This window comes from Amia ocellicauda, unplaced genomic scaffold (genome assembly GCF_036373705.1).
Source record: "Amia ocellicauda isolate fAmiCal2 unplaced genomic scaffold, fAmiCal2.hap1 HAP1_SCAFFOLD_56, whole genome shotgun sequence".
Classification (NCBI taxonomy): domain Eukaryota; kingdom Metazoa; phylum Chordata; class Actinopteri; order Amiiformes; family Amiidae; genus Amia; species Amia ocellicauda.
In genome coordinates, this window is record NW_027102986.1 from 279570 (window position 1) to 348335 (window position 68766).

The 68766-nt window shown below is 42.7% G+C and overlaps 16 non-coding genes and 31 pseudogenes across 16 annotated transcripts; all 47 read left to right on the forward strand.

Annotated features, from left to right (window-relative positions):
* Positions 1–19611: 19611 nt before the first annotated feature.
* Positions 19612–19730, forward strand: LOC136738528 (uncharacterized; annotated as a pseudogene).
* Positions 19731–19945: 215 nt separating this feature from the next.
* LOC136738457 (uncharacterized) lies at positions 19946–20064 on the forward strand (annotated as a pseudogene).
* A 215-nt stretch (positions 20065–20279) lies between these two features.
* LOC136738346 (5S ribosomal RNA) lies at positions 20280–20398 on the forward strand. Its single transcript, XR_010812624.1, has one exon. It is a non-coding gene; the product is annotated as a 5S ribosomal RNA (ribosomal RNA).
* Positions 20399–20608: 210 nt separating this feature from the next.
* Positions 20609–20727, forward strand: LOC136738479 (uncharacterized; annotated as a pseudogene).
* A 215-nt stretch (positions 20728–20942) lies between these two features.
* LOC136738429 (uncharacterized) lies at positions 20943–21061 on the forward strand (annotated as a pseudogene).
* A 210-nt stretch (positions 21062–21271) lies between these two features.
* Positions 21272–21390, forward strand: LOC136738397 (uncharacterized; annotated as a pseudogene).
* Positions 21391–21616: 226 nt separating this feature from the next.
* On the forward strand, positions 21617–21735 carry LOC136738565 (5S ribosomal RNA). The gene has a single exon (XR_010812647.1). It is a non-coding gene; the product is annotated as a 5S ribosomal RNA (ribosomal RNA).
* Positions 21736–21945: 210 nt separating this feature from the next.
* Positions 21946–22064, forward strand: LOC136738467 (uncharacterized; annotated as a pseudogene).
* Positions 22065–22288: 224 nt separating this feature from the next.
* Positions 22289–22407, forward strand: LOC136738383 (uncharacterized; annotated as a pseudogene).
* A 210-nt stretch (positions 22408–22617) lies between these two features.
* On the forward strand, positions 22618–22736 carry LOC136738443 (uncharacterized; annotated as a pseudogene).
* Positions 22737–22946: 210 nt separating this feature from the next.
* Positions 22947–23065, forward strand: LOC136738369 (5S ribosomal RNA). Its single transcript, XR_010812626.1, has one exon. It is a non-coding gene; the product is annotated as a 5S ribosomal RNA (ribosomal RNA).
* A 221-nt stretch (positions 23066–23286) lies between these two features.
* LOC136738430 (uncharacterized) lies at positions 23287–23405 on the forward strand (annotated as a pseudogene).
* A 210-nt stretch (positions 23406–23615) lies between these two features.
* LOC136738398 (uncharacterized) lies at positions 23616–23734 on the forward strand (annotated as a pseudogene).
* A 225-nt stretch (positions 23735–23959) lies between these two features.
* LOC136738357 (5S ribosomal RNA) lies at positions 23960–24078 on the forward strand. The gene has a single exon (XR_010812625.1). It is a non-coding gene; the product is annotated as a 5S ribosomal RNA (ribosomal RNA).
* Positions 24079–24294: 216 nt separating this feature from the next.
* On the forward strand, positions 24295–24413 carry LOC136738486 (uncharacterized; annotated as a pseudogene).
* A 221-nt stretch (positions 24414–24634) lies between these two features.
* Positions 24635–24753, forward strand: LOC136738505 (uncharacterized; annotated as a pseudogene).
* Positions 24754–24970: 217 nt separating this feature from the next.
* On the forward strand, positions 24971–25089 carry LOC136738595 (5S ribosomal RNA). Its single transcript, XR_010812674.1, has one exon. It is a non-coding gene; the product is annotated as a 5S ribosomal RNA (ribosomal RNA).
* A 222-nt stretch (positions 25090–25311) lies between these two features.
* On the forward strand, positions 25312–25430 carry LOC136738433 (uncharacterized; annotated as a pseudogene).
* A 216-nt stretch (positions 25431–25646) lies between these two features.
* Positions 25647–25765, forward strand: LOC136738300 (5S ribosomal RNA). Its single transcript, XR_010812602.1, has one exon. It is a non-coding gene; the product is annotated as a 5S ribosomal RNA (ribosomal RNA).
* A 210-nt stretch (positions 25766–25975) lies between these two features.
* On the forward strand, positions 25976–26094 carry LOC136738328 (uncharacterized; annotated as a pseudogene).
* A 225-nt stretch (positions 26095–26319) lies between these two features.
* Positions 26320–26438, forward strand: LOC136738401 (uncharacterized; annotated as a pseudogene).
* Positions 26439–26648: 210 nt separating this feature from the next.
* Positions 26649–26767, forward strand: LOC136738473 (uncharacterized; annotated as a pseudogene).
* Positions 26768–26977: 210 nt separating this feature from the next.
* Positions 26978–27096, forward strand: LOC136738380 (5S ribosomal RNA). The gene has a single exon (XR_010812627.1). It is a non-coding gene; the product is annotated as a 5S ribosomal RNA (ribosomal RNA).
* Positions 27097–27316: 220 nt separating this feature from the next.
* On the forward strand, positions 27317–27435 carry LOC136738506 (uncharacterized; annotated as a pseudogene).
* A 217-nt stretch (positions 27436–27652) lies between these two features.
* LOC136738598 (5S ribosomal RNA) lies at positions 27653–27771 on the forward strand. Its single transcript, XR_010812677.1, has one exon. It is a non-coding gene; the product is annotated as a 5S ribosomal RNA (ribosomal RNA).
* Positions 27772–27987: 216 nt separating this feature from the next.
* On the forward strand, positions 27988–28106 carry LOC136738593 (5S ribosomal RNA). Its single transcript, XR_010812672.1, has one exon. It is a non-coding gene; the product is annotated as a 5S ribosomal RNA (ribosomal RNA).
* A 210-nt stretch (positions 28107–28316) lies between these two features.
* LOC136738434 (uncharacterized) lies at positions 28317–28435 on the forward strand (annotated as a pseudogene).
* Positions 28436–28646: 211 nt separating this feature from the next.
* LOC136738450 (uncharacterized) lies at positions 28647–28765 on the forward strand (annotated as a pseudogene).
* A 209-nt stretch (positions 28766–28974) lies between these two features.
* Positions 28975–29093, forward strand: LOC136738392 (5S ribosomal RNA). Its single transcript, XR_010812628.1, has one exon. It is a non-coding gene; the product is annotated as a 5S ribosomal RNA (ribosomal RNA).
* Positions 29094–29314: 221 nt separating this feature from the next.
* Positions 29315–29433, forward strand: LOC136738535 (uncharacterized; annotated as a pseudogene).
* Positions 29434–29654: 221 nt separating this feature from the next.
* LOC136738435 (uncharacterized) lies at positions 29655–29773 on the forward strand (annotated as a pseudogene).
* Positions 29774–29989: 216 nt separating this feature from the next.
* Positions 29990–30108, forward strand: LOC136738592 (5S ribosomal RNA). The gene has a single exon (XR_010812671.1). It is a non-coding gene; the product is annotated as a 5S ribosomal RNA (ribosomal RNA).
* Positions 30109–30318: 210 nt separating this feature from the next.
* On the forward strand, positions 30319–30437 carry LOC136738295 (5S ribosomal RNA). The gene has a single exon (XR_010812597.1). It is a non-coding gene; the product is annotated as a 5S ribosomal RNA (ribosomal RNA).
* Positions 30438–30653: 216 nt separating this feature from the next.
* On the forward strand, positions 30654–30772 carry LOC136738311 (5S ribosomal RNA). The gene has a single exon (XR_010812613.1). It is a non-coding gene; the product is annotated as a 5S ribosomal RNA (ribosomal RNA).
* Positions 30773–30982: 210 nt separating this feature from the next.
* On the forward strand, positions 30983–31101 carry LOC136738436 (uncharacterized; annotated as a pseudogene).
* A 542-nt stretch (positions 31102–31643) lies between these two features.
* LOC136738490 (uncharacterized) lies at positions 31644–31762 on the forward strand (annotated as a pseudogene).
* A 209-nt stretch (positions 31763–31971) lies between these two features.
* LOC136738536 (uncharacterized) lies at positions 31972–32090 on the forward strand (annotated as a pseudogene).
* A 209-nt stretch (positions 32091–32299) lies between these two features.
* LOC136738393 (uncharacterized) lies at positions 32300–32418 on the forward strand (annotated as a pseudogene).
* Positions 32419–32633: 215 nt separating this feature from the next.
* On the forward strand, positions 32634–32752 carry LOC136738452 (uncharacterized; annotated as a pseudogene).
* Positions 32753–32968: 216 nt separating this feature from the next.
* LOC136738518 (uncharacterized) lies at positions 32969–33087 on the forward strand (annotated as a pseudogene).
* Positions 33088–33303: 216 nt separating this feature from the next.
* On the forward strand, positions 33304–33422 carry LOC136738347 (uncharacterized; annotated as a pseudogene).
* Positions 33423–33637: 215 nt separating this feature from the next.
* Positions 33638–33756, forward strand: LOC136738323 (5S ribosomal RNA). Its single transcript, XR_010812622.1, has one exon. It is a non-coding gene; the product is annotated as a 5S ribosomal RNA (ribosomal RNA).
* Positions 33757–33976: 220 nt separating this feature from the next.
* Positions 33977–34095, forward strand: LOC136738337 (uncharacterized; annotated as a pseudogene).
* A 215-nt stretch (positions 34096–34310) lies between these two features.
* On the forward strand, positions 34311–34429 carry LOC136738320 (5S ribosomal RNA). The gene has a single exon (XR_010812621.1). It is a non-coding gene; the product is annotated as a 5S ribosomal RNA (ribosomal RNA).
* Positions 34430–34639: 210 nt separating this feature from the next.
* LOC136738497 (uncharacterized) lies at positions 34640–34758 on the forward strand (annotated as a pseudogene).
* A 221-nt stretch (positions 34759–34979) lies between these two features.
* Positions 34980–35098, forward strand: LOC136738423 (uncharacterized; annotated as a pseudogene).
* Positions 35099–41558: 6460 nt separating this feature from the next.
* Positions 41559–41673, forward strand: LOC136738578 (U5 spliceosomal RNA). The gene has a single exon (XR_010812658.1). It is a non-coding gene; the product is annotated as a U5 spliceosomal RNA (small nuclear RNA).
* Positions 41674–68766: the final 27093 nt, after the last annotated feature.

The following is a 68766-nucleotide window of genomic DNA, read 5'->3' on the forward strand; positions in this document are numbered from 1 at the left end:
ACCATAAGCACCCCCGGACCTAGGACAGCCTGTAACTTGCTAACTTGCTAACTGTTTTGTTTGCTTCTCATCGTTTGCTGCTAGTTGCATGCCAAACGAGTTCGTTCTGTCCAAAATATAAGCTTTTTTTCTTCTAATAAACTCAATAAAAATACAGTGCACTAGCAACTATTTCCCTTTCAAAAGTTGTAGTCCCGTTTCAGTTAAAACAAAATGTGTTCTTCAAACAAAGAAAATACTTGTGTTTCTTTTCCCTCTTTACCTGCTCTTATCACAAAGCTTCTCAACACAATCTCAGGTGCAGGTGCACTCTGCGCTATCCTTTGCCCGAGCTTTGTCCAGGAAAACTCACTGTAGCCATCTTAGTTCAACACGGGCTCTCCTTACCTGCGAGTCACACGGGTCCAGTTCACTTTGCAAGTGAACAGTCTCTTCTCAGAAACAATAAGGAAACTTGGAAAGAAACACAATCCCAGGTCGGTGTTAAAAAAAAGTTCTTTGTTTTCATATTAAAAGAAAACATTTGTATTTTCTCTGCACACTTCACAGCTCCAATTAGCACACTCAACTAATCCCTGCCCCCCTCAGAACCGTCACTAAAGAAAGGTACTCACAGTCATTTTAAATATGACATCCTGTAGTGCTTGTTTTCAAAATATGATCTTATTATCACTTGAACCAAATAAATCCTTTGACCCACTAATACCAAATTACAGTTAGGGGGGCCACAGATGTGATTTGAAAATACGATCTTCCATGTCTTTCTGTTGTGTTTTGACCTGGGGATCTGTAATTGTCCAAGTGGCTACTGCACATGTACTTATTTAATATTAAATGTGTTATTTAATTAGGCTTGGTTCTGGTGAGCATGTACAAGACGTCAGCTTTTTAAATAACTGTGTGTATTGGATCATACACATTTTAGAAATACTCTCTCAAACTTCCCGCACTGGTACCTCACCAGGGAGGTAGAAAACAGCAATAGCATTGAAAAAGTGTGATTGTAGTTCTGCTCTTCTGCAATATATTTCTACAATATCTTTAACATCTTCTTTAACATTGTTTTAAAGGCTGGGACCAATATGGTGGAATATCTCCAACACACGGACATTGAGAGACTCGACCCCTTTGTGCTGCTGCTCAGAGACCAACTCTCAGTTGTCTCTGAGTAGGCTATGGATCAACTTCCTTTCCTAATATGAAGGAGACCATGGATACAAAACCTATGAAAAACAGGTGATTATTGTTATTCTTCTCATTATAAACTACTTAATACATCTCTCCCATAAAGTACAACAGGATAGTGGTGACGTCATTCAGGATTGGATTGCCATTGGTCAAAAGCCCTCTGAGAGAAATTGTGTGGCGACACTCCACACTCTTAGAAGAAATTGTTCTGCACAGAACCATAAAGGGTTCCTCGAGTAATCGCTCTGGTGGATCCCTTTATGGTTCTATGTAGAACCCCTTCAAAGGGGTTACATGAAGAACCCCCAAACATAGCGTTCTACACAGAACCATTCGTTTTAAAATGTTATATATAGAACCCATTCAAAAGGGGGACACGTGCTATACCTGAATTTGTTTTCCAAATACAATCTTTAAAAAATGTATGAGTTCATATATACAAACACACATACACAACGTAGAAATCGCACTACTAGTGAAGTAACTTCATTTACATTATATGCCACAACTCCTCAATTTGGAACGCAAAAACAAGACATCTGATGTAAAAGTGTAAACTAATTACGAACAGCACTTTTGATTTTTATCTTCAATTCAGGGGCTACTTATTCGAACAGTAAACTGTATTCTCTCTTCAGAGTGACTGGAATGTTTTTGCCTACATTCAACTTAAATATGAAAGTTTCCAAAAACGGCATAGTTTTCTTTAAGGCTATTCAATGCCAAACACAAAATTCTCTCTGCTTTCAGTGCTTGTCCTTCAGCACAATTACACAGGTTCATGATGTTCTCATTTCAATACATTGTTTTCTTATTTAAACTATTTGACTTTGAGCTTACATTGAGAATAAAATCACTTTTGCAAGTAACACCTGGCCAAGAAAGGAAGCAGCACTACAATAAAACAATACACAGAATACAAAGCAGTTCCTTCAAAAGTAAAAATGATAAAGAGTGATGTCTGTCAGTAAATTACGTTGAGATACATATTGGTTATTTTGAATTAGGAGTCCAACTTCAATAACTTCTATTAACAAGCCAAAATACAGATCAGAATTACGGGTAATTGAAAAGAATATGTAGCGCCTAGGTAAGCTTGGATGTGTTCAGAGAAACACTAAAAACGGACCTTCCTCACACCCGTCTTGTTGAGGTGGACGTGGTCATACAGGTGATGTGGCTGGATGTCTCAGTGGTGTGCCAGGTGGACGTTGGGGAGGAGGGCACATCTTCGGGATACTTCTGCGTTGATGGCCTGGATGATGTGCAGGGGCACGTCTGTGCGGTGCAGCAGTGTGGAGATGGTGATTTTGGCAGTTTGGAATTCCTCTGTGGCTTTCTTTGCCACCTGTCTCAGGGCTGAGGCCACATCGCCCCTGCGGGCACTCAGGTCGTTAGTGCCGGTGTGGATGAGGATGTGTTTGACCTGGCACAGCCTCCTCTTGGAGAGCAGCTCCAGGGCTCTCTGTGCTGTCGGGCACCAAAGCTTTTTCACTTTTCGCCCAGGGAAGAGGCGCCTCTCATCCAGGAACTTCCCATTGGAGTCGCTCAGAATGACCACCTCTGTGTTGACCTGCCACTCCGGGTTTTGCGTCGGGAGTGGTGGGGGCAGCGGGTGTGTTTTAGGGGAGTGGCGTTTTAGGGGTTTGTGTATTAGTGGCAGGTCTGGTGATAGTGGGGGTGTCAGGAGTGGTGGGGAGTGTGGGTGGATCAGTGGGTGCGTCAGTGGGTGCGTCAGGGGTTGTAGGTGTTGTGGGGTCAGTGCAGTGCAGTCTCTGTGCTCCTCTCTTAGCTTCTCCAGCTGGCTCTGCAGGCTCCTCAGCTGGCTGTGCTGGGGTGTCCTGGTCAGCTCCTCCCTCGCTCTGTGCAGCTTCGTCCTCAGGGTTTGGCTCTGCTCCTCCTGGTCTCTCACTGCTGCTCTCAGCTCATGGATCTCAGCCTTGTGGTGCATCTTTAGTCCCTGAACTCCGCGAACTCCAGCTCCAGCACTGATAGGCATTCCTTTAGTGTTTTAATGTTGCTGGAGAGTTTTGGGGAGACAGGGGGGCAGTCTGTGGGAGATGGGGCACTGTCTGGCTCCGTGTGGCTGGGGGCAGACTGCAGGGTGGCCGGCTCTGGCTCGTGTTTCTCTACCTCAGTCTCCTGCTTTGAGGTGTGGAAGCCGAGAGCTAATTGGTCCAGGCTGCTCTCGCTGTCCTGCACCATGAAGGTCCCGTTGTGGTATACATTAAAAGTGAGCATCACACTGTCTGTGTCTTTCTCTACCAGCACTGAGATCTGCCTGCCTCTGCTAATGCCCCTCTTGTTGTTATTGGCGTATGTCTGGCACAGGGTTTTGTGAAAGGCGGTGGGGTACTGAGTGTAGAACAGTAGATTGTTCTTGACCCTGTTTTCTCCTTTACCGGTGTAGTCTAGGATGAGGGTCTCAGGAGATGCTCTCTTCACAGCTTGTTTGTAGTCCTTCTTAGCCTGTGCAGAGCGAATGTCTTCAGGGTATCGGATTTCAAAAGGCAGCTCTGCAGTCAGACTGCTGTTCGATAGATTTGTATCAGTCTCAGTGGCAGTTGGGCTCTCTCCTACTGTCACTCTATTCAAATCGGAGCTCTGCATTTTCATTGGCTGAGTCAACTACTGAGAATGCTTATTTATTTTATTAATACATATTTTTTTGTTTAATTATTTGTCTCTATAGGTGAAAGGTCTTACCTCCAATTCTTGTCTTCAGCTTTTCTTTTCTGACTTTTCTTCCTGAACTGTCTCTCTGCTTTCTTCTTTTTGTGTTTCTCTTAAAATTATAATTTTTTGAATACTTTTTCTTCTGAATTTCTATTCCATGTCTTCTGTGTATATTTATAGTGCTATATATTCATTTGTAAATGACAAATTAAATCCGCTTATGTATAAAAACAAAAGTTTTTTAGGAGCTCATATTCCTCTCTCTCTCTCTCTCTCTCTCTCTCTCTCTCTCTTTCTCTCTCTCCCTCTCAATTCAATTCATTTGTATTGTCAAAGCAATTGGACATACATACATATACATACATACATACATACATACATACATCTACACGGAAAATAAATAATAGAATTATGAATCACAATAAGATGTAATGAAGTACAGAAAATGAAAATGTAAAAAAATGTGATCTTTAATACATACAAATAAAGAAAATAGGTTTACTATTTCCAGATTCCTTTTTTGAAATACAATGACATGCATAACAAACAAGTATTTACATTATATTTACAGCCGGTGCTCGTGTGTCACTGTGTCCCTCAGGCTGTGGTAGGCGCTGACATATTGGGCAGCCAGGGTGGCTGTGTGTCCCTCCCCCAGGAGGACTGGCGTTTTTCTTTTTTCTCAGTTTTGTCACAGGTTGGGTGGGCATCCATTATGTTGTTACAGAATTTGTCCCTTATTTTGGGCTAAAGCTTTCCGTGGAGGGGAACGTGGATCAGTTTGTACCATTTTTGGGAGAATCTGCCTTGTTGGGGCGGAGCTGTGACCAGGTGAACAGCAGATCGGGCATAGGTGGGCATGTGGGCAGAGGAGTTGGAAGGCCGGTCAAGCAAATAAGCTTGCTAAGGTACGCAGCAGCAGCAAGCATCCCCCACATCCAGCCAGCCAGCCAGTCTGGCTGGCAGTGACTGAGTGGTTGTCAGACGGCAAGCAACGGAATGTACGTGCTCTGTGATGTCATAGCAGTCAGCTGAGAGAGGCTCGTGATGTCATCGCTGAGCTGGCTGGCTGGCTGGCTCTGTGTGTGTGTGTGTATGTCTGTGTGTGTGTGTGTGTGTCTGTTTGTCTGTTTTTCAGTCTGTCTGTCTCTCTCTCTCTCTCTCTCTCTCTCTCTCTCTCTCTCTCTCTCTCTCTCCCTCTCAATTCAATTCATTTGTATTGTCAAAGCAATTGGACATACATACATTCATACATATATATATATATATATATATATATATACATACATACATGCATACATGCTAGAAAGTCATTACTATGTTATCTTAAAGGCTAACTAAGCAGAACATATATCATTATAGAACAGAGTCCATAGGTCTACACATGGTTTTAGGGAACAGGCACGTAGGTCATACCGTTTGACATTGTTTCCAAGGTTCTCATCGTAAATAACAAACAGAAATCAAACTAGCTTCTGGCCTGACCTTCTAGCTTGACTCTATCTTTCCGCCTTATATACTTGGTGAATAATTGAGGAAGTAGCACCAAGTGACCACATTAGGCTGCCTGAGGGTTTCTGGGGAGTGTAGTTGTCTAGGGTCGGTTTTCTTCCCTAGAGTGCAGACCTTGCAGCAGACCTGGCCTGACATGTCTGCCATGTATGACCCTGCCCCTTGGTTGGTCCCACATCCTCCCCCCCAGCTGCGACCCCATAGGTCGAGCGACAGCTGCAAAAAAGCATGCACCCGGGACAGCCCATCAACATTCCCCATGGCCTTCCCTGGCCTGTGCTGCAGGGTGAAATGAAAATGTTGGAGACTCAAAAACCACCTCATCACACGGGCATTCCTGTCTTTCGAACGATGCATCCAAGTGAGGGGGGCATGGTCAGTGATCAGGGTGAAGTGCCTGCCCAACAAATAGTATCGAAGACTGTCCAAAGCCCACTTCACTGCCAAACATTCTTCTTCAACTACCAAATAATTTATTTCATTGGATTCCAACTTTCTGCTAAGGAACAACACCGGGTGTTCATGATCACCCATTCTTTGGGACAAAACCACTCCGATCCCCACCTCAGAGGCGTCCGTCTGGACTATAAATTCTTTCTGAAAGTCTGGTACCATTAAAACGGGGTTGCGGCAGAGCGCCTCCTGTAGGCTCCGGAAAGCCCGGTTTGCTGTATCACCCCATCTAACCATATTGGGTTCTGTAGCCTTAGTCATATCAGTCAGAGGGGCCGCTAAGGTAGCATAGTTGGGAATAAACCTCCGGTAATACCCAGTTAACCCTAAAAATGCCCAAACCTGCTTTTTATTGACAGGCCTAGGCCAAGAGTTTATGGCTTCAACCTTGGATATTTGGGGTTTCACCATACCCCTCCCTACTGTATAGCCCAAGTATTTGGCCTCTTCCAACCCCAAATTGCATTTGGTTGGATTAGCCATCAGGCCTGCTGCATGTATTGAATCCAATACCGCTTGGAGCTGAGACAAATGTGATTCCCAATCTGGACTGTGAATGACCACATCATCTAAATATGCTGCCGCATACGTCCTGTGTGGTCTAAGTATGTGGTCCATCAACCTTTGAAAGGTGGCAGGAGCACCATGCAGGCCAAAGGGCATCACTGTGTAGTGAAACAGACCATCTGGGGTTGCAAAGGCTGTTTTTTCTTTGGCACCCGGGGTCAAGGGAATCTGCCAGTAGCCCTTGGCTAAGTCAATAGTTGAAATATAGCGAGCATTCCCAATATTCTCTAACAATTCATCTACTCGGGGCATTGGGTATGCATCAAACTTTGAAATTTCATTAACCTTTCTAAAATCATTACAGAATCTCCAGGAGCCATCAGGTTTGGAAACCATGACTATAGGGCTGGACCACTCACTGTGGGATTCTTCAATAACCCCTGCCTCCAGCATTTCCTTAACCTCATTTCTAATAGTGTTCCTGCGAGCTTCTGGTACCCTGTAAGGCCTCATATTTACCTTCTTTCCTGGGAGAGACACAATGTTGTGAGAGACTAAATGGGTACGCCCCGGTATGCCTGAGAAAACTTCCCTATTACGTATTATCAAGTCGTTCACCTCCTTCAACTGGTCAGGTGACAAGGCAGCTGCAATATTCACCTTCGGTGTCCCTAGTGGCTGAGGGGGGTAAGTCAACATCAACACTTCCCTGTCCTTCCAGGCTTTTATTAAGTTGACATGATATATTTGTTCTGGGGGTCGGCGGCCAGGTTGCTGAACCTTATAGTTCACTTCCCGTATTCGCTCTATAATCTCATAAGGTCCCATCCACGTAGCCAGAAATTTACATTCTACAGTGGGAACCAACACCAACACCCTATCACCAGGCTGGAACACCCTCAGTGTAGCCTGACGATTATAGGCGAATTGTTGGTGTTCCTGTGCCTGCCTTAGGTGCTCTCTCACAATGGGAGTGACTGTGGCTATTCTCTCTTGCATAGCATTGATGTGCTCGACTACACTCCGGAAAGGAGTGGACTCTTGTTCCCACGTTTCACGGGCTATGTCTAATATCCCCCTGGGGTGCCTCCCATATAACAGTTCAAAAGGCGAAAAGCCCAGGGAAGCCTGTGGGACTTCCCTAATGGCAGACATCAAGTAGGGCAGCATGAATTCCCAATTTTTCCCATCCTTATCGATTACCTTTCTTAGCATGGACTTCAGGGTCCTATTAAATCTCTCAACCAACCCATCTGTTTGTGGGTGGTAGACTGATGTTCTCAACTGCTTAACCTGCAACAATTTACACAGATCGGTCATAACCTTAGACATAAAGGGTGTGCCCTGATCTGTTAATATCTCCCTCGGTATCCCCACCCTACTACACATCAACATTAGCTCTTTTGCAATACCTTTTGAAGCCATGGTCCGCAGTGGAATGGCTTCTGGGTACCTGGTGGCATAATCCAAAATAACCAGTATATACTGATGCCCTCTGGCTGATTTCGGGAGAGGTCCCACCACATCCATAGCTATCCTAGCAAAGGGGGTCTCTATGATGGGCAAAGGGACCAGTGGGCTTCTGAAGGCTGGTTTAGGAGCATGTAGTTGACATTCAGGACATGAGCTACAATGTTCTGTCACGTCTGCATGTACGCCTGGCCAGTAAAACCTCCTCAGGAGTCTATCCTTGGTTTTGTCCATCCCCAGATGTCCCCCCAGGATATGCCCATGTGCCAGATTGAGAACTGTTCGTCTGAATGGGGTGGGAACTAGCAATTGCTCCACAATGTCCACCCCTATCTTATTTACACGGTACAATAGGTCATTTTTTACCATAAAATAAGGATAAGCTGTTGGCGGGTCTGCAGTAGTCATAGGGGTCCCATTTACTACCTTCACATTTTCTTTAGCATAGTGTAGAGTGAGATCTCGCACCTGTGCGCTGCCAAAATCAGTGGGGAGTCCCTCTAACACTGACACTTCTACATTGTCAGCTTCAGGGGTCTCTATGAATGGATTCTCACCCACCCTGCTAGTGCTGGGTTCCTCACCCTCCATAGGGTCATCTACGTCACTACATTCCACCCCTATGTTTTCAGTTTAATTTTCCCCAACCAAAACCTTCACTGTCGACTCAACTGGAACCAGGTCTACTTTTAGCTCTAGTTGTGGGATCGAGGCAACTTCTGGCTTACAGTTTTCAGTGTGCATTTCCAATTTACTATGTTTTCTATCTAGTTTTCCAAAATTAGGAAAATATCGTCCCAGTATCACATCATATGGCATGTTGGGTACCACACCGACTTCGTAATCTAGTTTCCCGGCCTCTGTCTGTATGTTTACAAGGGCTGTGGGATAGGGGCGTGTGTCACCATGTGTGCATGTGATACTGAGCTCCTGATGTCTATCCAGCTTGTTGGTCGCTACTAATTTTTCTGTGACCAGTGTAACCATACTGCCAGAGTCGAGTAGAGCAGCCACTTCTTTCTCATCGACTATCACTGTACACATGTGTTTTGGATTAGGTACTCCGCCTATGAAAACATCCGTCCCAACAGGGCAGGCATAAAATACCGGTTTCTCTTTCCCCATATCACACACATTACATTGCATTGGTTCCTCTCTACCTGGGCAGTGGGCCGCAATATGTCCTACTTTGTCACAATTGTAGCAGACAATTGGTTGTGTTGGTGACCCCCTATAACCCTTAGTCTCGGCTTTAGGCCCCACCTTTGCCCCCCCCAGTCTTGCTCTTTTCTTCCAACCCAGCGCGTCATGTTTCCCAGAGTACTTTGGAACCATCTTACCCGGTCCGCTGGTTCGTCATGGCCTGGGGAATGAGTTTTTAACCTCCGGTACATGCTCTGCTGCTCCGGCTGTATAGAACCGCTCTACAATGGCCACCAAGGTGTCAGCGGACAGCACCTCATTCTGGCCAACCCAGCGTCGAACGTCCTTGGGCAAACAGCGTTGGTAGTTGTCAAGGACTATGGCCTCCACCACCTCGGCTGATGAATGGACCTCTGGCTGTAGCCATTTCCTGGCCAGATGGATCAGATCAAACATCTGCGTTCGGATTGGTTGTCCTGGTTGGTAGGCCCACTGCTGAAACCGATGTGCCCTCACTGCGGTGGTCACGCCCAATCGGGTCATTATCTCCGCTTTCAATTTATCATAGTCCTGGGCGTCCTTCAGCTCCAGATCAAAGTACGCTTTCTGTGCATCCCCTGCCAGATAAGGTGCCACAAGCCCTGCCCAGGAATCTTTTGGCCATCCCTCTCTCCGCTGTCCTCTCAAAGGTCATAAGGAAGGCCTCAACATCGTCCTGTTTTGTCATTTTCTGCAGAAAGTGATTGGTGCGGGGAGTGGAATGGGTTGCAGCCCCCTGTGGACCAATCCTGGTTGCAAGTGCTTCAACACTCTCTTTCAGCTCTTTAGTCACCTTTTCCTGCTCTTCTCTAAACATTTTATTTGTATCATGCTGGACCTGCAGTGCTTCCTGATGCATCCGCATAGCATCCTGGTGAGCCACCTGCTGCACCCTGGTCGCTTCCTGTTGGGCTATTACAGCCTGTAGTTTTTTTTTTTTGGATAAAAAAATTCACTCAGCCAGTCTGGGTTTCATGAGGTGCTGCCCGCATTCTACACCAAATGTGACAAAACGCCTTGGCTGTACACATGTGCGGGTCTTCTCTGTGATCTTCTTAGGAGTAAAAACCAGTCATGACCCAGGGAGGAGGTTGCAAATACAGGGCTGTGCCTGTATGTTTACTTCAAACAAAACAAATCTGAAAACAAAACCTAACTCACACTGGAGTTGTAACTAATCTTACATAATCATTCTATTTTAAACAAAGTCTGGAATAAATAAGTCTTGGCTTTCTCCTTATGAGCTACCTCTGTTTTCCAGATAACTCACCCTATTGTCTCTCACTTCTCTCTCTCTCAGGCCTGCCTTATATACCTGATGAATAATTGAGGAAGTAACACCAAGTGACCACATTAGGTGCTAGAATGGCTGCCTGAGGGTTTCTGGGGAGTGTAGTTGCCTAGGGTCGGTATTCTACCCTAGAGTACACACCTTGCAGCAGACCTGGCCTGACATATCTGCCATGTATGACCCTGCCCCTTGGTTTGTCACAATACATACATACATACATATACACGGAAAATAAATAATAGAATTATGAATCACAATAAGATGTAATGAAGTACAGAAAAAGAAAATGTAATAAAATGTGATCTTTAATACATACAAATAAAGAAAATAGGTATACCATTTCCAGATTCCTTTTTTGAAATACAATGACATGCATTACAAACGAGTATTTACATTATATTTACAGCCGGTGCTCGTGTGTCACTGTGTCCCTCAGGCTGTGGTTGGTGCTGACATATTGGGCAGAATGTGTCCCTTATTTTGGGCTAAAGCTTTCTGTGGAGGGGAACGTGGATCAGTTTGTACCATTTTTGGGAGGATCTGCCTTGTTGGGGCGGAGCTGTGATCCAGGTGAACAGCAGATCGGGCATAGGTGGGCATGTGGGCAGAGGAGTAGGAAGGCCGGTCAAGCAAATAAGCTTGCTAAGGTACACAGCAGCAGCAAGCAGCCCCCCCATCCAGCCAGCCAGCCAGTCTGGCTGGCAGTGACTGAGTGGTTGACAGACGGCAAGCAACGGAATGTTCATGCTCTGTGATGTCATAGCAGTCAGCTGAGAGAGGCTTGTGATGTCATCGCTGAGCTGGCTGGCTGGCTGGCTGGCTGGCTGTGTGTGTGTCTGTGTGTGTGTGTGTGTGTGTGTGTGTCTGTTTGTGTTTGTCAGTCTGTCTGTCTGTCTGTCTCTCTCTCTCTCTCTCTCTCTCCCTCTCAATTCAATTCATTTGTATTGTCAAAGCAATTGGACATACATACATACATACATACATGCTAGAAAATCATTACTATGTTATCTTAAAGGCTAACTAAGCAGAACATATTTCATTATAGAACAGAGTTCATAGATCTACACATGGTTTTAAGGAACAGGCACGTAGGTCATACCGTTTGACATTGTCTCCAAGGTTCTCATCGTAAATAACAAACAGAAATCAAACTACCTTATGGCCTCCTGACCTTCTAGCTTGACCTTATCTTTCTTAAGTATACAAGAGAGAAAAACAGGTTTGAGAAAATCATTTCTAACTTTCCTTCCATACAATAATACATACATACATACATACGGAAAATAAATAATAGAATTATGAATCTCAATATAATGTAATGAATTACAGAAAAAGAAAATGTAATAAAATGTGATCTTTAATACATTCAAATAAAAAAAATAGGTTTACTATTTCCAGATTCCTTTTTGAAATACAATGACATGCATTACAAACGAGTATTTACATTATATTTACAGCCGGTGCTCGTGTGTCACTGTGTCCCTCAGGCTGTGGTAGGCGCTGACATATTGGGCAGCCAGGGTGGCTGTGTGTCCCTCCACCAGGAGGACTGACCGTTTTTCTTTTTTATCAGTTTTGTCACAGGTTGGGTGGGCATTCGTTATGTTGTTACAGAATGTGTCCCTTATTTTGGGCTAAAGCTTTCCGTGGAGGGGAACGTGGATCAGTTTGTACCATTTTTGGGAGGATCTGCCTTGTTGGGGCGGAGCTGTGATCCAGGTGAACAGCAGATTGGGCTTAGGTGGGCATTTGGGCAGAGGAATAGGAAGGCCGGTCAGGCAAATTAGCTTGCTAAGATACGCAGCAGCAGCAAGCAGCCCCCCCATCCAGCCAGCCAGCCAGTCTGGCTGGCAGTGACTGAGTGGTTGACAGACGGCAAGCAACGGAATGTACGTGCTCTGTGATGTCATAGCAGTCAGCTGAGAGAGGCTCGTGATGTCATGGCTGAGCTGGCTGGCTGTCTGGCTGGCTGGCTCTGTGTGTGTGTGTGTGTGTGTGTGTGCGTGTGTCTGTCTGTCTGTCAATTCATTTCAATTCAATTCAAAGGTGCTTTATTGGCATGATCTATCACAATATTGCCAAAGCAGATACAAATGTTCTATCAATCAAGACAAAACATTGCAATACAAGATTCAGTGGAACAAATATAGTACACATTGAAATAAAATTAAGTAGGATATAAACCATATTTGTTGTTTGTATCAAAATTTGTGTCATGACATCAGAAAAATCACTGTTTTTATTTTGTTTTGCAAATGGAGTGCCACAGGCTGGTGTCTACACACTGTCTCGCAGGCTGTGGCAGGTGGATACATATTGCGCTGCTAAGAAGGCAGTGCGCTCCTCCTCTCCCAGCAGGACGGGGAGTTTGCAGCAATCGGGGATCATGCTGAACTCAGGGATATGCATTTTTAATATTTTAAAGTATGTCTCCCTGATTTTTGTGTATTTAGGGCAGGACAGCAGGAAATGCGCCTGTGTTTCGACCTCCCCTAGGTCACACTGGCTGCACAGCCGCTCTTCTCTGGCAACCCAGAATTTTCTGTAGCGGCCTTTTTCAATGGCGAGGCTGTGGTCACTGAGCCTGTATTTAGTTAGATTTTGTCTCTCTTTTATATTTTGGATTTTTAAGTATTCAGCCAATGTAATGTTTCTATTCAGGGCCCGGTAGCATTCCAATTTGTTTTGTAATTCTAATTCGTGTCTCTAATCTTTTGTGTATTTGCTTTTCAGGTACATGTCAATTTTCCCAATTGTTGTTGTTTTGGTCATTGTGTGTTCGGGCTCTGTGAGCCTCAGAGCCGTGGGGGCGTTTCTGTGTACGTGTAAGATGTTTTTATTAAATTCTAGGTGGAATATTTCCATGGGGCTTTTGTCCCAATTGTTGTTATTGAGGTTCATGAGGGGACCCCACACTTCGCTCCCATATAGCAGGATTGGTTGGATGATGGAGTTTAATATTTTAATCCAAATAGTTATTGGTATTGTTGTTTTCCCAAATTGTGTCTTTATGGCATAAAATGCCCGGCGTGTCTTGTCTTTTAATGCGTTTATAGCCAGGCTGAAGCTCCCTGACGCACTGATGGTCAGGCCAAGGTAGTTGTATCTGGTGCAGTGCTCTAATCCAGTGCTGCCCAGAGTGAAGCGGTACCTGTTTCCCTGAGATGGGGCTTTTTTCTGGAAAACCATAACTCTGGTCTTGTCCAGATTGACTGCCAGGGCCCATTTCTGACAGTACTGCTCTAGCAGCGCCAGGTTCTGCTGAAGCCCCTGCTCTGTGGGCGACAGCAGCACCAGGTCGTCTGCGTAGAGCAGGAACTTGATCTCTGTGTCATGGAGAGTTAGGCTGCGGGCGTCAGACTGCTCCAACACTGTGGCCAACTCGATGATGTAGATGTTGAACTGTGTTGGACTCAGACTGCAGCCCTGTCTCACTCCCCGCCCCTGAGTGAAGAACTCTGTTCTTGAGTTGCCAATTTGAACTCCGCATTTGTTTTCAGAATACATTGATTTAATGATGTCATAAACTTTACCCCCTACACCACTCTGTAGAAGTTTATAAAATAATCCCTTGTGCCAGATTGAGTCAAATGCCTTTCTAAAGTCTACAAAACAGGCAAATATTTTTCCTTTATTGTTTTGGGTATATTTATTTATGAGGGTGTGTAGAGTGTAAATATGATCGGTTGTGCTGTGTTTTGGTAGGAAGCCAATCTGACTCTTATTCAGGACACTGTGCTTGGTAAGGAAGGCCAGTATCTGGGCGTTGATGATACTGCAGAACACCTTCCCCAGGTTACTGCTCACACAGCTGCCCCAGTAGTTATTGGGGTCTAATTTGTCTCCACTTTTAAAAATCGGGGTGATCAATCCTTGATTCCCGACCTCAGGGAAACACCCGGCTCTCAGCACCAGGTTAAAGAGTTTGAGCAGAGCCTCCTGCAGCTGCGGGCTGCTGTGCTTCAGCATCTCAGGGCTGATGCTGTCGGGGCCGCTGGCTTTCCTGGGTTTGAGGATTTTGAGTTGATGTTTTAGTTCCTGTATTGTAAATGGGTTATCTAAGGGATTTTGGTTATTCTTAATGATTTCTTCCAATTTATTTAGGTTTTTTAATATTTTAACCTGTTCTGGCTTTGGATTGTTTTCAACATTTTGTTAAAGTTTTTCAAAGTGTGTTTTCCAGATTTCTCCATTTTGAATTGGTATTTCATTTTTTGTTTTTGGGGTATTTATTCTGCCCATATAGTGGTCTTTTTTCTTACTGAGGAGTTGCTTGTAGTGCCGCAGGGCCTGGCAGTAGCTGAGGCGAGCCTCCTGGTTGTCGGGCTCTCTGTGTTTAGTGTTGGAGAGATGTCTCAGGTGTTTCCTAGAAGTTTCACACTCCTGGTCACACCACTGTTCTTTTTTTCTTTTAGACGATTTCATATTTTGGTTTTTAATTGTTTTAATGTTTGATTTTAAAGCCAGTCTCTCAAATATTTCATTCAGTGTTTTGGTGGCTGAGTTTATTCCGTTTTGGTTTATTTGATAGTGTGAGGATTGATATCTGTCTAACATGTTTTCAATCTCATCACTATTCAGGGCTCTTGTGTAGTTCTCTGTGCTGGGCTCTGACCATCTCTAACTGGGTGGCAGGGAGACCAGTTTTGTGGGAAGTTTGGCTCTGACTTGTGGCTGCGCTGATCTTTTTAGGTAAAGTGTTATTTGGCTGTGGTCTGATAGTGGAGATTGTTGTCTGACTATAAACGCATTGTTGGCTTGTGGGTCCAGGTCAGTTATGGCGTAGTCCACCACACTGCTGCCCAGAGCCGAGCAGTATGTGAATCTCCCCAGAGAGTACCCCCTGGTCCTGCCATTGATGATATATAGACCCAGGCTTTTACATAGGCACACTACCTGCTTCCTGCTCTTGTTTACCACGCTGTCGTGGCTGTGTCAGTGTGGAGGTGTGTGTGTGGCACAGCGGGGAGTCTCCAAACAGGTGTGTGTTCCCCTCTGTATTGATGTAGTCCATCTCTCTGCCAGTCCTGGCATTGAGATCGCCACACAGCAGTACAGAGCCCAGGGTCTGGAAGTGGCAGATTTCGTTTTGAAGCTCATGAAAGCCTTCCTCATTATAGTAGGGGGAGTCTGCGGGTGGCATATAAATTGCACATAGGTATATATCTGTGTTATTTTGTAGGGTGTCTTTTCTGATTTTCATCCACAGGTGTGTGTCTCCTCTCTGTACTGGGCATAGGGCTGCTCGGAGCTCCTCCCTGTACCACACGATAATCCCCCACGAGGCCCTGCCACACCTGACTTTGGGTTTTTTATAGGAGGGCACAATCAGCTCCCTGTATCCATTGTATCCATCCAGTGTATAGACATATCTGCACAGCACCAAGTCTCTACAAGAATGAAAACATCTGAACTATTTACAGTGTTGATCAGTTCAGGGCCTGTGCTCTTCATTCCAAAAGTTGAGGAGCGTAAACCCTGCATATTCCAACTGCTTATTTTAAAGGACATGTTAATATATTTTATTATACTTGTCTCTTCTACATAAGAAAGTTTAATTTGTGGTCTACAACTGATATTATATTACTATTAATAATTATATATGGATATACATAATAATCACTCAAAGATTTTATCTTTGCATCAAAATATCAGAATAATTAAATCACATTTTTTCTTACTCTCCATCTCCACAACCATATATATGTGTGTTGAGGCTCAGTTAACTCAGCAGTGTGGTACAGATGACACTGAGGAGTTGCCTTATCTGGGCCAGCTGGGCAGCATCGGGCCTCCAGGCTCTGGAAGCCGCTGCTGCGTGGCTGTGTGGCTGTGCTGGTCCCCGGCTGTCCGCTCTGCTGTGCTGGACGGGCCCTCTGGGGATGGGATGGGGGGGTGGGGAATGGGGCCGCGGGGTCTCAGGGGCTGGGGCTGGGGTGGAGCCGGTGGCTGGGGATGTGGCCGGGGGCTGGGGGGTTTGCTCCTGGTCTCGAGGTGGGGGCGTGTGGGGTTTCGGCCCAGGGTTGTGTCCTTGAGGACCTTTGAGATGATCCTCACACCCGTCTTGTTGAGGTGGACGTGGTCATACAGGTGATGTGGCTGGATGTCTCAGTGGTGTGCCAGGTGGACGTTGGGGAGGAGGGCACATCTTCGGGACACTTCTGCGTTGATGGCCTGGATGATGTGCAGGGGCACGTCTGTGCGGGGCAGCAGTGTGGAGATGGAAATTTTGGCAGTTGGGAATTCCTCTGTGGCTTTCGTTGCTACCTGTCTCAGGGCTGAGGCCACATCGCCCCTGCGGGCACTCAGGTCGTTAGTGCCGGTGTGGATGAGGATGTGTTTGACTTGGCAAAGCCTCCTCTTGGAGAGCAGCTCCAGGGCTCTCTGTGCTGTGGAGCACCAAAGCTTTTTCACTTTTCGCCCAGGGAAGAGGCGCCTCTCAACCAGGAACTTCCCATTGGATTCGCTCAGAATGACCACCTCTGCGTTGACCTGCCACTCCGGGTTTGCGTCGGGAGTGGTGGGGGCAGCGGGTGTGTTTTGGGGGAGTGGCGTTTCAGGGGGTTGTGTATTAGTGGCAGGTCTGGTGATAGTGGGTGTGTCAGGAGTGGTGGGGAGTGTGGGTGGATCAGTGGGTGCGTCAGGGGTTGGAGGTGTTGTGGGGTCAGTGCAGTGCAGTCTCTGTGCTCCAGTGATGTGTAGCTCCTCTCTTAGCTCCTCCAGCTGGCTCTGCAGGCTCCTTAGCTGGCTTTGCTGGGGTGTCCTGGTCAGCTCCTCCCTCGCTCTGCGCAGCTCCGTCCTCAGGGTTTGGCTCTGCTCCTCCAGGTCTCTCACTGCTGCTCTCAGCTCATGGATCTCAGCCTTGTGCTGCATCTTTAGTCTGTGCATCTCATCCCGGAACTGATCGCACAAGGAGGTCTGGGCCAGGGTGCTCAAGGTCTGCTCCCTGAACTCCGCAAACTCCAGCTCCAGCACTGATAGGCATTCCTTTAGTGTTTTAATGTTGCTGGAGAGTTTTGGGGAGACAGGGGGGCAGTCTGTGGGAGATGGGGCACTGTCTGGCTCCGTGTGGCTGGGGGCAGACTGCAGGGTGGCCGGCTCTGGCTCTTGTTTCTCTACCTCAGTCTGCTGCTTTGAGGTGTGGAAGCCAAGAGCTAATTGGTCCAGGCTGCTCTCGCTGCCCTGCACCATGATGGTCCCGTTGTGGTATACATTAAAAGTGAGCATCACACTGTCTGTGTCTTTCTCTACCAGCACTGAGATCTGCCTGCCTCTGCTAATGCCCCTCTTGTTGTTATTGGGGTATGTCTGGCACAGGGTTTTGTGAAAGGCGGTGTAGAACAGTAGATTGTTCTTGACCCTGTTTTCTCCTTTACCGGTGTAGTCTAGGATGAGGGTCTCAGGAGATGCTCTCATCACAGCTTGTTTGTAGTCCTTCTTAGCCTGTGCAGAGCGAATGTCTTCAGGGTATCGGATTTCAAAAGGCAGCTCTGCAGTCAGACTGCTGTTCGATAGATTTCTATCAGTCTCAGTGGCAGTTGGGCTCTCTCCTACTGTCACTCTATTCAAATCGGAGCTCTGCATTTTCATTGGCTGAGTCAACTACTGAGAATGCTTATTTATTTTATTAATACATATTTTTTTGTTTAATTATTTGTCTCTTACCTCCAATTCTTGTCTTCAGCTTTTCGTTTCTGACTTTTCTTCCTGAACTGTCTCTCTGCTTTCTTCTTTTTGTGTTTCTCTTAAAATTATTATTTTTTGAATACTTTTTCTTCTGAATTTCTATTCCATGTCTTCTGTGTATGTTTATAGTGCTATATATTCATTTGTAAATCACAAATTAAATCCGCTTATGTATAAAAACAAATGTTTTTTAGGAGCTCATATTCCTCTCCCTCTCTCTCTCTCTCTCTCTCTCTCTCTCTCTCTCTCTCTCTCAATTCATTTCATTTGTATTGTCAAAGCAATTGGACATACATACACATACATACATATACACTCACCTAAAGGATTATTAGGAACACCTGTTCAATTTCTCATTAATGCAATTATCTAATCAACCAATCACATGGCAGTTGCTTCAATGCATTTAGGGGTGTGGTCCTGGTCAAGACAATCTCCTGAACTCCAAACTGAATGTCTGAATGGGAATGAAAGGTGATTTAAGCAATTTTGAGCGTGGCATGGTTGTTGGTGCCAGACGGGCCGGTCTGAGTATTTCACAATCTGCTCAGTTACTGGGATTTTCACGCACAACCATTTCTAGGGTTTACAAAGAATGGTGTGAAAAGGGAAAAACATCCAGTATGCGGCAGTCCTGTGGGCGAAAATGCCTTGTTGATGCTAGAGGTCAGAGGAGAATGGGCCGACTGATTCAAGCTGATAGAAGAGCAACTTTGACTGAAATAACCACTCGTTACAAACGAGGTATGCAGCAAAGCATTTGTGAAGCCACAACACGTACAACCTTGAGGCGGATGGGCTACAACAGCAGAAGACCCCACCGGGTACCACTCATCTCCACTACAAATAGGAAAAAGAGGTGAGACATTCAGATGGTAGAGTCTGAATTTGGCGTAAACAGAATGAGAACATGGATCCATCATGTCTTGTTACCACTGTGCAGGCTGGTGGTGGTGGTGTAATGGTGTGGGGGATGTCTTCTTGGCACACTTTAGGCCCCTTAGTGCCAATTGGGCATCGTTTAAATGCTACAGCCTACCTGAGCATTGTTTCTGACCATGTCCATCCCTATTTGACCACCATGTACCCATCCTCTGATGGCTACTTCCAGCAGGATAATGCACCATGTCACAAAGGTCGAATCATTTCAAATTGGTTTCTTGAACATGACAATGAGTTCACTGTACTAAACTGGCCCCCACAGTCACCAGATCTCAACCCAATAGAGCATCTTTGGGATGTGGTGGAACGGGAGCTTCGTGCCCTGGATGTGCATCCCACAAATCTCCATCAACTGCAAGATGCTATCCTATCAATATGGGCCAACATTTCTAAAGAATGCTTTCAGCACCTTGTTGAAGCAATGCCACATAGAATTAAAGCAGTTCTGAAGGCGAAAGGGGGTCAAACACAGTATTAGTATGGTGTTCCTAATAATCCTTTAGGTGAGTTCATCGTAGCTCTTAATACTCTCTTTCTGTCTGGAGGAGATATAATTGAAGTATTGTACACGTACCCGGCTACTTTCAACACCCATTGCTGCACTGATATTTTTCCCTCCATTTTTCTTTATCCATTTTTTTTTTGCTGGAAGTTCCGTCAATACCCGTCAGCCTTTAAGAGACATCATGCAGCCAGGCCTCTTGGCTTGCGGCCACACCGTCCTGAACGCGCCCAATCTCATCAGATCTCGGAAGCTAAACGGGGCAAGGGCTCGTCAGTACTTGGATGGGTGACCTCCTGGAGATATCAGGTGCTGCAAGTTATTTCGTCTCCTGGGTAACTTTATCGTAGCTCTAAATACTCTCTTTCTGTCTGGAGGAGATATAATTGAAGAATTGTACACATACCCGGCTACTTTCAACACCCTTTGCTGCACTGATATTTTTCCCTCCATTTTTCTTTTTTCTTTTTTATTTAGCTGGAAGTTCCGTCAATACCCTCCAGCCTTTAAGAGACATCATGCAGCCAGGCATCTCGGCTTGCGGCCACACCATCCTGAACGCGCCCGATCTCGTCAGATCTCGGAAGCTAAACGGGGCAGGACCTGGACAGTACATGAAAGTGAGACCTCCTGGAAATACCTGGTGCTGCAAGCTTTTACGTCTCCTGGGTAACTTTATCGTAGCTCTTAATACTCTCTATCTGTCTGGAGGAGATATAATTGAAGTATTGTACACGTACCCAGCTACTGTCAACACCATTTGCTGCACTGATATTTTTCCATCCATTTTTCTTTTTTTTTTTTTTTTTTGCTGGAAGTTCCGTCAATACCCGCCAACCTTTAAGAGACATCATGCAGCCAGGCCTCTCGGCTTGCGGCCACACCGTCCTGAATGCGCCCGATCTCGTCAGATCTCGGAAGCTAAACGGGGCAGGGCCTGGTCAGTACTTGGATGGGAGACCTCCTAGAAATACCAGGTGCTGCAAGCTTTTTACGTCTCCTGGGTAACTTCATCGTAGCTCTTAATACTCTCTTTCTGTCTCCAGGAGATATAATTGAAGAATTGTACACGTACCCGGCTACTTTCAACACCCTTTGCTGCACTGGTATTTTTCCCTCTATTTTTCTTTTTTTTTTTTGCTGGCAGTTATGTCAATACCCGCCAGCCTTTAAGAGACATCATGCAGCCAGGCATCTCGGCTTGCGGCCACACCATCCTGAACGCGCCCGATCTCGTCAGATCTTGGAAGCTAAACGGGGCAGGACCTGGTCAGTACTTGAATGTGAGACATCCTGGAAATACCTGGTGCTGCAAGCTTTTACGTCTCCTGGGTAACTTTATCATAGCTCTTAATACTCTCTTTCAGTCTGGAGGAGATATAATTGAAGAATTGTACACGTACCCGGCTACTTTCAACAGCCTTTGCTGCACTGATATTTTTCCCTCCATTTTTCTTTTTATTTTATTTTTTTGCTGGAAGTTCCGTCAATATCCGCCAGCCTTTAAGAGACATCATGCAGCCAGGCCTCTTGGCTTGTAGTCACACCGTCCTGAACGCGCCCGATCATATCAGATTTCGGAAGCTAAACGGGGCAGGGCCTGGTCAGTACTTGGATGTGTGACCTCCTGGAAATACCAGGTGCTGCAAGCTTTTTACGTCTCCTGGGTAACTTCATCGTAGCTCTTAATACTCTCTTTCTTTCTCCAGGAGATATAATTGAAGAATTGTACACGTACCCGACTACTTTCAACACCCTGTGCTGCACTGGTATATTTCCCTCTATTTTTCTTTTTTTTTTTTGCTGGCAGTTCCGTCAATACCCGCCAGCCTTTAAGAGACATCATGCAGCCAGGCATCTCGGCTTGCGGCCACACCATCCTGAACGCGCCCGATCTCGTCAGATCTCGGAAGCTAAACGGGGCAGGACCTGGTCAGTACATGAATGTGAGACCTCCTGGAAATACCTGGTGCTGCAAGCTTTTACTTCTCCTGGGTAACTTTATCGTAGCTCTTAATACTCTCTATCTGTCTGGAGGAGATATAATTGAAGTATTGTACACGTACCCGGCTACTTTCAAAACCCATTACTGCACTGATATTTTTCCCTCCATTTTTCTTTTTCTTTTTTTTTTTTTTTTTTTTTTTGCTGGAAGTTCCGTCAATACCCGCCAGCCATTAAGAGACATCATGTAGCCAGGCCTCTCGGCTTGCGGCCACACCGTCCTGAATGCGCCCGATCTCGTCGGATCTCGGAAGCTAAACGGGGCAGGGCCTGGTCAGTACTTGGATGGGAGACCTCCTAGAAATACCAGGTGCTGCAAGCTTTTTACGTCTCCTGGGTAACTTCATCGTAGCTCTTAATACTCTCTTTCTGTCTCCAGGAGATATAATTGAAGAATTGTACACGTACCCGGCTACTTTCAACACCCTTTGCTGCACTGGTATATTTCCCTCTATTTTTCTTTTTTTTTTTTGCTGGCAGTTCTGTCAATACCCGCCAGCCTTTAAGAGACATCATGCAGCCAGGCATCTCGGCTTGCGGCCACACCATCCTGAACGCGCCCGATCTCGTCAGATCTCGGAAGCTAAACGGGGCAGGACCTGGTCAGTACATGAATGTGAGACCTCCTGGAAATACCTAGTGCTGCAAGCTTTTACGTCTCCTGGGTAACTTTATCGTAGCTCTTAATACTCTCTCTCTGTCTGGAGGAGATATAATTGAAGTATTGTACACGTACCCGGCTACTGTCAACACCCTTTGCTGCACTGATATTTTTCCATCCATTTTTCTTTTTTCTTTTTTTCTTTTATTTTTTTGCTGGAAGTTCCGTCAATACCCGCCAACCTTTAAGAGACATCATGCAGCCAGGGCTTTCGGCTTGTGGACACACCGTCCTGAATGCGCCCGATCTCGTCTGATCTCGGAAGCTAAACGGTGCAGGGCCTGGTCAGTACTTGGATGGGAGACCTCCTAGAAATACCAGGTGCTGCAAGCTTTTTACGTCTCCTGGGTAACTTCATCGTAGCTCTTAATACTCTCTTTCTGTCTCCAGGAGATATAATTGAAGAATTGTACACGTACCCGGCTACTTTCAACACCCTTTGCTGCACTGGTATATTTCCCTCTATTTTTCTTTTTTTTTTTTGCTGGCAGTTCCGTCAATACCCGCCAGCCTTTAAGAGACATCATGCAGCCAGACATCTCGGCTTGCGGCCACACCGTCCTGAACGCGCCCGATCTTGTCAGATCTCGGAAGCTAAACGGGGCAGGGCCTGGTCAGTACTTAAATGTGAGACCTCCTGGAAATACCAGGTGCTGCCAGCTTTTTACGTCTCCTGGGGAACTTCATCGTAGCTCTTAATACTCTCTTTCTGTCTGGAGAAGATATAATTGAAGAATTGTACACGTACCCGGCTACTTTCAACACCCTTTGCTGCACTGGTATTTTTCCCTCTATTTTTCTTTTTTTTTTTTGCTGGCAGTTCCGTCAATACCCGCCAGCCTTTAAGAGACATCATGCAGCCAGGCATCTTGGCTTGCGGCCACACCATCCTGAACGCGCCCGATCTCGTCAGATCTCGGAAGCTAAACGGGGCAGGGCCTGGTCAGTACTTGGATGGGAGACCTCCTAGAAATACCAGGTGCTGCAAGCTTTTTACGTCTCCTGGGTAACTTCATCGTAGCTCTTAATACTCTCTATCTGTCCGGAGGAGATATAATTTAAGTATTGTACACGTACCCAGCTACTGTCAACACCCTTTGCTGCACTGATATTTTTCCATCCATTTTTTTTTTTTTTTTTTTTTTTTTTTTTGCTTGAAGTTCTGTCAATACCCGCCAGCCTTTAAGAGACATCATGCAGCCAGGCCTCTTGGCTTGTAGTCACACCGTCCTGAACGCGCCCGATCATATCAGATTTCGGAAGCTAAACGGGGCAGGGCCTGGTCAGTACTTGGATGTGTGACCTCCTGGAAATACCAGGTGCTGCAAGCTTTTTACTTCTCCTGGGTAACTTCATCGTAGCTCTTAATACTCTCTTTCTTTCTCCAGGAGATATAATTGAAGAATTGTACACGTACCCGGCTACTTTCAACACCCTGTGCTGCACTGGTATATTTCCCTCTATTTTTCTTTTTTTTTTTTGCTGGCAGTTCCGTCAATACCCGCCAGCCTTTAAGAGACATCATGCAGCCAGGCATCTCGGCTTGCGGCCACACCATCCTGAACGCGCCCGATCTCGTCAGATCTCGGAAGCTAAACGGGGCAGGACCTGGTCAGTACATGAATGTGAGACCTCCTGGAAATACCTGGTGCTGCAAGCTTTTACGTCTCCTGGGTAACTTTATCGTAGCTCTTAATACTCTCTATCTGTCTGGAGGAGATATAATTGAAGTATTGTACACGTACCCGGCTACTTTCAAAACCCATTACTGGACTGATATTTTTCCCTCCATTTTTCTTTTTCTTTTTTTTTTTTTTTTTTTTTTGCTGGAAGTTCCGTCAATACCCGCCAGCCATTAAGAGACATCATGTAGCCAGGCTTCTCGGCTTGCGGCCACACCGTCCTGAATGCGCCCGATCTCGTCAGATCTCGGAAGCTAAACGGGGCAGGGCCTGGTCAGTACTTGGATGGGAGACCTCCTAGAAATACCAGGTGCTGCAAGCTTTTTACGTCTCCTGGGTAACTTCATCGTAGCTCTTAATACTCTCTTTCTGTCTGGAGGAGATATAATTGAAGAATTGTACACGTACTAGGCTACTTTCAACAGCCTTTGCTGCACTGATATTTTTCCCTCCATTTTTCTTTTTATTTTATTTTTTTGCTGGAAGTTCCGTCAATATCCGCCAGCCTTTAAGAGACATCATGCAGCCAAGCCTCTTGGCTTGTAGTCACACCGTCCTGAACGCGCCCGATCATATCAGTTTTCGGAAGCTAAACGGGGCAGGGCCTGGTCAGTACTTGGATGTGTGACCTCCTGGAAATACCAGGTGCTGCAAGCTTTTTACGTCTCCTGGGTAACTTCATCGTAGCTCTTAATACTCTCTATCTGTCCGGAGGAGATATAATTTAAGTATTGTACACGTACCCAGCTACTGTCAACACCCTTTGCTGCACTGATATTTTTCCATCCATTTTTTTTTTTTTTTTTTTTTTTTTTTTTGCTTGAAGTTCTGTCAATACCCGCCAACCTTTAAGAGACATCATGCAGCCAGGCGTCTCGGCTTGCGGCCACACCATCCTGAACTCGCCCGATCTCGTCAGATCTTGGAAGCTAAACGGGGCAGGACCTGGTCGGTACATGAATGTGAGACCTCCTGGAAATACCTGGTGCTGCAAGCTTTTACGTCTCCTGGGTAACTTTATCGTAGCTCTTAATACTCTCTATCTGTCTGGATGGAGATATAATTGAAGTATTGTACACGTACCCAGCTACTGTCAACACCCTTTGCTGCACTGATATTTTTCCATCCATTTTTCTTTTTTTTTTTTTTTTTCTGCTGGAAGTTCCGTCAATACCCGCCAACCTTTAAGAGACATAATGCAGCCAGGCCTCTCGGCTTGCGGCCACACCGTCCTGAATGCGCCCGATCTCGTCAGATCTCGGAAGCTAAACGGGGCAGGGCCTGGTCAGTACTTGGATGGGAGACCTCCTAGAAATACCAGGTGCTGCAAGCCTTTTACGTCTCCTGGGTAACTTCATCGTAGCTCTTAATACTCTCTATCTGTCCAGAGGAGATATAATTTAAGTATTGTACACGTACCCAGCTACTGTCAACACCCTTTGCTGCACTGATATTTTTCCATCCATTTTTTTTTTTTAATTTTTTTTTTTTTTTTGCTTGAAGTTCTGTCAATACCCGCCAACCTTTAAGAGACATCATGCAGCCAGGCATCTTGGCTTGCGGCCACACCATCCTGAACGTGCCCGATCTCGTCAGATCTCGGAAGCTAAACGGGGCAGGACCTGGTCAGTACATGAATGTGAGACCTCCTGGAAATACCTGGTGCTGCAAGCTTTTACGTCTCCTGGGTAACTTTATCGTAGCTCTTAATACTCTCTATCTGTCTGGAGGAGATATAATTGAAGTATTGTACACGTACCCAGCTACTGTCAACATCCTTTGCTGCACTGATATTTTTCCATTCATTTTTCTTTTTTTTTTTTTTTTTCTGCTGGAAGTTCCGTCAATACCCGCCAACCTTTAAGAGACATAATGCAGCCAGGCCTCTCGGCTTGCGGCCACACCGTCCTGAATGCGCCCGATCTCGTCAGATCTCGGAAGCTAAACGGGGCAGGGCCTGGTCAGTACTTGGATGGGAGACCTCCTAGAAATACCAGGTGCTGCAAGCCTTTTACGTCTCCTGGGTAACTTCATCGTAGCTCTTAATACTCTCTTTCTGTCTCCAGGAGATATAATTGAAGAATTGTACACGTACTAGGCTACTTTCAACACCCTTTGCTGCACTGGTATATTTCCCTCTATTTTTTTTTTTTTTTTTTGCTGGCAGTTCCGTCAATACCCGCCAGCCTTTAAGAGACATCATGCAGCCAGGGCTTTCGTCTTGCGGCCACACCGTCCTGAACGCGCCCGATCTCGTCAGATCTCGGAAGCTAAACGGTGCAGGGCCTGGTCAGTACTTGGATGGGAGACCTCCTAGAAATACCAGGTGCTGCAAGCTTTTTACGTCTCCTGGGTAACTTCATCGTAACTCTTAATACTCTCTATCTGTCTGGAGGAGATATAATTGAAGTATTGTACACGTACCCAGCTACTGTCAACACCATTTGCTGCACTGATATTTTTCCATCCATTTTTCTTTTTTCTTTTTTTCTTTTATTTTTTTGCTGGAAGTTCCGTCAATACCCGCCAACCTTTAAGAGACATCATGCAGCCAGGGCTTTCGGCTTGTGGACACACCGTCCTGAATGCGCCCGATCTCGTCAGATCTCGGAAGCTAAACGGTGCAGGGCCTGGTCAGTACTTGGATGGGAGACCTTCTAGAAATACCAGGTGCTGCAAGCTTTTTACGTCTCCTGGGTAACTTCATCGTAGCTCTTAATACTCTCTTTCTGTCTCCAGGAGATATAATTGAAGAATTGTACACGTACCCGGCTACTTTCAACACCCTTTGCTGCACTGGTATATTTCCCTCTATTTTTCTTTTTTTTTTTTGCTGGCAGTTCCGTCAATACCCGCCAGCCTTTAAGAGACATCATGCAGCCAGACATCTCGGCTTGCGGCCACACCGTCCTGAACGCGCCCGATCTTGTCAGATCTCGGAAGCTAAACGGGGCAGGACCTGGTCAGTACTTAAATGTGAGACCTCCTGGAAATACCAGGTGCTGCCAGCTTTTTACGTCTCCTGGGGAACTTCATCGTAGCTCTTAATACTCTCTTTCTGTCTGGAGAAGATATAATTGAAGAATTGTACACGTACCCGGCTACTTTCAACACCCTTTGCTGCACTGGTATTTTTCCCTCTATTTTTCTTTTTTTTTTTTGCTGGCAGTTCCGTCAATACCCGCCAGCCTTTAAGAGACATCATGCAGCCAGGCATCTTGGCTTGCGGCCACACCATCCTGAACGCGCCCGATCTCGTCAGATCTCGGAAGCTAAACGGGGCAGGGCCTGGTCAGTACTTGGATGGGAGACCTCCTAGAAATACCAGGTGCTGCAAGCTTTTTACGTCTCCTGGGTAACTTCATCGTAGCTCTTAATACTCTCTATCTGTCCGGAGGAGATATAATTTAAGTATTGTACACGTACCCAGCTACTGTCAACACCCTTTGCTGCACTGATATTTTTCCATCCATTTTTTTTTTTTTTTTTTTTTTTTTTTTGCTTGAAGTTCTGTCAATACCCGCCAACCTTTAAGAGACATCATGCAGCCAGGCGTCTCGGCTTGCGGCCACACCATCCTGAACTCGCCCGATCTCGTCAGATCTTGGAAGCTAAACGGGGCAGGACCTGGTCGGTACATGAATGTGAGACCTCCTGGAAATACCTGGTGCTGCAAGCTTTTACGTCTCCTGGGTAACTTTATCGTAGCTCTTAATACTCTCTATCTGTCTGGATGGAGATATAATTGAAGTATTGTACACGTACCCAGCTACTGTCAACACCCTTTGCTGCACTGATATTTTTCCATCCATTTTTCTTTTTTTTTTTTTTTTTCTGCTGGAAGTTCCGTCAATACCCGCCAACCTTTAAGAGACATAATGCAGCCAGGCCTCTGGGCTTGCGGCCACACCGTCCTGAATGCGCCCGATCTCGTCAGATCTCGGAAGCTAAACGGGGCAGGGCCTGGTCAGTACTTGGATGGGAGACCTCCTAGAAATACCAGGTGATGCAAGCCTTTTACGTCTCCTGGGTAACTTCATCGTAGCTCTTAATACTCTCTATCTGTCCAGAGGAGATATAATTTAAGTATTGTACACGTACCCAGCTACTGTCAACATCCTTTGCTGCACTGATATTTTTCCATCCATTTTTCTTTTTTTTTTTTTTTTCTGCTGGAAGTTCCGTCAATACCCGCCAACCTTTAAGAGACATAATGCAGCCAGGCCTCTCGGCTTGCGGCCACACCGTCCTGAATGCGCCCGATCTCGTCAGATATCGGAAGCTAAACGGGGCAGGGCCTGGTCAGTACTTGGATGGGAGACCTCCTAGAAATACCAGGTGCTGCAAGCCTTTTACGTCTCCTGGGTAACTTCATCGTAGCTCTTAATACTCTCTTTCTGTCTCCAGGAGATATAATTGAAGAATTGTACACGTACTAGGCTACTTTCAACACCCTTTGCTGCACTGGTATATTTCCCTCTATTTTTCTTTTTTTTTTTTGCTGGCAGTTCCGTCAATACCCGCCAGCCTTTAAGAGACATCATGCAGCCAGGCATCTCGGCTTGCGGCCACACCATCCTGAACGTGCCCGATCTCGTCAGATCTCGGAAGCTAAACGGGGCAGGACCTGGTCAGTACATGAATGTGAGACCTCCTGGAAATACCTGGTGCTGCAAGCTTTTACGTCTCCTGGGTAACTTTATCGTAGCTCTTAATACTCTCTATCTGTCTGGAGGAGATATAATTGAAGTATTGTACACGTACCCAGCTACTGTCAACATCCTTTGCTGCACTGATATTTTTCCATCCATTTTTTTTTTTTTTTTTTTTGCTGGCAGTTCCGTCAATACCCGCCAGCCTTTAAGAGACATCATGCAGCCAGGGCTTTCGGCTTGCGGCCACACCGTCCTGAACGCGCCCGATCTCGTCAGATCTCGGAAGCTAAACGGTGCAGGGCCTGGTCAGTACTTAAATGTGAGACCTCCTGGAAATACCAGGTGCTGCCAGCTTTTTACGTCTCCTGGGTAACTTCATCGTAGCTCTTAATACTCTCTTTCTGTCTGGAGAAGATATAATTGAAGAATTTACACGTACCCGGCTACTTTCAACACCCTTTGCTGCACTGGTATTTTTCCCTCTATTTTTCTTTTTTTTTTTTGCTGGCAGTTCCGTCAATACCCGCCAGCCTTTAAGAGACATCATGCAGCCAGGCATCTTGGCTTGCGGCCACACCATCCTGAACGCGCCCGATCTCGTCAGATCTCGGAAGCTAAACGGGGCAGGGCCTGGTCAGTACTTGGATGGGAGACCTCCTAGAAATACCAGGTGCTGCAAGCTTTTTACGTCTCCTGGGTAACTTCATCGTAGCTCTTAATACTCTCTATCTGTCCGGAGGAGATATAATTTAAGTATTGTACACGTACCCAGCTACTGTCAACACCCTTTTGCTGCACTGATATTTTTCCATCCATTTTTTTTTTTTTTTTTTTTTTTTTTTTGCTTGAAGTTCTGTCAATACCCGCCAACCTTTAAGAGACATCATGCAGCCAGGCGTCTCGGCTTGCGGCCACACCATCCTGATCTCGCCCGATCTCGTCAGATCTTGGAAGCTAAACGGGGCAGGACCTGGTCGGTACATGAATGTGAGACCTCCTAGAAATACCAGGTGCTGCAAGCCTTTTACGTCTCCTGGGTAACTTCATCGTAGCTCTTAATACTCTCTATCTGTCCAGAGGAGATATAATTTAAGTATTGTACACGTACCCAGCTACTGTCAACACCCTTTGCTGCACTGATATTTTTCCATCCATTTTTTTTTTTTTATTTATTTTTTTTTTTGCTTGAAGTTCTGTCAATACCCGCCAACCTTTAAGAGACATCATGCAGCCAGGCATCTCGGCTTGCGGCCACACCATCCTGAACGTGCCCGATCTCGTCAGATCTCGGAAGCTAAACGGGGCAGGACCTGGTCAGTACATGAATGTGAGACCTCCTGGAAATACCTGGTGCTGCAAGCTTTTACGTCTCCTGGGTAACTTTATCGTAGCTCTTAATACTCTCTATCTGTCTGGAGGAGATATAATTGAAGTATTGTACACGTACCCAGCTACTGTCAACATCCTTTGCTGCACTGATATTTTTCCATCCATTTTTCTTTTTTTTTTTTTTTTTTTGCTGGAAGTTCCGTCAATACCCGCCAACCTTTAAGAGACATAATGCAGCCAGGCCTCTCGGCTTGCGGCCACACCGTCCTGAATGCGCCCGATCTCGTCAGATCTCGGAAGCTAAACGGGGCAGGGCCTGGTCAGTACTTGGATGGGAGACCTCCTAGATATACCAGGTGCTGCAAGCCTTTTACGTCTCCTGGGTAACTTCATCGTAGCTCTTAATACTCTCTTTCTGTCTCCAGGAGATATAATTGAAGAATTGTACACGTACTAGGCTACTTTCAACACCCTTTGCTGCTCTGGTATATTTCCCTCTATTTTTCTTTTTTTTTTTTGCTGGCAGTTCCGTCAATACCCGCCAACCTTTAAGAGACATCATGCAGCCAGGCATCTTGGCTTGCGGCCACACCATCCTCAACGCTCCCGATCTCGTCAGATCTCGGAAGCTAAACGGGGCAGGGCCTGGTCAGTACTTGGATGGGAGACCTCCTAGAAATACCAGGTGCTGCAAGCTTTTTACGTCTCCTGGGTAACTTTATCGTAGCTCTTAATACTCTCTATCTGTCTGGAGGAGATATAATTGAAGTATTGTACACGTACCCAGCTACTGTCAACACCCTTTGCTGCACTGATATTTTTCCATCCATTTTTCTTTTTTTTTTTTTTTTTTGCTGGAAGTTCCGTCAATACCCGCCAACCTTTAAGAGACATAATGCAGCCAGGCCTCTCGGCTTGCGGCCACACCGTCCTGAATGCGCCCGATCTCGTCAGATCTCGGAAGCTAAACGGGGCAGGGCCTGGTCAGTACTTGGATGGGAGACCTCCTAGAAATACCAGGTGCTGCAAGCCTTTTACGTCTCCTGGGTAACTTCATCGTAGCTCTTAATACTCTCTTTCTGTCTCCAGGAGATATAATTGAAGAATTGTACACGTACTAGGCTACTTTCAACACCCTTTGCTGCACTGGTATATTTCCCTCTATTTTTCTTTTTTTTTTTTGCTGGCAGTTCCGTCAATACCCGCCAGCCTTTAAGAGACATCATGCAGCCAGGCATCTCGGCTTGCGGCCACACCATCCTGAACGTGCCCGATCTCGTCAGATCTCGGAAGCTAAACGGGGCAGGACCTGGTCAGTACATGAATGTGAGACCTCCTGGAAATACCTGGTGCTGCAAGCTTTTACGTCTCCTGGGTAACTTTATCGTAGCTCTTAATACTCTCTATCTGTCTGGAGGAGATATAATTGAAGTATTGTACACGTACCCAGCTACTGTCAACATCCTTTGCTGCACTGATATTTTTCCATCCATTTTTTTTTTTTTTTTTTTTTGCTGGACGTTCCGTCAATACCCGCCAGCCTTTAAGAGACATCATGCAACCAGGCCTCTCGGTTTGCGGACACACAGTCCTGAACCCGCCCGATCTCGGAAGATCTCGGAAACTAAATGGGGCAGGGCCTGGTCAGTACTTGGATGGGAGACCTTCTGGAAATACCAGATGCTGCCAGCTTTTTACGTCTCCTGGGGAACTTCATCGTAGCTCTTAATACTCTCTTTCTGTCTGGAGAATATATAATTGAAGAATTGTACACGTACCCGGCTACTTTCAACACCCATCTGCTGCACTGGTATTTTCCCCTCTATTTTTCTTTTTTTTTTTGGCTGGCAGTTCCGTCAATACCCGCCAGCCTTTAAGAGACATCATGCAGCCAGGCATCTCGGCTTGCAGCCACACCATCCTGAACGCGCCCGATCTCGTCAGATCTCGGAAGCTAAACGGGGCAGGACCTGGTCAGTACATGAATGTGAGACCTCCTGGAAATACCTCGTGCTGCAAGCTTTTACGTCTCCTGGGTAACTTTATCGTAGCTCTTAATACTCTCTATCTGTCTGGAGGAGATTTAATTGAAGTATTGTACACGTACCCAGCTACTGTCAACACCCTTTGCTGCACTGATATTTTTCCATCCATTTTTTTTTTTTTTTTTTTCTGGAAGTTCCGTCAATACCCGCCAACCTTTAAGAGACATCATGCAGCCAGGCCTTTCGGCTTGCGGCCACACCATCCTGAACTCGCCCGGTCTCGTCAGATCTTGGAAGCTAAACGGGGAAGGACCTGGTCGGTACATGAATGTGAGACCTCCTGGAAATACCTGGTGCTGCAAGCTTTTACGTCTCCTGGGTAACTTTATCGTAGCTCTTAATACTCTCTATCTGTCTGGAGGAGATATATTTGAAGTATTGTACACGTACCCAGCTACTGTCAACACCCTTTGCTGCACTGATATTTTTCCCTCTATTTTTCTTTTTTTTTTTTGCTGGCAGTTCCGTCAATACCCGCCAGCCATTAAGAGACATCATGCAGCCAGGCATCTCGGCTTGCGGCCACACCGTCCTGAATGCGCCCGATCTCGTCAGATCTCGGAAGCTAAACGGGGCAGGACCTGGTCAGTACATGAATGTGAGACCTCCTGGAAATACCTGGTGCTGCAAGCTTTTACGTCTCCTGGGTAACTTCATCGTAGCTCTTAATACTCTCTTTCTGTCTGGAGGAGATATAATTGAAGAATTGTACACGTACTAGGCTACTTTCAACAGCCTTTGCTGCACTGATATTTTTCCCTCCATTTTTCTTTTTATTTTATTTTTTTGCTGGAAGTTCCGTCAATACCCGCCAGCCTTTTAGAGACATCATGCAGCCAGGCCTCTTGGCTTTCGGCCACACCGTCATGAACGCGCCCGATCTCGTCAGATCTCGGAAGCTAAATGGGGCAGGGCCTGGTCAGTACTTCGATGGGTGACCTCCTGGAAATACCAGGTGCTGCAAGATTTTTACGTCTCCTGGGAAACTTCATCGTAGCTCTTTATACTCTCTTTCTGTCTGGAGGAGATATAATTGAAGAATTGTACACGTACCCGGCTACTTTCAAAACCCTTTGCTGCACTGATTTGTTTCTCTCCATTTTTCTTTTTTCTTATTTTTTTTGCTGGAAGTTCCATCAATACCCGCCAGCCTTTAAGAGACATCATGCAGCCAGGCCTCTTTGTTTGCGGCCACACCGTCCTGAACGCGCCCAATCTCATCAGATCTCGGAAGCTAAACGGGGCAGTGTCTATTCTGTACTTGGATGGGAGACCTCCTGGAAATACCAGGTGCTGCAAGCTTCTTACGTCTCCTGGGTAACTTCATCATAGCTCTTAATACTCTCTTTCTGTCTGGAGGAGATATAATTGAAGAATTGTACACGTACCCGGCTACTTTCAACTCCCTTTGCTGCACTGATATTTTTCCCTCCATTTTTCTTTTTTCTTCTTTATTTTGCTGGAAGTTCTGTCAATATCCTCCAGCCTTTAAGAGACATCATGCAGCCAGGCATCTCGGCTTGTGGCCACACCATCCTGAATGCGCACGATCTCGTCAGATCTCGGAAGCTAAACGGGGCAGGGCCTGGTCAGTACTTAGATGGGAGACCTCCTGGAGATACCAGGTGCTGCAAGCTTTTTACATCACTTGGGTAACTTCATCGTAGCTCTTCATACTCGCTTTCTGTCTGGAGGAGATATAATTGAAGTATTGTACACGTACCCAGCTACATTTAACACCCTTTGCTGCACTGATATTTTTCCCTCCATTTTTCTTATTTCTTTTTTTTTTGCTGGAACTTCCGTCAATACCCGCCAGCCTTTAAGAGACTTCATACATCCAGGCCTCTTGGCTTGCGGCCACACCGTCCTGAACGCGCCCGATCTCGTCAGATCTCGGAAGCTGAACGGGGCAGGGCCTGGTCAGTATTTGGATGGGTGACCTCCTGGAAATACCAGGTGCTGCAAGCTTTTTTCGTCACTTGGGTAACTTCATCGTAGCTCTTAATACTCTCTTTCTGTCTGGAGGAGATATAATTGAAGTATTGTACACGTACCCGGCTACATTCAACACCCTTTCCTGCACTGATATTTTTCCCTCCATTTTTCTATTTTTTTTTTTTTTAAATTTCTTGGATGTTCCGTCAATACCCGCCAGCCTTTTAGAGACATCATGCAGCCAGGCCTCTAGGTTTGCGGCCACACCGTCTTGAACGCGCCCGATCTCATCAGATCTCGGAAGCTAAACGGGGCAAGACCTGGTCAGTACTTGGATGGGAGACCTTCTGGAAATACCTGGTGCTGCAAGCTTTTTAGTCTCCTGAGTAACTTCATTGTAGCTCTTAATACTCTCTTTCTGTCAGGAGAAGATACAATTGAAGAAATGTACACGTACCCGGCAACTTTCAACACCCTTTGCTGCACTGATATTTTTCCCTCCATTTTTCATTTTTCTTTTTTTTTTTGCTGGAAGGTCCGTCAAAACCCGCCCGCCTTTAAGAGACATCATGCTGCCAGGCGTCTCGGCTTGCGGCCACGCCGTCCTGAACGCGACCGATCTCATCAGATCTCGGAAGCTATACAGGGCAGGGCCTGGTCAGTACTTGGATGGGTGACCTCCTGGAAATACCAGGTGCTGCAAGCTTTATACGTCTCCTGGGTAACATCATCGTAGATCTTTAATACTCTCTTTCTGTCTGGAGGAGATATAATTGAAGAAATGTACACGTACCCGGCTACTTTCAACACCCTTTGCTGAACTGATATTTTTCCCTCCATTTTTCTTTTTTTATTTGCTGGAAGTTCCGTCAACACCCGTCAGCCTTTAAGAGACATCATGCAGCCAGGCCTCTCGGCTTGCGGCTACACCGTCCTGGACGCACCCCGTCTCGTCAGATCTCGGAAGCTAAACGGGGCATGGCCTGGTCAGTACTTGGATGGGAGATCTCCTAGAAATACCAGGTGCTGCAAGCTTTTTACGTCTCCTGGGTAACTTCATCGTAGCTCTTAATACTCTCTTTCTGTCTGGAGGAGATATAATTGAAGAATTGTACACGTTCCCGGCTACTTTCAACACCCTTTCCTGCACTGTTATTTTTCCCTCCATTTTTTTATTTTTTTATTTTTTATTTTTTGCTGGAAATTCCGTCAATACCCGCCAGCCTTTAAGAGACATCATGCAGCCAGGCATCTCGGCTTGCGGCCACACCGTCCTGAACGTGCCCGGTCTCGTCAGACCTTGGAAACTAAACGGGCCAGGGCCTGGTTAGTACTTGGATGGGTGACCTCCAGGAAATACCAGGTGATGCAAGCTTTTTACGTCTCCTGGGTATCTTCATCGTAGCTCTTAATACTCTTTATCTGTCTGGAGGAGATATAATTGAAGTATTGTACACTTTGTCTTAGGGACAGTCTGGCTAGCAGTGACTGAGTGGTTGACAGACGACAAGCAACGGAATGTACGTGCTCTGTGATGTCATAGCAGTCAGCTGAGAGAGGCTCGTGATGTCATCGCTGAGCTGTCTGTCTGTCTGTCTGTCTCTCTCTCTCTCTTTCTCTCTCTCTCTCTCTCTCTCTCTTCCTCTCAATTCAATTCATTTGTATTGTCAAAGCAATTGGACATACATACATATATATATATATATATATATATATATATATATATATATATACATACATACATACATCCATACATGCTAGAAAGTCATTACTATGTTATCTTAAAGGCTAACTAAGCAGAACATATATCATTATAGAACAGAGTTCATAGGTCAACACATGGTTTTAGGGAACAGGCACGTAGGTCATACCGTTTGACAATGTCTCCAAGGTTCTCATCGTAAATAACAAACAGAAATCAAACTATCTTCTGGGCTGACCTTCTAGCTTGACCGTATCTTTCTTAAGTATACAAGAGAGAAAAACAGGTGTAAGAAAATAATTTCTAATTTTCCTTCTACACATATATACATACATACATACATATGTAGCGTTATGTTGGGTGTATTTGGATAAGAGCATTTGGGCTCTGAGCTGAAGCACTGATCTAAAGAAGACCTCTCCCCCCCCAAAGTTATCAGATTTCCTTAGCTCATCAGCTTGGAACTGGTTTGCATCAAAGTGACAGTTTTGGGGAGGATGGCACCGAGAAGAGGCCAAATAGTTTGGAATTCTGCTATGAGATGTCTGGAGAAAGGGGCCTGTAGGTGATAAAAACTCTTTGAAGTGGATGAGAGCCGAAATCCCGACATAGAGCTACGAACCCAGGCCAACCGGCATTTCCAAAAGATGGCATGGATTGACATCAGTCATAAATAAAGCCTCCCTCCAATAGGACACTGGGGGCTGAAACCGAAATCCAATCTCAAGAACTCAGGGACCAATCACCTACTGATCTGACAGACTATAAGGAACAGCGGACAGTCTTTCTCTCTCTCTCTCTCTCACCTGAACCAGAAACTCGCTGCCACAGCTCAACCTGTAGCTCTGTTGCCAGAACCGGAATCAGAAACCAACCAAGTCTTTGCCGGCAACAGAAGAGTTAAACTATGAGAAGGAGATTGAGCGAAGAATTATTTTAAAGGACTTTATTAAATAAATAACTTCACAGACCCACCTGATCAGTGGAGTTTTACAGCTGGACAATTGACTAAGTCGACTGAATACGAAAGTGTCAGTCACTTAAATAGCTATTTGAGTCTTAAGAAACTTGACCCTTGGAACAAACAGGGCCCTGCTTTCCTCAAAGACTTCGTCTTCAAGTAACTACGGTGGAACCATGCTTACAAAGAAGATTTTGTGCACAACCTTGGAGCCTTCAAACCAATGGAAAATCTGTTTGGAAACGACTCTACATTCCCGAAACCCCAACTTCCAGGTGCATCGACTGAGTGGAAGTTCTTGGACAAAGCCGAACCGGACTGCCTTTGTTCCAAACCACACGGACCTCGTGCCGTGTGCTGTTATCTGAGCCCGAAGCCAGAGAGGCCTCTCTGCGACGAAGTTCACATAAGTTTAACAGTTTGGAGTTTGTGATTCATGACATTTGAGAAATCAATTAGAAATGTTAATCTGTGATTCATAACTCTAGAATGTGTAATATCATTTAGTTTTCTTAAATATAAATGTGAGTTGCATTAAACTGTTTTGTTGATAATTTTAGAAATAAAATCTGTCAACGCCGAGAAATATCTTCTCATTCCTGTTTAACTGTTTAGTCTGAAATTGACACAAGTTAATAGACATTAGATTATTGGTGGCCCTGCCTATCCTTAATCATTGAATAATAATCAGTTAAGGGAAATTGTGGTAACAAATAGGATCTTTCTCGGCACCTAAACGTAAATGAGACTGATATATATATAACGAGAAGTTACCTGACATAAATACTAACCTGCGTAGTTATTTAATGTCTGACTAATAATACTAACGAGAGACTCACCTTCGTCTTACTAACCGGTGTTGTAGTCAATGTGTTTATAACCTTTTTTGTTTAACGATTTGTTAAACGGAATGTACGTGCTCTGTGATGTCATAGCAGTAAGCTGAGAGAGGCTCGTCATGTCATCGCTGAGCTGGCTGGCTGGCTCTCTGTGTGTGTGTGTGTGTGTGTGTGTGTCTCTCTGTCTGTCTGTCTGTCTGTCTCTCTCTCTCTCTCTCTTACTCTCTCTCTCTCCCTCTCAATTCAATTCATTTGTATTGTCAAAGCAATTGGACATGCATACATACATACATACATATATATGGAAAATAAACAATATGTGTACATCTCTTTCTGCATTAGTGGTGCCCTCACAGATGTGCAAGTTACATGACAGACAGACAGACAGACACACACACACTTTCACACACAGACAGACAGACACAGACACACACAGAAACACACACACATACTTTGACAGACAGACAGACAGACACACGCATATTATGGGTCTTTGTTGGGTAGTGAAATGGGTAGCATCAGTCGCAGTGTGGGTAATGTCTGGGAAAAGCAACTAAACACGTTTAGTCATGTATTTGTCCATAGTTTACACATGAGATGAAAGAGACAGTATGACGTATTGAGCACCTGGGATTCCTCATGTGTATGTGAGGGGCAGAGGAACCGGATCCCAAGTGTGCGTCCCAGGTGCTATAGGTTTCAAAGCATGCAGGGGAATAGGCACCCCACCCTGACACATAAAGAAGACTGGATAGGGAGATATAAATAGCAATGGGGAGACTCTTGTACTTGGTGTGGCTCTATCCATATAGTGGGGCCAGCAGGTGCAGCAATAGAAGCTCAGCCTGGGGAGACTGGATTTAGCATTTCCTCTCCATTTTGATAACTATCCATAATCATTTCTGCAAAATACTTCTATGATACCTATGTATGTTTTTTACTTGTACTATATTATACTATCAAGTATCAGTGTACACATACAATGTGACCTGTTACATTAATACAGAGGCCACGGAAGGCCAGATCACTAATAGCCACTGTCCCCTGATATTACACTTTTTTACAATCACTTTGGCACTCATTTCAGAACCTTGATGTCATTTTTCAAAACTCTAGACACTAAACTCACACCCGATGATCAAAATGCACATTTTTCAAAACTCTAACACTTTTTTACAATTGCTTGGATACAATACACATCAACCTCAGATCATTTGTTCATTGAACTAAAATGACACAACTTAACATCAAAGTATTACCATTTCAAAATGCAATTCACACATTACATCTGAGATCACTGTCTATTCATTTCATTACAAAGATCTAACTATCAATTGATACAGCTGCTCAAAATGATAAGTGACTGTTGCATTACTCTTAATGCATAATTTTATGGAAACTGACAAACAATATTCCATGTTTCGATCATGAAAGTTTCAGGATAATGAGATCCATTGACATCAATAAACGAGGAGCATGAACCAGTTGGACTACATTATCTATGGATGTAATATTTCATCATCATTCATCATCATGTAGCACTTTTCCACACCATGTTTGCAGTGTGGAAGGAAAGTTAGAAATTCTTTCTCTAATACCTGTTTTTCTCTCTTGTATACTTAAGAAAGATAAGGTCAAGCTAGAAGGTCAGGCCAGAAGGTAGTTTGATTTCTGTTTGTTATTTACGATGAGAATCTTGGAGACAATGTCAAACAGTATGATTGAAGTGCCTGCTCCCTAATCCATGTGTTGATCTATGAACTCTGTCCTATAATGATATAAATTCTGCTTAGCTAACTTTTAAGATAACATAGTAATGACTTTCTGATTATAACCAGCTCTTTGATTTTTGTGTATAAAAGCTCTGACTGTTAAAATGAAGGCAGAGCGACTTTGGGATCTACTTGAGTCACTGTTCCTCTCCACGCTGCGTGTATTAAAGGCATTGCAACTAACGCTCCAACCTGGTTGAAGATGATTGTTCTTCCACATCAGATTTGACATTACTGTATGTATGCAGGCCCTTGTAATTGCTTTTCCAATACTGCCAACTGGTTATTGATGATTGATTTCACATTGTGGTACGAGTATCGAGTGAAATGAGTGCTATCCACCCCAGCAACACAGTGATAACATGGAGCCGGCAAGTCATCCAGGTCACAATAGAGGTCAAGCAGTGGGAGGAGGAAGACGTGGTGGTCAAAGGAATGGAAGGGGACATGCACCCCTTCTGAGAGGTGGTCGTGGGCCTCGTCATAGAGGAGGGCTTAGGCCTCACCAGAGAGGCAGCCATGGGCCTCATTTGAGAGGTGTTGGGGGAACGTGGTAGAGGACAAGGCCACGGACCAGACAGCGGCAGCAACAGCAAATAGTGTCCAGTGAAATCCGAGAAATAGTTGTAGAGCATGTTGTAAATCATGGAATGACCATGACTGAGGCAGCTACAATGATTCAATCAAACCTCAGAATCAACTCAGGATCAACTGTGGCCTCAATCATCAGAAATTTCCGTACTGAGAAGCGGCAAGTCTTCAGCATGCACTAAACATTAGGCTACTCTCAATTGTCAAATGACTGTATACTGCATACCAATGTGTAGCACAGAGTATAGTGTGCCTTTTGAAAGAAATGCAGACAGAGTGAAGCAGCTGATGACTGAGTATGTTCAGGTATGTTCAGTTTCAAGATGCCTCTTGTGAAAAATGGTTGTGAGAACCTGAACCTGAACACAGGGCTGATGGAAATTCAGAAGTACAGTAATCAATCCTTTGTTTTGCTTTTTACACTAAGCCAGGTGAGGAACACTGCAGTTGACATTTTACTGTAGTTTTGTTCGTTTTTGTAGCTAATTATTTTTGCATGGCTTCAAAGAAACCTATGGTGTGATTTGATTGTATTGCATCAATACATTTCAGATTTTGTTCAATGATTCCACTGTGTCTGTAGTATTCTCTCTACTAGTCCTTTTACAGTGATGTATTTATGTGTAGTACCATAATGAAACATGTATCACATATTTTGTACTACAATATTTAATGATTGTACGAACAACTACACAGTGAAACTATCGGTATCTTCTGTGTGGGTGATCTAAATAAATGTTACTATGGTATTTCATGATAAATGAATTATTTGAACCAACAAGTCTGCAAGTGCAAGGTTTCTTTAAAGATATGAATGCACAATGCAATGTTTTGAACATTGGACAGCCTGTGTTACAAGTGATGACCGTTTTGAGTTTTGTGTCTAGAGTTTTGAAAAATGACATCAAGGTTCTGAAATTAGTGACAAAGTGATTGTAAAAAACTGTATATTCATCCTATTTAATGTGCTCTTTTAAAATGTACTTTTCTTTTTTATGTTGCCATTTCTGTTCTACCAATGTTTCAGTTGTTAGCCAAAGATTGACAGAGTACATCTCATACACACAGGCCAGACAGCAAGGATTTCTTTTTGAAATTCAATTACAAATGCTGCATGAACTCATCAATACGATTAGAGCTCCTGAAAGCAATATAACTAACTCACTCTACAGCATCTCATTAGCAGTGAAAAGAAACCAAGAAAGTTGGGACAGTCGACTGTTTACCACTATGTAACATCACCTTTTCTTTTAATAACACTTATTAAGCACTTGGGCACTGAAGACACCACTTGGTTAAGTTTAGCAAGTGGGATTTCCCCCCATTCATCCATTATGCATTTCCTCAGCTGCGCAACTGCACAGGGCCTTCGTTGTCTTAATTTGCACTTCATAGTGCGCCACACATTCTCAATTCGGAGACAGGTCAGGACTGCAGGCAGGCCATGCTAGCACCCGCACTCTCTGCCTACGCAACCATGCGCTTGTAATCTGGGCAGAATGTGGTTTGGCGTTATCCTGCTGAAAAATGCAGGGATGTCCCTGGAAAAGACGATGTCTGGATGGCAGCATATGTTGCTCCAAAATGTGTACATCTCTTTCTGCAAAAATGGTGCCCTCACAGATGTGCGAGTTACATGACAGACAGACACTCATACACACTGTCACACCCACACACACACACACACTTTCACAGACAGACACACGCACACACACTCACTTTCACACAGAGACAGACACACAAACACAGAGACAGACACACACACACTCACTTTCACACAGAGACACACAAACACATACACTTTCACACAGACACACACACACATACATACATACATACATACATATATAAGGAAAAGAAACAATACATTTAAAAATCACAAAAAGATGTAATAAAGTACAGAAAATCTAAATGTAATAAAATGTGATCTTTAATACACACAAATATGTATGGCTGGTCGGATGCGTCTTGGACTCGGGTTCCTCTTCATTACATATAATGCTTTTGCCTTTTGCTATAGCTTTCCGTGGAGGGGATCGTGGGTGAGTTTGTACCATTCTTGGGGGGCTCTGCCTTGTTGGGGCGGAGCTGTGATCCAGGTGAACAGCAGATCGGACATAGGTGGGCATGTGGGCGGAGGAGGAAGGCCGGTCAAGCAAATAAGCTTGCTAAGGTACGCAGCAGCAGCAAGCAGCCCCACCATCCAGTCAGCCAGCCAGTCTGGCTGGCAGTGACTGAGTGGTTGACAGACGGCAAGCAACGGAATGTACGTGCTCTGTGATGTCATAGGAGTCACCTGAGAGAGATGTTTGTGATGTCATCGCTGAGCTGGCTGGCTCTGTGTGTCTTGCTGGCTGTGTGTGTGTGTGTGAGAGAGAGAGAGACTTTTTGACTTTTATCAGACTTCATTGCCTGTTTGCAACACGCAATAATTCATACAAAAGAAAATAAATAAATAAAAAATAGTGTTCCCCTTTGTTTGTCTCCCCCCAACAAGCATTAACTCCGCCACTGATCTGTACACTTTTAAAGAAAGCAACCCAATACACACAACAAAACAACCATCAAATACTAAACCCTATAAATGAATTACATAATAAAAACCAACTCCCCGTCATACAATTCACAAAGGGCATCATTAATACACCAGACCTGTTCAAAACTCTCCAAATCATTCATCAGCCTGTAATAGTTAAACTCTAGTCTGACTCTGCACTTGACCAGCATGGCAAACACTCTCACTGCATCCTCACTGCCCTCCCCACACACTCTGTTCTTCCTAGTCTTATAGACGGCCATTTTAGCCTGGCCCAGCAAGAAGTTTACCAGCTGGTCCACATGTTTGGTCTTTCTGGTGTATCGCGCCCCTAAAATAAAAACCTTTGTGTTAAAAATCAGGTTAAGATCAGTAAAAAGACGAGTTAAAAGACTAAAAATGGGTGACAACCGAGAGCAAGTGCTGAAACAGTGAAACACGGTCTCTCTCTGAGCACAGAATGGGCAGGCGTCGGACACAGCAGGGTTAAGAACAGTAATAAAAGAATTGACAGCAATAATGGTGTGTAACACCCTCCACTGCAGATTGCCAGCTCTCTTATTGAGGGGGGCTTGTACAGGCTTCTCCAGGCGGGCGCAGTGTCTTCCCCCAGCCCCAGCCTGTAAAGTAATTTTAGGAATCACAAAGAAACAGTTGAAAGTGCTAAATAAGTATTTTGATGCACCATATTAATTTAGGAAATTTACATGTTGTTTTTCATCAGCTTCTGTATCTGATGGCTCCACATCACTGGCTGGATTGACAGCAACGACACTCTAAAAAAAGAAGTGTTAAGTTTGAGCATTCAGGACTTGTTTTGAAGATCCTGAATATCACTGGTCCACAATTTATCTGTGAAACTATGGGTTAATCTCCATATACAAAATACTTTTCACACACACTTTAAATTTACAACTAAATTTACATGTTGATGTCTTTCGTCAGCTTCTGTATTTGATGGCTCAATATAACTGGTTGCATTAACAGCAACGGCACACTACAAGAAAATAACATTATATTTAAACATTCAGGACTGGTTTAGCATCACCTCGAATATCCCTAGCCCTTGAGGTCGATTGTTATTGTGGTCTTCAAGACCAGTGCTTCTCAACCTTAGTCCTGGAGGAGGCCCACTGTCTGCTGATTTTCATTACAACAACATTGTAGGTTATATCAGTGACTGTGGTCCTAAAGTACCCCTATGCCTGCTGTTTTTTTTCCAGTTGAGCTCTTAATTACCTAATTGGCTTAACTGAAGCCATTTAACCCTTTTCCCAGGTCTTTGGTTGTTGATGAGTTACAAAGAGCTGGATTGTGGCCCGCCATGACTGGAAGTGAAGAACACTCACTCTAGGCCTTTAACTTAATGTTCATATGTAGGGGCCTATCCATCTGATTTGTTTTTGCACATTTATTAACAGAAAAATTGATGGTATGTGAAATCATCTGAGCTGAAAAACATAATGTTCCACCAATAATAAAATAAATGTATTAATTAAAATTATAGAGATAATAGAATGTTCACAGATTATTAGTTCAGAAAATAAAATATTTTTTTATATCTTAAATAGAATTAACACTCAAATCAGTTGTAGGGTAAACAAGGTCTATTTTTTGGATTGATTTTATAATTATACATGTATGGCTGCATGAAGCTTACCTGAGAATCTGATATTTTAGTAACTTTGTTGCTTCTTGTTGGGTAGTCCACGTTTGCCGCCGTTCTTTTTCTGTAAATGTAAATCAAAAGGCAATAATTACATACTGTAATTAAAATACAAAAAGTATAAACATTGTATTATTATTTTTGTATCCTGTTTCTCCATCTCGATGCTGTTCTTTTTGGAATTGCATATCTAGGTTTACTTAAATACTGTTTATAAGATTGTAAACTCATCATCCAAATTTCTTCATTTGCCAAACTTTATGTAGTGCGCTTGCAGTTTCAGAAGAAGAAAAAAAACTGTAACAGATGGGATATGTAGTACTTTATACTCGAGTGGTCTATGCGATTACACCCTGTTGGTGTTATTAAGAACGCCAAGTACCAGAATGCAGAGCGGGACTGTTTTTTGTGCCGTGACTTGTCGGGGGAAAAACGGACGAGAAGGTGAAGGTAGTATGGCGGTGATGCACGCGTTGGTGAAGTGGGAAAGCGGGGTCGACAAAGACTCTTACAGCGTGATTCCCACTGCTTGCTTTCGCAATTTTGATTTATTCAGCATTGCTGATGATGACGAAGAGACGACTCGAAACTTCAGAGCAGAGTGGAGAGACACGAACAAACCTCCAAAAGGTGGATGGCCTGTCCATGAAGCGCAGATCATTATGACTGGTAACAATGTTTATTTAAAAAAAAAAAAACATTAAAGTCTTTACATGCTATTTGATATATACAATCACAGTATATTTGAAATGAATGTTTAAGTTATTAATGTGTTGTACGTCTAACATACTCTTATAACATGGTAGGTGGTGGTGAGGGCGCTAAAAACTCGTCATACTTGACTGGCATTTGTAAGAACGATTTATTGTGTGTTGTGCTTTACAATAAAATCCCCCAAATCACAAAATAAATTAAACCAGATATAATTTAACTTCAGTTTTGATTCAGTGTTGGCTGTTCATCTTAATTTGTATGGTCAAAGCACAGTATTTTTATGACAAATAAATATAATCCCCAAATATCTGTGGACATAATGCAGGGTTTTATTTATTTTATTTTTATTTTAGGAAAAGAAGGCGAACTAAGAAGAAAACTTAATGACCTAACAAAAATGCCCTCTCCTAAAATGAAGAGAGTACCTAAACCAAACAAAAAACTTCAAATTTCAGATGATAGTGACCTTGATGAACCACAGTTACCGGTGAGATAATTACTGCAAATATTAAATAAATGTATTGCAGGATTGTTTTTTTTTAATCATATTCATATATATATATATATTTTCATTTTAAACTCTTTTCCTCTCTGAATACAGCACAAAATAAGAAAGAAAACCGATGGAGCTTCAAGAATTAGATCCCGTCATATTCTACAGACATTTAAAGAGTCCAGTGAAGTTGAGCTACAGCAAAACGTTAAGCAGCTCGAAAAGGAAAACACAAGACTTAAAAATGAAAACCAATGTCTTCGAAACCGTATGGTTGATGGTAAGTTTTTTTATTTATAGCAAATAATTCCTTACCTTGATAAATGTTATTCTTCAGTAATTTAGATTCCAGAGTAATGTATTATAGTTGATCATACTGAAGTAATCTAGAACCACAATACAGACTCTTAATGTGCACTGTCTAATAGTTTAATAATACTGATTATTAAATAAAGTTTTTCAACATAATTTCATAATCCTACATTAATGACTATATGCATTACATTAGACCTGGAAATTCTTGTATTTTATCTTTTTTATTTTTTTCGTAGCTAATGTTAATGACCCACAAAAAGGTCAGTTTGCCAATAACATAGAGCAAGTCTCTCAAGTATAATTGCAGGCATTGATGGTTTTGTTTTCACTTTGCATTAAATATATTACTAGAAATGATTATCATTTAATACTAAGGTTTTTTTCTCCAGAGATTCCAGACCTTTTGGACAATCTGAAAAAAATTGTAACAAAAGCCACATTTATCAGCAATAAAGACAAAAGTGTGTCACCATCAAGTGGTTCTGACAGCCCCACAGCAAATTGTTCTGAATCTGACAAAGAATCACCAAAACAGGTATAACACTCTTGGTCTACAATATTACAAAGACAAGGTAAAAATATATATATTGAAAACAAATATTGGTTGTAAACAATCTAATGATGCTACATTATCAGTTATATTCATAGTTATAGTTGATAATAAGAATGTAATTGAATTATGGGTGTCACAGATTCACTGACTTTATTATGTCTGTAAATTAATAAACTTAGAATTGAGACATACTGTGGTCTTTAATAACACATTTCTGTAACAAAATCACAGCCTTACTGATAATGTATTCCACTTAACATAATATAAGAATAGTTTGGGGATAAACTTGTTTTTTATTTACCATTGTCTTTTAGGTGGAAAAGTTCCCAGGCACTGGAGTTTACATTGACAAACTGTCCTGGATCCTTGCAGAGAGGTGCAGCACGAATACGTCATATGCAAGAACCCTGACGGTTGCTGTCTTTGACTTTCCAACATTACTAAAGAGCAATCTTCGTGGTGGTGGCAGCAAGAGAGATCCAACTTCGGAGACATTAAGATCCTCATTGATGTTATTGAGGATCATATACAGCTGCCTTCGGAAGGACACGATGTGTTTCAGTTGCGGGGCTTTGCAGCCCAGCGGGACCCTCTTAATGCCGGACATCAGCTGCCCGAGCCGGTGCGGATGAACGGAGGGACGTTAGACAGCGTTACCTTCCGGGCAGGAGCAGCGAGCGGCAACACCGGGGTGAAAGTGTCGTCTAACACTGTGCCATTAGCCACTAGCTGATTGAGCAGATCAGTGGTTTTTAAGAAGATAACAATGGCAGCAGAATTGATATTTTCACACCCTGCTACCTCCCCAACCGCTAACACACACTGCTCTAGGGGGCAGAACTGCACCGGAGCGATCTTGACTCCATGGCGTCGGGTCAGTTTTTCAAAAGACGCATTCAGGGGGTCCGACCCCCCGACCCGGGAAGAACTACCGGTACTCCCCCCTCCCCTCCCCTGTTCCCCCACAATAAGAAAAGCACTGAAAACAGAAGACAAAATAAACAAACTGAAAAAAGTAAAGCAACAAAAAAACGCAGCCAAAGGACAGAGCTCTCAGCAGCACTCCCGCTCACTGCAGACCCCTCCCACACACTCCCAGCTGAGAGAGAGAGAGAGAGAGAGAGAGAGAGTTAGTGTCTGTCTGTCTCTCTCTCTCTCTCTCTGTAGATGCATCATAGGGAACATATGTAACAATCTCTCTTTTTGTTTACCAAAAATGAGAATGAACGTATTTCAAGTGGGTGTTGCCTTGGTTGGAAACGTTTTAAGATTATTTATGAAGTGTAAAGTGGATTTGTCTCAGTTCTCCGTAGTTTTCAATGTATGTGCCATTCAGTAGCGTTCATGTTACAGATGTGCCCTATGCAGTGGTAGGGTCAATAAAATGTCAGTAAAACTTTATTTTAGCAATTATGGAGGGGAAGAACTGCAAATAGCGGGTCCCCACTAATTATCTAACTTACCAACAACGTTTAAAATTAGGTCTTGCGAAGCTGCCAAATAATGCTGTATAATCGTATGTGTCTTCATACACCGGCTGCTATAGTCTGATAGCTTTGATTATATATATATATTTTCTCGTGAACCACAAATGCTATTTGCTTGATTTTTACAGAGTATGTTATAAATACCATTCTTATGAAGCCTGACAAATTGTATGCTGTAATTATGAATATTTTCAAATCATTTGTTTGTTTTTCCTAACATGTTACAAATGTTCCCTATGTGAAAGATGCATTATATCTTAATAACGTCTAAACAATTAAAGATATACAGATTATTATTTTCGGTAAAGTTATAACACATTGCTATTAACTATGTGTGTCAGTAAAAGTTTAAAAAATCCTAATAATTTTTTATTGATCCTGCAAAATAGGTGTTTAGGGAACATTTGTAACATTAGGGTTACGATTTGCCATAGACGCGGAATGAGTTTGATTGTGATGTTAAATGGGGTTTAAAGACGCAGTCGCCTCGGTGCTGATTACTATTGCTGTGTTTCTCCACTTCTACTCCATGCTTGGGAACGCCCACATCCAGTGACGTCAAAACCGGTGGAAAAGCGGGCCGGTTCAAAAAAGATCAGCTGGATCCCAGGCCGAGCAGCAGCTCCGGCTCCAGCACCGGCACCATGTCGCTGGAAAAGCGCTAAGTGAGCTCACAGTGAGCTCAGTGTAATGTCTGCTCTGGTGAGCTCACAGTGTGACCTAGTCGTTAGTTCACGTCTTCACTGGGTAGTCCATGACAACTTAATTGACTCAATTCTTGGGCTTAATTGGTCAAAATGACCATTGGTTGAAGGTACTCAGGGACTGATGTGTAGAGAGACTTATTAAACCTGCAGGATTGTGGTTTTCCCAGAACAGAATTAACCAGTGTAGCGTTATGTTGGGTGTATTCTGATAAGAGCATTTTAGCTCTGAGCTGAAGCACTGATCTAAAGAAGACCTCTCCCCCCCAAATTTATCAGATTTCCTTAACTCATCAGCATGTGAACTGGTTTACATCAAAGTGACAGTCTTGGGAGGATGGCACCAAGAATGGGCCAAATAGCTTGGAATCCCTGCTGTGAGATGTCTGGGGAAGGGGGCCTGTAGGAAATAAAAACTCTTTGAAATGGACGAGAGCCGAAATCCCGACACAGAGCTACGAACCCGTGCCAACCGGCATTTCCAAAAGATGGCATGGATTGACATCAGTCATACATCAAGCCCCCCTCCAATAGGACACTGGGGGCTGAAGCCGAAATCCAATCTCACAAACTAAAGAACCAATCACCTATTGATCTGACAGGCGTATAAAGGGTAACGCACGGCATCTCTCTCTCTCTCTCACCTAAACCAGTAACTCGCTGCCACAGCTCAACTTGTATCTCTGTTGCCAGAACCGGAACCAGAAACCAACTAAGTCTTTACCAGCAACAGAAGGGTTAAACTGGGAGAAGGAGATTGAGCCGTACGAAGAATTCTTTTAAAGGACTTTATTAAATAAAGAACTTTACAGACTGCGCTGCCCGCCTGTGCCCAGCCATCCAGCTGGACAATTGACTAAGTCGACTGAATACGAAAGTCATTTAAATAGCTATTTGAGTCTTAAGAAACTTGACCCTTGGAACGAACAGGGCCCTGCTTTCCTCAAAGACTTTGTCTTCAAGTAACTACGGTGGAACCCTGCTTACAAAGAAGATTTTGTGCACAACCTTGGAGCCTTCAAACCAGTGGAAAATCTGTTTGGAAAAGACTCTACATTCGCGAAACCCCAACTTCCAGGTGCATCGACTGAGTTGAAGTTCTTGGACAAAGCCGAACCGGACTGCCTTTGTTCCAAACCACACGGACCTCGTGCCGTGTGCTGTTATCTGAGCCCGAAGGCAGAGAGGTCTCTCTGCGACGAAGTTCACATAAGTTTAACAGTTTGGAGTTTGTGATTCATGACATTTGAGAAATCAATTAGAAATGTTAATCTGTGATTCATAACTCTAGAATGTGTAATATCATTTAGTTTTCTTAAATATAAATGTGTGTTGCATTCAACTGTTTTGTTGATAATTTTAGAAATAAAATCTGTCAACGCCGAGAAATATCTTCTCATTCCTGTTTAACTGTTTAGTCTGAAATTGACACAAGTTAATAGACACCAGATTATAGGTGGCCCTGCCTATCCTTAATCATTGAATAATAATCAGTTAAGGGAAATTGTGGTAACAAGTAATGATAGGATCTTTCTCTCCACCTAAACGTTAATGAGACTGATATATATATAACGAGAAGTTACCTGACATAAATACTAACCTGCATAGTTATTGAATGTCTGACTAACAATACTAATGAGAGACTCACCTTCATCTTACTAACCGGTATTGTAGTCAATGTGTTTATAACCTTTTTTGTTTAATGATTTGTGTGTTATCATATGCGATCCCATGGTCTTTGATTTGGTCACGGAAGTGATTTGTCTTTGATTTGTTGATCTAGAGTTGAATTTTAATTAGTTTTTCCCTTTTGTATAATTAGTGTAGTGCTACATTTAGTCTTTGTTTTTGAATAAATTTGACAATTTATATCTTTGGAATTGGTGTCTGCGTCCAATTATTACAGAAATTGAGTTCTACAAGATTCCAGGATTCGTGATAAGGTGATACTATAAATTCACTTCTTTAATTGAATTTTATAAGTGTACCTTACGCTACACCTTTGACCACCACGTCTTCCTCCTCCCACTGCTTGACCTCTATTGTGACCTGGATCACCTGCCGGCTCCATGTTATCGCTGTGTTGTTGAGGTGGATAGCACTCATTTCACTCGATACTCGTACCACAATGTGAAATCAATCATCAATAACCAGTTGGCAGTATTGGAAAAGCAATTACAAGGGCCTGCATACATACAGTAATGTCAAATCTGATGTGGAAGAACAATTCCTTTATCCCTCTGTTCTCCACCAGGGTTGTGCTGTTCGCCTCGATTGGCAAGTTTGCAGTGTGAGGAGTGGATCCATGTCGTCGTTCCTAGGCACTTCACAGCTGTGTGGGTGGTCAGGAGCACCTGGTAGGGCCCTGTCCACCTGGGCTGTTGGGAGGACTTTCTCTTGTGTGCTTTGATATACACAGTCACCTTGCTGGAAGGGGTGGTAAACCTGCTGGGATGGTTCAGTCTGGGCGGCTTTCATCTGTGAATGGACAGCTTCGAAAGCACGTGTTAGTCCCATACAAAAAGACAACAGAGCATCATCCATCAAGTGGATGTCCATTTCCCTTACAGACAATGGAGGAGTGATGGAGAGTCTCATAAGTCATCCCATAATAATCTCACACAGAGAAAGACCTGTTTTTCTCAATTTGCTGACGATTTCATTGTCATTAGGACTATAGGAAGGGGATCTGGACGTTTGAGTCCTGTTTGTTTGCATATATTAGACAGCTTATTCTTTAATATCCCATTTTGTTTCTCCACTGCTCCAGCTGACTGAGCCTGATGGGGCAGTGAAAATGTTGTTTACCTCGCAGGGCTTTGCATAGTTCCTGCACTATTGTCCCAGTGAAGTGAGTGTTCCTATCACTGGAAATTTCCCTGGAATGCGAAATCTACATATAACATCCCTTAACTGTATTTTTGCTACTTTTACTACTTCAGCCTTCCTACGGGATAGGCTTCAACCCATTTAGAACACCTATATATTATTACAAGTATATATTCATATCCACAACATTTAAGCTTTTGAACACAATCTATTTGCATATTGCAGGATTATGAGCTTGACAAATGTGGCAAGTTCTACAATATTGCTAAGCTGTTACTATAAAACCTGGGGCAAACCAATTTAAAAGACTGATGCACACATCCCCCCTTTGCCCGTGTGGCCAACACCATGCGCCACATGGGCAAACCAGGGAAAGAGTGCCTGTGAGGCAACCAATGCATTAGCAAATGTTTGAGCTCTCTTATGGAAGGTGCAGTGGCCAGTTGCAATTTCCTGGAGCTTTTACAGTGCATCTCAAATTAAATTTCATCCAGCCCCAGGTCATAAAAGTCAAACCCTAGTTACGACATACATAACACATACATTTTGTTGCTTCAAAGAGAATACAAAAGTCAGCAAAACATTCTTTTTTACAAATTCAGTTTGTAAACTGTATTGTACATATATTTGTTGCGTTTTGATTTATAAACATTATACATTGTACAAATCTTAAGTGAAGGGCAATGGACTGATTCTGACTTCATGGCTGTCATTCTATTCATTTGAATAATGTGACATCTCCACTAAAAGTACATTATAAATTAAACTATCAATAGAAGAATATGTGCTACTGCGGACGTCATCTGAGCAGTTTCACAATATATTGTAGATTCCTATAATCTGGAAAACCTTTAATTATAGTATTTTAACTTATTTCTCCACTGAGTCAAGCATCACTTCAGCGTAGTGGACCTCAGCATTGGTCTGTTCAAGTTGCTGTGAGGCTGTCTTTAAAGCCGCGCCCTCGGCCTACTGTGTCTCAACAAGAACACCAGCATCTTCTCCATATGGGTCAGACATCGGTTCCTTCAGGACACGATTCATAATATGCATATCTGCCATGTGGAATAAATCAGTCTGAAGACACAATGTGTGGTTCACACAACATCAGAGATCGTCCTTATAAAAGGCATCTCTATCACATTAGTTGACATTCGCACAATCTATAAGGTTTCTAGTAAAGGGACAATTCAAAATAATAATAATCTTGATTCCAATTTATCTCATTTATCAAATTATTTCAGTACAGCACTCAGCTGTCGTCAGCAGCATCATATCTCCTGTGTTTATTGAATCAGCTTTACTTCCTAGTGTAGATACTCTTTTTGTGTGGAGTTGTCAAAGTTTCAAAACAATGTGCTTATCTTTGTCCTTTTATCTAACTTAAATACCTGAGAACATTACAATAATTATTACAGCAGCTCCTTCAACACCATAGTTAATAGTAGTTGGGTAAATGATGGCAGTTATTAATCTTTGTTTCTCAATTCATTTTTTACCAATAAACCATAATTTGAAATTATTTCCATACTCCTATTATTCCTATTTTCATTATTATTAGTTTTATGCGGTTGTCATCTAGTATGTGATGTATTCGTCTGTATCAACATCAATATTATTATCATTATTAATACAAGCAGTGTAAATTACCATTCATTACACTCTTGCTCTGTTTGTAATAAGTTATGAACCCTTACACGTACTTACAGTCTCTGCCTTGTCTCTGACTTCTCTCTCTCTCTCTCTCTCTCTCTCTCTCTCTCTCTCTCTCTCTCTCTCTCTCTCTCTCTCTCTCTCTCTCTCTCTCTCTCTCTCTCTCTCTCTCTCTCTCTCTCATCTCAGGCTGCTTGTCTGCTCAGGCGAACAGGGGGAGCAGAGGAGCACATACGGCCCTTGCCCCCTGCCCCCCTCTTCCTAATTGATAGGGTATTTCTGTTTGTGAAAGGACTATTTCCAAACAGTTTTATAACTTGCCATGACTATGTTTCATTAAATTAGTTATGTTACACCTTTAGTTATACCTGTAGTAACTTCATTATTTTCCCTCATATTCCAGTCAATCACCATCAGAGTCTCTCGTGGCAGTACATTTGTCTCACACAGAACAAACTCTCCTTTCTCAACCGCTTTCAATTTTGGATAACATCGCACTGCATCCCAACAGCTGTTCTTTCTCCTATTCCTAATTTCTTACAAGAAAATGCAAGTTATATTTGATCGATTTGTATTATTACTATTTATATACATTTCACTACATTATTGTAGTTAATGAATGTATTTAATCTTTGGAAAATAAGCCTTTTCATTGATCTCAATAATGATGTCCAGGTACTTCAGGAAAGCACATTTTCAAAAAATGTGTCCAGTCAATGATTTCCCCAACTAAGAACCTGCGTGGGCACTAAGACTGTCCTCCTGCGCGGCTCATGTCTTTATTGTGTCACTTCCTCCTATTGAAGTCCAATCTACACCAGTACAGGTTCAGAAGAACTGTTCCCGAATCCAGATTGAACTGATCAATAGTTAATTTCTTACCTACACATTGTATTTAGGGATCTATTTCTAGGGATTTAAAAACTCTTCATTGTGGAACTCATAGCTTCCAAATGAGCACATCGTTAATTTCCTGGAGTATCTGGTTATCTATTTATCAATATGTAAGAAACCTTCACCGAATGTTTGTGGTTGCCTCGGATTCCTATTTCTAAATTTGGCTCTAATTCCATTTCTAACATGTTACTTTTAACTTCTGTATTCGTAAGACCTATTTAAATAACTTAATTTTGTATTATTATTTCTGTTTGCAATAGCATTCTGTGTACAGTTAAATGCTGACTTTCTTGTAGGTCTGTTATTACAACATATTTAACTGGCGTTTTTTAGCTATCATTCTGTAACTATTTGTGACTTATGACTCTCTTAGTCATATTCTGGACTATACAGTACATGAAAAAGTCAAAATATGGACATTTACCTTGCGCAAACTGAAAACGTACAAACATACAAAGAGACACATATTAATTTATATCCATAGTAAATTCAGATACCATGGTTTTGGTTGGCATGTTATATTGACCTGCAGTGTCTCAAACTACCCTTATTTATTACTTATCTAGTAATTTTCCTTCAGTATCTTGAGGACTGTCATTTATACTGAAAAACATATATATATATTTTTAATTTGTCTTCGGGGCATTCAGATTGAATTATGCCTGTTGTCTTTTCTTTCTTTTCTCTAACAAATGTTTTAAGATAGCTAGCTTTGGTTTCTCATTTCTTAATGCTTTGTATTCCTATTTTGCAAAACCGTTTTTAGGTGCTCAAGTCTATCTGAATCAAAAGTCCCATCTTCTGGAAACCTTAATTTTCTGTCACCTATTGTCCAGTCAAACGCACCGCTTCACTCCATAGTTATCATACATGTACCTTACATGTGTACCTTTAAGTGGCGGGTCGCCCGTCTTACTAGAGCTGTTCCCACACAGTAACACGTTTTCCCATTTTCTATGTATCGTTTTGTACACAACAACCAAGGCGTGCAAGCCCGCAAAATAACAATAAACGACAGGGGAGAAAACATAGCAAAAAACAAGAAAACACAAATAATACTAAATCCTATATAGGAATAACAACAAACATGCTTTTCAATGTTTGCATTTATAGAACTTGTATATAACTTAATGACTTTTCTTCATTTACCATAAACACTATAAACTTCTATAAACTATAAACACGTTATTTTATATTATCACCGGCGTATCAGATATTGAACAATTAATTAGCGCTCCTTTTTTTTTTTTTTTCTAATAGTAGGTCAAACCTACGCTGCAGTTTACAAACACACTTAAGCCTGCGGGAACCCAGACAGGAAAACACAGTCCTGTTCCTTCACAAACAAGAAGACACAGTCAAGTCTATGGTAACCCTAAGAAACCATGCTCCTCGGTTATTGGTGTCAATGGATCTCATTATCCTGAAACTTTCATGATCGAAACATGGAATACTGTTTGTCAGTTTCCATAAAACTATGCATTAAGAGTAATGCAACAGTCACTTATCATTTTGAGCAGCTGTATCAATTGATAGTTAGATCTTTGTAATGAAATGAATAGACAGTGATCTCAGATGTAATGTGTGAATTGCATTTTGAAATGGTAATACTTTGATGTTAAGTTGTGTCATTTTAGTTCAATGAACAAATGATCTGAGGTTGATGTGTATTGTATCCAAGCAATTGTAAAAAAGTGTTAGAGTTTTGAAAAATGTGCATTTTGATCATCGGGTGTGAGTTTAGTGTCTAGAGTTTTGAAAAATGACATCAAGGTTCTGAAATGAGTGCCAAAGTGATTGTAAAAAAGTGTAATATCAGGGGACAGTGGCTATTAGTGATCTGGCCTTCCGTGGCCTCTGTATTAATGTAACAGGTCACATTGTATGTGTACACTGATACTTGATAGTATAATATAGTACAAGTAAAAAACATACATAGGTATCATAGAAGTATTTTGCAGAAATGATTATGGATAGTTATCAAAATGGAGAGGAAATGCTAAATCCAGTCTCCCCAGGCTGAGCTTCTATTGCTGCACCTGCTAAGTGGCTGCTGGCCCCACTATATGGATAGAGCCACACCAAGTACAAGAGTCTCCCCATTGCTATTTATATCTCCCTATCCAGTCTTCTATAGGTGTCAGGGTGGGGTGCCTATTCCCCTGCATGCTTTGAAACCTATAGCACCTGGGACGCACACTTGGGATCCGGTTCCTCTGCCCCTCACATACACATGAGGAATACCAGGTGCTCAATACGTCATACTGTCTCTTTCATCTCATGTGTAAACTATGGACAAATACATGACTAAACGTGTTTAGTTGCTTTTCCCAGAATGCTTTGCGCCACGATATGCAAATAACGGGGACTATGATTGGCTCCCTGACATTACCCACACTGCGACTGATGCTATCCATTTCACTACCCAACAAAGACCCATAATATGCGTGTGTCTGTCTGTCTGTCTGTCAAAGTATGTGTGTGTGTTTCTGTGTGTGTCTGTCTGTCTGTGTGTGAAAGTGTGTGTGTGTCTGTCTGTCTGTCTGTCATGTAACTTGCACATCTGTGAGGGCACCACTAATGCCGAAAGAGATGTACACATATTGTTTATTTTCCATATATATGTATGTATGTATGTATGCATGTCCAATTGCTTTGACAATACAAATGAATTGAATTGAGAGGGAGAGAGAGAGAGAGAGAGAGAGACAGACAGACAGACAGAGAGACACACACACACACACACACACACACACACACACACACACAGAGAGCCAGCCAGCCAGCTCAGTGATGACATGACGAGCCTCTCTCAGCTTACTGCTATGACAGCACAGAGCACGTACATTCCGTTTAACTAATCGTTAAACAAAAAAGGTTATAAACACATTGACTACAATACCGGTTAGTAAGACGAAGGTGAGTCTCTCGTTAGTATTATTAGTCAGACATTAAATAACTACGCAGGTTAGTATTTATGTCAGGTAACTTCTCGTTATATATATATCAGTCTCATTTACGTTTAGGTGCCGAGAAAGATCCTATTTGTTACCACAATTTCCCTTAACTGATTATTATTCAATGATTAAGGATAGGCAGGGCCACCAATAATCTAATGTCTATTAACTTGTGTCAATTTCAGACTAAACAGTTAAACAGGAATGAGAAGATATTTCTCGGCGTTGACAGATTTTATTTCTAAAATTATCAACAAAACAGTTTAATGCAACACACATTTATATTTAAGAAAACTAAATGATATTACACATTCTAGAGTTATGAATCACAGATTAACATTTCTAATTGATTTCTCAAATGTCATGAATCACAAACTCCAAACTGTTAAACTTATCTGAACTTCGTCGCAGAGAGGCCTCTCTGGCTTCGGGCTCAGATAACAGCACACGGCACGAGGTCTGTGTGGTTTGGAACAAAGGCAGTCTGGTTCGGCTTTGTCCAAGAACTTCCACTCAGTCGATGCACCTGGAAGTTGGGGTTTCGGGAATGTAGAGTCTTTTCCAAACAGATTTTCCACTGGTTTGAATGCTCCAAGACTGTGCACAAAATCTTCTTTGTAAGCAGGGTTCCACCGTAGTTACTTGAAGACGAAGTCTTTGAGGAAAGCAGGGCCCTGTTTGTTCCAAGGGTCAAGTTTCTTAAGACTCAAATAGCTATTTAAGTGACTGACACTTTCGTATTCAGTCGACTTAGTCAATTGTCCAGCTGTAAAACTCCACTGATCAGGTGGGTCTGTAAAGTTATTTATTTAATAAAGTCCTTTAAAAGAATTCTTCGTACGGCTCAATCTCCTTCTCCCAGTTTAACTCTTCTGTTGCCGGCAAAGACTTGGTTGGTTTCTGATTCCGGTTCTGGCAACAGAGCTACAGGTTGAGCTGTGGCAGCGAGTTTCTGGTTCAGGTGAGAGAAAGAGAGAGAGAAAGACTGTCCGCTGTTCCTTAAAGTCTGTCAGATCAGTAGGTGATTGGTCCCTGAGTTCTTGAGATTGGATTTCGGTTTCAGCCCCCAGTGTCCTATTGGAGGGGGGCTTGATTTATGACTGATGTCAATCCATGCCATCTTTTGGAAATGCCGGTTGGCCCGGGTTCGTAGCTCTATGTCGGGATTTCGGCTCTCATCCACTTCAAAGAGTTTTTATCACCTACAGGCCCCTTTCTCCAGACATCTCATAGCAGAATTCCAAACTATTTGGCCTCTTCTCGGTGCCATCCTCCCCAAAACTGTCACTTTGATGCAAACCAGTTCCAAGCTGATGAGCTAAGGAAATCTGATAACTTTGGGGGGGGAGAGGTCTTCTTTAGATCCGTGCTTCAGCTCAGAGCCCAAATGCTCTTATCCAAATACACCCAACATAACGCTACATATGTATGTATGTATGTATATATGTGTAGAAGGAAAATTAGAAATTATTTTCTTACACCTGTTTTTCTCTCTTGTATACTTAAGAAAGATACGGTCAAACTAGAAGGTCAGCCCAGAAGATAGTTTGATTTCTGTTTGTTATTTACGATGAGAACCTTGGAGACAATGTCAAACGGTTTGACCTATGTGCCTGTTCCCTAAAACCATGTGTTGACCTATGAACTCTGTTCTATAATGATATATGTTCTGCTTAGTTAGCCTTTAAGATAACATAGTAATGACTTTCTAGCATGTATGGATGTATGTATGTATGTATGTATGTATGTATGTCCAATTGCTTTGACAATACAAATGAATTGAATTGAGAGGAAGAGAGAGAGAGAGAGAGAGAGAGAGACAGACAGACAGACAGACAGCTCAGCGATGACATCACGAGCCTCTCTCAGCTGACTGCTATGACATCACAGAGCACGTACATTCCGTTGCTTGCCGTCTGTCAACCACTCAGTCACTGCTAGCCAGACTGGCTGGCTGGCTGGATGGGGGGGCTGCTTGCTGCTGCTGCGTACCTTAGCAAGCTTATTTGCTTGACCGGCCTTCCTACTCCTCTGCCCACATGCCCACCTATGCCCGATCTGCTGTTCACCTGGATCACAGCTCCGCCCCAACAAGGCAGATCTTCCCAAAAATGGTACAAACTGATCCACGTTCCCCTCCACGGAAAGCTTTAGCCCAAAATAAGGGACACATTCTGTAACAACATAATGGATGCCCACCCAACCTGTGACAAAACTTAGAAAAAAGAAAAACGGTCAGTCCTCCTGGGGGAGGGACACACAGCCACCCTGGCTGCCCAATATGTCAGCGCCTACCACAGCCTGAGGGACACAGTGACACACGAGCACCGGCTGTAAATATAATGTAAATACTCATTTGTAATGCATGTCATTGTATTTCAAAAAAGGAATCTGGAAATAGTAAACCAATTTTCTTTATTTGTATGTATTTAAGATCACATTTTATTACATTTTCTTTTTCTGTACTTGATAACATCTTATTGTGATTCAAAATTCTATTATTTATTTTCCGTATGTATGTATGTATGTATGTATGTATGTATGTATGGAAGGAAAGTTAGAAATTCTTTTCTCACACCTGTTAATCTCTCTTGTATACTTAAGAAAGATAAGGTCAAGCTAGAAGGTCAGGCCAGAAGGTAGTTTGATTTCTGTTTGTTATTTACGATGAGAACCTTGGAGACTGTCATGGTCTCCCCTGCTTCTACCTTAGTTCACCACCAGAGGTCTCCCTCTCCCAAATACTAGTTTAGTGCTTCTCTTGTCCTTTGTCCAGTCAAACCAGTCTTTCCACATTCTTCCCTACCAGGTGCACCTGTTCTGTCCTCCTCTCCTATCATTGGTCAATCCTTCATTCACCTCGTTCAATCCCTCTCTCCTTCACAGTACACAGTACCCCTCTGTTTCCTAGATTCATCGCGAAGTCTTGCATTCTCTCCTGAATCAATTCTAAGCCTTGTTTCTTGATTGCCTTCCCGTGTATTTTTGACCTCTTGCTTCCTTCTCTCGTTTACCCCTTTCGGATCTCTCTACTAGCCTGTTCGCTTGATCGTTTGACCTGGACTGTCCCTGTTTATGCTCTCTCGTTTTGCCCTTATTGGATTATCTGCTTCAACTCTAAAGCCTGCACTTGGATCCTTTCCTTTTCCTAAAAAAACCTGTGATTCTTATATGTTCAAACCGAATATTGTAAGGGACATATATGCTGCAAAAAACACATATATAAATTGCATAATATTAATGTATTTTTAATCATATATGTCCTACATACAACTAAAGGCATATAGTTTTTGATGAAGTAAAAACATAGGAAAATAGTGCAAATTTAATATGAATGTCCAGCATATGAAGACATGTATAAAACACAGTGCAGTTTAGCAGTATAAGGCTGTACTTAACTCATGCTCTTGCCTTGTCCTAAGTGGAGCCCTATGCCTATAATCAAACATGGTCATATACTGTATAATCAACCTTAGATCAACTGCTCTTTCAAATCCTGTAGGAAAATGAACAGTCCGCATAAAGGTCAGTGATATTTTGACAGCAGATCCTCGAACCAGTTTCTGCACTGTACAATTTCCAAATTTGCCAACTGCATATAAGTGATATTGGTCATCACTGACACAGAGAAAGTGTGAAACCGTGAAAATACTGCCATCTTTCAATATCACAACCGAGTTGTTCCTTTTCTTTGTCTTTGTGTATGTTTGGCTTTGAATGACCTCTCCGTTGATAACTATTCTGTTGTAGTACCTGCCAATAGAGGTCCCAGGTACATCTAGCAATGCATGCAATGCATTCATATTATTTTCAGACACTGGCCTAATCTTTGGCACTCCAAGTGCAAGTCATATCTAGTATAATTCTTTACATGACGTTTACCAGAGGTCATTTCTGTGTAGAATGATTTAATTTCAGGTGAAACATCATTGGATGAGCAGGCCTTAGCTATGCGTGGCAATGCCCGAGACCATGCTACTCTTTTGCAAAGCTGCTGAGGCACTGCATTACTGCTTTTGACTTGCTTGAGCAAGTAGCCATTATAGCTCTCAAACATGAAAGCAGACTGGGCCCAGAGAGGACCCAAATTCTCAACACTCTTAGTCAAATGCAGAAGTGAATGCATATTGTAGGTCACCTGATCTTCGCCATACAAAGACTGAACTGATTTAACATAAAGCTCAAGAGCCTCATGAGCATGGTCAATATCCTCTTGGCTAATGTCTGAACCTAGCAAAATGCTCACACCCTCCACAAGTAGAGCCCAGTGGCAAAGATACCTGTTTGGAAGTATCCCCTCCAGGACTGGCAAACTGTAATATAAAAGCCAGTTCTGTCATTCGTGAGCTTTCCAAAACCTTAGCTCAACAATAGACCGTGGGATTCTGGAAAAAATGCTTAGAGGCTTGATTGCTAAAAGATTTACATCCACTGTTACAGTGTTCAAACCAACATACCATGGTTTACTATAGCTTTTGGAATCAAACCATAAAGTGGCTATTTGCCGGCAAACCCCCAGCAACACACAATGCATGTAATCAGGGACCATGCCATTGATCAGGTCAAAATCTGGCAAGTCCACAATTGGAGATGGCCCTTTTATGCCCAAAATGCTCTGTTCATTATTTTTGGCAATCTCACCTATTTGCACAGTTGTGTCATGATCTCTAAGGAACACCTGGATGAAGACAGTGCCCACACCCATACTCTCCATTAAACTGCTTGAAATTTTGCAGTAAAGGTCGTGCAACAGCATCACATATGGCACATAATGCATAGACCTTTGTCATTTTGATTGAGTGATCTACTGGATCCTGCCACTGAAGACCTGTTTGTCCAAGACTTTTGCATTCCTCCACAAAAGGTTTGAGGAAGCTAGTCATTTGTGGTTTTGATGACCCAAACCACAAGGCACATAGTATGACATTTGTATCTCTTTCCTCTGGGGGTAATTCATTAACAGAGCATAGTAAGGGCCATATGCTGTATTTAGATGACTGGAACACTGGCACTCCATCACAATTGAAAGACAGGGAAAAGAATGAATCACTAACTGATTTCAGATATTTGTACAACTTCCCATCTGAAAAATCTGTTATTCCATCTGTTTTGGTCATTGTAAATATTTGGAATAGGCTCATTCTCCAAAAGAGCTTGAAGTTGATTCCTCAAAGGTATACAAATAAAAAATTGACCCAGCTCTAAACTTTGTCTCACAGATGGTATTCTGATTTGTCTACATAATCTTTAAACTCCTTCTCTAGCATGTACTTGCTACTTGGGATGCTTGCAGCATCCCCACTACATAACCTTAACAGCTTCAGTAGGTCCTCCATTAAAGCCTCTGTTACATTGTGCTTCATGGAAAATGCGAGGATGTTCAGCCAACTGGCATCTGTGACATGGTCATTTGAGGGACCTGAAGACACCAGGTTTGATTGGTTGGTATTCTGTAACAAATGGGAAAGAATCCAAATTTGAGTGATCATAAGCAAAGTGTGTACCAAAAGAAACCTGTTTTACTCTAAATGTTGATATTCTTGTTCAACAATATGGCAAGCTGTTTTGACTGTTATTAATTCCCAGGATGTTCATCAAGATTAAAGCTAGTGTTCACAACCCACCCCACCGTCTACCTGTATGCTCCTTTCACTTTTACAGACACAATAATACATTACATTTTAGCATTGCTGTTGTGCTTAGATTTATATTGGTGTCTTGAGATGGAAGCCATCTCCATAGGCTACAGATGAATATATTATTATGACATAAAATTATTAGCCATGCATAATATTTTACTGACAGTACTAATGCCAGGCTGCTAATTTATAGAATGTCTGTAAACCTAAAATGGGCGACATATCCTGCTGAGGGACACTAACATTGAGACGCTATGGCGAGCAGTGAAAGCATTGCTCTCATTTCTTGGTTTCATGTCGAAAGGGTGATTGTTGTGAATATTTAGATATGGTGACTTCGTTCATTGTTCAGTTCACGGGCAGCATTTAAAAACAACATGACCAGCTGTAGTGGGAAATCTACTCGCCTTCAGATATGTTTGTCAATGCATTTTACAACATTTTAAACACATTTTTAAAACCTTAAAACTTAACATAACTTAAACTAAACATTATTTGTACAATTATGTTCAACAATAAGTATAATGCCTATTTATGAATATATTATAGTTTATCATATTTAATACACACATTTCTAGGGCCTATAAATTATCAATATGACCAAAACTTTGCTGGAAAAACAAGTTTTGCCTTGTTTTCCACCTGGTCCGAGTACGACGAGGAATCATTCTTTCTTCTTGGCAACTGTTAAAGCAACACAATTTTCGTTTCGCCATTTTGCATAATAGAAAACACATCGCTACATGTAGGCAAGTGCATTAGGGCCATAAGACCATACAATATGCCGATTGGTTGATGTTTGAACTGCTGCGCGGGATCCAATAGAAATCCAGATCACTGACTCATTGAAGCAGCCAGACAGCGGTAAAACGGGCCGTTGCTTTAAGTTTCAACAGAGGTTTCAGATCGATTAAACATGGATTTCTAACGTCACCCCGAAGGAAAGAATAATTGTATCTTGTTGTAATTATTACTCAGGGATTTGTGTTGATTCAGGTTGGTTCATTTAGTAATTTATAAGCAAAGTAGTTGGTTTGTTCAATAAGACAACAGTTGCAAGAGTTAAGGTTACCTTGCTAGGAGCTAACTGAGCCAGCAACAACTTTGATATTGCCCTTGCTTCGTGTATTTAGGTAACGTGAACTGGATTCATGTATTTGTTGGTTTATGTTGAATGGGTATTATACCGTTAACATTAGACTACATTTACTTTTTTTACTGTCAAGCGATTCAGTTTTGAATCTATTTCATTACACAAATCTACCTACGTTGGTCAGGGGCGGGTGGGTTAATTGAGTTAAAATATTTGAATCGCGTTAGTTTCTCACAACTAACGTCAATGAATCAGATTACCGCGTTAAATCGACAGCCCTCATTATCGATTGTACTAATCTTTCACAGATCTGCAGCTAACTTGCATGCAGCTGACATTTAGCTGGCCTAGCATTATGTCTGTGTCTGGCAAACTGGTCTTACAAAGCAAAAATGATGCCCATGACGCTACAATCAGACTCACAAGACACAAAACTGTGACCTTCCCATGTGAGATCTGATGAAACAGCCGTGATCTAAATTCACTAAAAGCCAAACTCTTCTAAAGCCCAAGGTGTGATGAGAAAGTTTGCAGTGGTCCAATGGGTCAGTGGGGAGGATGCTGGGATGTATAGCGAGGTGGAAACCGAAGCCATACGTAAATATGATGACACCAAGATGGATGACGATGGATACCCGCAAACTGACTGTTCAGCTGCTGTGGGATGGCAGAAAGGGAAAAAGCCAAAACATGGCTGGCCAGTGTACGCTGCCTCTATCAAGTTTGTGAGCAGTAAGTAGACCTATCTAATGCATTTTGTTTTTACACTGTCGGGGCCAATAAATAATGTGAAGCTGTTATGATACACGGATATACGGATTCAGATGAAACTGATGTTGAGAATACACCGGTAAGACTGTTTGTATTCCACTGTCACCGAATGAATGTCATGCATATAATCACACACCATTTACTTAAGTACCAATTCACATAATAATACATTTGAACTTAAAAAACAAAGAAATCTGGTATTAAATCTAGGCTAAGTCCTACTGTTATTTAGAACAGTAAAACCAGCAGTGACAAAAAGTCTATGCAAGGGAAGTCAATCACCTTCATTTATATAGCGCTTTTAACAATATGAATTGTTTGAAAGCAGCTTTCCAGTGATAAGAAATGAAAGTGACAGAGATTGTTTTGGCTTTACAGCAGCTCTAGAATAAAGTTATTGTCCAGCTCAAGTTAGTTTTGATTGATTGACTTGCATGCGAAGATCATTAGTTATTAACGACAACGTTGTAACAGAAAACCCTTAACGCGCTCCGGCCGCCCATCCGCACAAAACAGAGCCTGGTGGCTCAACAACGCGCTCCCGGAAATAGGTTCCAAGGTGCGAGCGATTATCCGCTATCTGTGCGCAAACATACGCAACCTCTGCGCAAACACCGACAACAAAGTAACCTTCTTGTTTTTGCACCTGACTATGTCCAAAATATGCATGTCATTAAGAACTGTGGTAACACTTTATTTGAATAGTCCAGAATGATGCATTAGTTAAGCATAAGTACACTAGTAATTCTGATTAGTAAGGACATATTACCCATTATTTAACATGTATTAAACATTTGAAGGATCAACATTCTTTCATATTAACAACTTAGCAAACCATATTATTTGTGTGTAGTAATGTACCTCACCATCTATTATGTTAACTGGACTATGTTTAGTTATCTTCTACTCATTGATTAGCATATTCTGTCTTGATAATCTCTGAATTGTGTTCAGGGGACGGGGTTTATGTCAATTCTAGGGTTAGTGATGTCACTAACCCAGCCGTTTGTTGTAGTCCTTAAAAAACGATTTCTTTAACAGCAAATATCTCCCTTTGCTTTGAACTTTGAGCTTCGTAACTTTGCAGATGTTGTTTATGCTCAAACAGCAACATTACACACTAACTAAAGTTAGAAAAGTGAAATCATATTCAAGCACCCCGTTAAAGCTCTGATTTCAGAGAGAAGCTCAGAGAGCTGCTATTTGATTTGCGCTCATTTCATTCCTAAAGTTTACACACATTCATTTCACACGGACATTATTGCCTAGTGATTTCAGACATTTAAGTTTCGTGATATGATCCCCTGGCTCACCTGTTATCCATCAAACACAAGCTGTGACTGTCTCAGCCTTAGCCGCATATTATTCGGCAAAATTATTCGTTATTGGTTTTGAAGCCATTATCCGTGCCTTTCCGAATAAGGTATTGTGCTTCGGGACACCCCTAGTGTAAATCTTTACAACAGGGAGTCCAATTCTCTTTAGTACTGTGTTGTTGGCAGTTTAGCCATAATTATTGCCTTATTCTAGGCCAATAAACATAAATATCACTGAATTAGTGCAATAATTAATGTGAATATAACTTTCACTTTAGAACAGGCGGTCAAATTGTCTTTCTTACAATATTTGAGCAATTTATAACTGTAAAACCAGCACTAATTAAACATAGTTACTAGCTTCATATTGTTCAGTTAATTTAATAGATACATTATGTATAAGGTACACTTATAAATTTCAATTAAAGAAGTGAATTTATAGTATTACCTTATCACGAATCCTGGAGTCTTGTAGAACTCAATTTCTGTAATAATTGGACGCAGACAGATATAAATTGTCAAATTTATTCAAAAACAAAGACTAAATGTAGCACTACACTAATTATACAAAAGGGAAAAACTAATTAAAATTCAACTCTAGATCAACAAATCAAAGACAAATCACTTCCGTGACCAAATCAAAGACCATGGGATCGCATATGATAACACACAAATCTTTAAACAAAAAAGGTTATAAACACATTGACTACAACACCGGTTAGTAAGACGAAGGTGAGTCTCTCATTAGTATTGTTAGTCAGACATTAAATAACTACGCAGGTTAGTATTTATGTCAGGTAACTTCTCGTTATATATATATATATATATATCAGTCTCATTAACGTTTAGGTACAGAGAAAGATCCTATCATTACTTGTTACCACAATTTCCCTTAACTGATTATTATTCAATGATTAAGGATAGGCAGGGCCACCAATAATCTAATGTCTATTCACTTGTGTCAATTTCAGACTAAACAGTTAAACAGGAATGAGAAGATATTTCTCAGCGTTGACAGATTTTATTTCTAAAATTATCAACAAAACAGTTGAATGCAACACACATTTATATTTAAGAAAACTAAATGATATTACACATTCTAGAGTTATGAATCACAGATTAACATTTCTAATTGATTTCTTAAATGTCATGAATCACAAACTCCAAACTGTTAAACTTATGTGAACTTCGTCGCAGAGAGGCCTCTCTGGCTTCGGGCTCAGATAACAGCACACGGCACGAGGTCCGTGTGGTTTGGAACAAAGGCAGTCCGGTTCGGCTTTGTCCAAGAACTTCCACTCAGTCGATGCACCTGGAAGTTGGGGTTTCGCGAATGTAGAGTCTTTTCCAAACAGATTTTCCATTGGTTTGAAGGCTCCAAGGTTGTGCACAAAATCTTCTTTGTAAGCAGGGTTCCACCGTAGTTACTTGAAGACAAAGTCTTTGAGGAAAGCAGGGCCCTGTTCGTTCCAAGGGTCAAGTTTCTTAAGACTCAAATAGCTATTTAAATGACTGACACTTTCGTATTCAGTCGACTTAATCAATTGTCCAGCTGTAAAACTCCACTGATCAGGTGGGTCTGTAAAGTTATTTATTTAATAAAGTCCTTTAAAAGAATTCTTCGTACGGCTCAATCTCCTTCTCCCAGTTTAATTCTTCTGTTACCGGCAAAGACTTGGTTGGTTTCTGGTTCCGGTTCTGGCAACAGAGCTACAGGTTGCGAGTTTCTGGTTCAGGTGAGAGAGAGAGTAAGAGAGAGAGACCGTACGCTGTTCTTTATAGTCTGTCAGATCAATAGGTGATTGGTTCTTGATTTTTTTAGATTGGATTTCGGTTTCAGCCCCCAGTGTCCTATTGGAGGGGGGCTTGATTTATGACTGATGTCAATCCATGCCATCTTTTGGAAATGCCGGTTGGCCCGGGTTCGTAGCTCTATGTCGGGATTTCGGCTCTCTTCCACTTCAAAGAGTTTTTATTACCTACAGGCCCCTTTCTCCTATCTCATAGCAGGATTCCAAACTATTTGGCCTATTCTCGGTGCCATCCTCCCAAGACTGTCACTTTGATGTAAACCAGTTCACATGCTGATGAGTTAAGGAAATCTGATAAATTTGGGGGGGAGAGGTCTTCTTTAGATCAGTGCTTCAGCTCAGAGCTAAAATGCTCTTATCAGAATACACCCAACATAACGCTACACTGGTTAATTCTGTTCTGGGAAAACCACAATCCTGCAGGTTTAATAAGTCTCTCTACACATCAGTCCCTGAGTACCTTCAACCAATGGTCATTTTGACCAATTAAGCCCAAGAATTGAGTCAATTAAGTTGTCAAGGACTACCAAGTGAAGACGTGAACTCACGACTAGGTCACACTGTGAGCTCACCAGAGCAGACATTACACTGAGCTCACTGTGAGCTCACTTAGCGCTTTTCCAGCGACATGGTGCCGGTGCTGGAGCCGGAGCTGCTGCTCGGCCTGGGATCCAGCTGATCTTTTTTGAACCGGCCCGCTTTTCCACCGGTTTTGACGTCACTGGATGTGGGCGTTCCCAAGCATGGAGTAGAAGTGGAGAAACACAGCAATTGTAATCAGCACCGAGGCGACTGCGTCTTTAAACCCCATTTAACATCACAATCAAACTCATTCCGCGTCTATGGCAAATCGTAACCCTAATGTTACAAATGTTCCCTAAACACCTATTTTGCAGGATCAATAAAAAATTATTAGGATTTTTTAAACTTTTACTGACACACATAGTTAATAGCAATGTGTTATAACTTTACCGAAAATAATAATCTGTATATCTTTAATTGTTTAGACGTTATTAAGATATAATGCATCTTTCACATAGGGAACATTTGTAACATGTTAGGAAAAACAAACAAATGATTTGAAAATATTCATAATTACAGCATACAATTTGTCAGGCTTCATAACAATGGTATTTATAACATACTCTGTAAAAATCAAGCAAATAGCATTTGTGGTTCACGAGAAAATATGTATATATAATCAAAGCTATCAGACTATAGCAGCCGGTGTATGAAGACACATACGATTATACAGCATTATTTGGCAGCTTCGCAAGACCTAATTTTAAACGTTGTTGGTAAGTTAGATAATTAGTGGGGACCCGCTATTTGCAGTTCTTCCCCTCCATAATTGCTAAAATAAAGTTTTACTGACATTTTATTGACCCTACCACTACATAGGGCACATCTGTAACATGAACGCTACTGAATGGCACATACATTGAAAACTACGGAGAACTGAGACAAATCCACTTTACACTTCATAAATAATCTTAAAACGTTTCCAACCAAGGCAACACCCACTTGAAATACGTTCATTCTCATTTTTGGTAAACAAAAAGAGAGATTGTTACATATGTTCCCTATGATGCATCTACAGAGAGAGAGAGAGAGAGACAGACAGACACTAACTCTCTCTCTCTCTCTCTCTCTCTCTCTCTCTCTCAGCTGGGAGTGTGTGGGAGGGGTCTGCAGTGAGCGGGAGTGCTGCTGAGAGCTCTGTCCTTTGGCTGCGTTTTTTTGT